General features: G+C 50.1%; 2 long non-coding RNA genes across 2 annotated transcripts in view; both read right to left on the bottom strand.

Annotated features, from left to right (window-relative positions):
- Positions 1-19,296: 19,296 nt before the first annotated feature.
- On the bottom strand, positions 19,297-43,143 carry LOC134740201 (uncharacterized). Its single transcript, XR_010127496.1, has 5 exons — positions 43,034-43,143; positions 42,128-42,347; positions 23,020-23,097; positions 21,955-22,080; positions 19,297-20,028 (listed from the first exon to the last, which is right to left on the bottom strand). It is a non-coding gene; the product is annotated as an uncharacterized LOC134740201 (long non-coding RNA).
- Positions 43,144-67,541: 24,398 nt separating this feature from the next.
- LOC129019840 (uncharacterized) overlaps positions 67,542-72,089 on the bottom strand; it is a 12,046-nt gene continuing 7,498 nt past the window's right edge. The window contains exon 3 of the long non-coding RNA XR_008495730.1: positions 67,542-67,871. This is a non-coding gene — a long non-coding RNA (uncharacterized LOC129019840). The remainder of the gene's footprint in view (positions 67,872-72,089) is intronic.

Genomic DNA, 72,089 nt, shown 5'->3' on the forward strand with positions numbered 1-72,089 from the left:
GTGTCTGTCATCTTGGGGGACTCTGCTCACAGGCTCCAGATGACACCTGAGTCCACCATCCTCTGCCTCTCTCGCCCCCAGCAGACATCAGCTGGATATCCTCAGTAGCAGGCAGGGAAGCCACGGCCAAGATAACAGAGTCAGAGAGCTAGCCTCAGAGAGCTCAGCCCCAGGAGCGAGATCCTTCTGCACTAGAATGTGCACAGGTTCAGTGCATAATTCCTCAACCCACAATTCGCTCTCCGCCCTTGCACTGTCCCAAGGGCAGGGCAGGGGCAGCAGCTTCTATCTCAGACAGATCCCCATTAATCATGGGGCCGTCATCCTCTTCATGTCCACTACGTGCCTTACAGAGAACCGGAGGCCCAGTCCCAACCCCGCCCATCCAGCTGATGTCTGCTGGCCCCGTGCCCTGAGCGTGCAAGCTGTCCCGATCCAGTCCCTGACTCGATGGGGCTTACCTCAAGTGAGGGAGATGGCACTTGTCCACTACACAGATAGGTCAGGCCCTAAGTGCTCATGAAGGGAACTGGCGGGGAGGTGATGGAGAATGACTGTGGAGGGGGAGGAGGGAGGTACCGCTTCCAGAGAGAGCTCAGGGAGCCTCCTGAGCAGGTGATGATGAGCTCAGCCTGGGGAGGAAGAGCTGGCCACAGACAGAGCCATGGACAGAGCCCCAGGAAAGTTCTGAGGCGGGGGAGCACAGGGCATACTAAAGGACAGACACCAGGCGCAGGTTATGGGGAAGAAGGCGCAGCTGGGCCTCACACCAGGCAAGGCGACCAGCTGGGATTTCACCTGCCAAGCAACAAGAAGCCAGGGAAGGACACTAGGCAGAGACGGGGCTTCTGGATCCACTGTCAGTGACCACATAGGAGATTCCTGCAAGGAGGGGAGGCTGGTGCTGGAGAGAAGAGGCTGGACTCGCTCATTCAGCCGACACAGGCGCATGGTCAGGAGGCAACACCAGGGCCACCGGGACAGGACAGGGAACAAGCAGACCCCACCCTCTAGACCTAACCTGTAGACCACAGACATAGTGTGAAGGTCGCAGAGAGGGGGCTTGATGTGTTGGGGACAGACAGAGAGGAGCTGAGGGCATGTCCTAGCACGTGGGCGCCAGCAGAGGAGTAGGACATGGTGCCATTTACAGAGACTGGAAGGCTGGGGGCGGGACAGATTGAAGGGACCAAAAGCAGGTTGAGTCTTGTGGAGTCTGGGGTTCCTATGAGATGCCCAGTGGAGGGGCCAGGCAGGCACCTCCACCCAGGAATCAGGCTCTCCAAGGAGAGGTGTCGCATCAAGGACAAGGAATCCTGGTGGGAATCCTCAGCACCAAGACCCATGTAAAGCCCTGAGATGAAGCGATCAGGGCTGGAAAACCAGGAAACCAGGAAACCAGGACTTTCACAAGCAAGTCATTGAGAAAACATACACTCACTCACAGATGGACTGCGATGCACGATGGCTGAGCCCTGAGAGGAAGAGATCAGGGCTGGAAAACCAGGAAACCAGGACTTTCACAAGCAAATCATTTAGAAAACATAGACTCACTCACGGATGGACTGTGATGCACGAGGGCTGAGTAGATTTAGGCTGAGCGAGCAAGGGGAGGAGTGGGAGTGTGAGATGGGGTGGGAGAGGAACGGAAAGGAGAGCGTGTGAACAGAAGGCTCACGATGGGCGCCAGGAGCTCAAGGAGGCAGCTGGGAGGGGCATGAGCGATGGGCAGCGGGGGTGACGAGGCCGGTTTGTGAGAGGAACCGCACTGTGAGGAGGGGAGAGGATCCTTCCAGAAACTCTCCCAAAGAGGCTTGCCAGGTGGACAGTGGCGGGCAAAGGTTCGTGAGAAGCACGGATGTACAGTAGCAGGGAAGAATGGGAGCACTCCAGGACACAGCAGGATGGCGCCATGTGCTGGCCGCACCCATGACTTGCACACAAGGGCATGGTGCCGTCTGCCCAATCCTGCCCTTGGCCTGACATCCAATGGGGAATGTGGACATGGATCTGCCCCTGGTCTTCTCAGCTCAAGGAGACGCCATGAACCCACTGGAACAGACACTGTTGGCCATCCCTGAAACATGCGGGTGTCACGCTCCAGCTCCTGCTGACTCAGGGCAAACCTGATCCTAGCCAGAGGTGGAGCACGCAGCGAGGAAGAACATGGACACGGTATGTTCACACACACAGCGCTCGGCCCACTGCTTGCCCACGAACATCTTTCACACCACTCAGCCAAAGGCAAATGCCTGCCCTATGCAAGACCAGCTCAGCAATCCATGACTTCCAAAGTTGGCTCTGTGATTATCTGCGCGTGCCAAGGAGTCTGTGTCTCCCTGAGATCTGAAACCTTGGCAGGAAGCTGAGATGAGAGAGATTGCTGCAGGGATGGTAAAGAACTGGTATCTTTGCAAGAAAATACTAACTGGTGGCTCCTCCGTGCTTCATTTCTGGCAGAGCCCTGACTTGGATGCACTCTGACTGTCAAACAATAGCCCTAAACGATAGAAGGTAAACCTCCATTTTAATAATTCATCTTCTTGGGTTTGGTTGTGCTTGATCAAATATACTAAACTCAATAAAATAATTTGTCAAGGTTATGGCACCTTAGTACAAAAAAATAAAAAAGCAAGATCCCTGAATTGTGCTCAACACTATCCCCAAGCTAAGTGATGTGCGTGTGTGTGTGCATGTGTGTGTCTGTGTGCGTGCGTGTGTGTGTGGTTGTGTGTGTGTGCAGATATGTGCCCAAGTGGTGGTACATGCAGGCATACATGAATTTTAGCCAAGATCTGTTGCAAAGGGAAGCACAAAGCTTCAATATGCAAGCCTCAAAGGAAGTTGCTAAACGCCTCCATCTTCCAGCTTGGAAACTAAAACTTGGCCATGGCTCTCCCCTCTGAGAGGCACCATAGCACCTGCCGCGGCTACTGGTGTGGCCACTGCCACGATGCTGCTGAGTCCATACCTTTGCCCTATGTCCCTGGACAAATTTCTAACCTTTCTTCCCTTTCCTTAGTTGTGCAGTAAAGATGATAACCATCATAGTACTGACCTCATGGGACTGTGTTAAGGCTCAAGGCTTGGCAGAGTATTCCGTCCATCCCAGAACTCGCCCAGTCCTGTGTCATTGCCACTGGTCTTCCCAGGTCCCCATGCCCCATCCAGATGCCACAAAGAGCAGCGTTTCAGGACCTGCGACATCTATGGGGTGGTGACTGCCATGAGAAGAAGCTCTTCAATGAAAGAGCTTCCTCCTGGTCCAAACCTTCCACACTGCCACACAGAGGGACTCAAAGCCACCTGGACCAGGTTCCCACATCATGGTCTCAGCCTATGTGGGGACACAGGATATGGGAGGGTAATGGGGCAGGGGCAGAGGGCGCCACTGGGTCCCGGCCTCACATTTACAAAGGTCTCCAAAGTTAAAGTGTTGACGTTGCCTCCGAATATTTATAGTCATGGAGATATTTTGTCAGAATTTAGAGGAGATTCAAAATCTGTGTCTCTCTCTCAGGCCATACTCTGATAGTGCTCTCAGAATTACTATTTTTAAATAAATCCTATAATTAGCTTACAAATTGCTATGGAAATATGGAACATGAAATGTGGAAATTACCTTCAAATTATCTTTTTTGTTAAAAACTTATATTTGCTCAATGTAAATATATTAAACCTACCACCATTTTGATATCTCTGTTTCAGAGCTTTTCTTTTTGCTTTCGTTTTCTATGTGTTTGTTTGCTTGCTTGTTTTTGAGACCCCAGATGAAGAGGGTGGAGTTAATCACATATTTATCCTATTGTAGCATATTTTCACCATGGATCTTTGCAAGGTTCCCAGGTCATTTTGTTGTCTACACATTCCTTTCCGTTTCTCCCCACCCCGACTCTCACCTCCTCCCCTCCCCCATCTCTCACCTCCTCCCCTCCCCCGTCTCTCACCTCTTCCCCTCCCCCAATTCACCTTCTCCCCTCCCCCAACTCTCACCTCCTCCCCTCCCCCAATTCTCACCTCCTCCCCTCCCCCATCTCTCACCTCCTCCCCTCCCCCGTCTCTCACCTCTTCCCCTCCCCCAATTCACCTTCTCCCCTCCCCCAACTCTCACCTCCTCCCCTCCCCCAATTCTCACCTCCTCCCCTCCCCCGTCTCTCACCTCCTCCCCTCCCCCGTCTCTCACCTCCTCCCCTCCCCCGTCTCTCACCAACTCCCCTTCCCATCTCTCACCTCCTCCCCTCCCCCAACTCTCACCTCCTCCCCTCCCCCAACTCTCACCTCCTCCCCTCCCCCAACTCTCACCTCCTCCCCTCCCCCAACTCTCACCTCCTCCCCTCCATCTCTCACCAACTCCCCTTCCCATCTCTTACCTCCTCCCCTTCCCGTCTCTCACCTCCTCCCCTCCCCCAACTCTCACCTCCTCCCCTCCCCCATCTCTCACCTCCTCCCCTCCCCCGACTCTCACCTCCTCCCCTCCCCCATCTCTCACCAACTCCCCTTCCCATCTCTTACCTCCTCCCCTTCCCGTCTCTCATCTCCTCCCCTCCCCCAACTCTCACCTTCTCCCCTCCCCCAACTCTCACCTCCTCCCCTCCCCCGACTCTCACCTCCTCCCCTCCCCCAACTCTCACCTCCTCCCCTCCCCCTGCAGGCAACAATTTTGCTCTGATTTCAGAGTAGTTGCTTCTGCATTTCATGTTCTTACAAAATAGGCATTGCAGTCTTATTTGGGTGTATGTTTTATTTGCATAAATGGTATTGCATTATATATCTCATTCTTCTTCTGACTTTTTTTCTCTCTAAAAATCCACTAGGCTCTGAAGTCTCACCCGTGTGCCAGGGGCACATTTGATCCAGGTTCCCATGGCTGCACGTGGCTCCAGCACGATCAACCACTTTTCATCTGCCCATTCTTTCTCTGATGGCCGGCACCCGGCTGCCTCCAATGCTCTCCCACGTACCTCCTCCACACTGAACAGCCTCAAACCCTGGACCGCGGCGGATCCCATGGAATGCCTCTGGGTTGTATACTCAGCAGCGTAACCGCTGGGTCATAGCATCAGGAGCCCCAGATCCTTCCGGAAAGGCTGAAGCATCCACACTCCGTCAGCCACCATGAACTTGCCTGCAGAACCCATCCAGGCCAACATTTGGCTTAACCAGCTTTTCAACTGTTTGCCAGTCCAACAGCTGGAAAGTGCCATTGTGTTCTAGTTCTCATGTGTGTGATTACTAATGACCTTGAGCTTCTCTTTAGATGCATAATAGCTTTGGGGTTTTTCTTTCTGTCATCTGTCCATATCCCTTGCCCATTCTTCTGCTGCGGTTGCTCTCCTTGTCTTTTTGATTGGCAGGAGTCCCTTGTTAATCCCTCATCAACTATTAACATTGCAAATACCTTTCCTCATTTGTTCAGCTGTGCATTACCTTTGTCCATCTGGTCTTTCATTTAACAAAAATCTCTAACTCTGACATAATGAAATGTGTCAATGTGTTACCCTGTGGTTTGTGCTTTCGGATTTTTATTTAAGACATTCCTGCTATAAGTAACAAAGATTTTTCTCCTGTATATTCTTCTAACTTTTGCTTTTGCTACTAGGACTTTAATTTAACTAGAATCCAGCTATGTATATGGTGTTAGGTAGAATTCACAGTTTTTAAAAAAAAATGTTTTATCACAGATTAGTACTGCTATGGTTTGAATGATTATCCACTTCAAAACTCATATTGAAATTCAGGCCGGGTGCAGTGGCTCACACCTGTAATCCCAGCACTTTGGGAGGCTGAGGTGGGCGGATCACCTGAGGTCAGGAGTTTGAGACCACCCTGGCCAACACAGAGAAATCCTGTCTCTACTAAAAATACAAAAATGAGCCAGGCATGGTGGCACATGCCTATAGTCCCAGCTACTCAGGAGGCTGAGGCAGGAAAATCACTTGAACCTGGGAGGTGGAGGTTGCAGTGAGCCAAGACCATGCCACTGCACTCCAGCCTGGGCAACAGAGCAAGATTCTGTCAAAAAAAAAAAAAAAGAGAGGAAAAAAAGGGAAGGAAGGAAGAAATTTAATTGTTATGGACACAGTATTAAGACCTAGGACCAGGTTAGGCATGGTGGCTCACACCTGTAATCTTAGCACTTTGGGAAAACCAAGTTGGGCAGATCACCTGAGCTCAGGAGTTTGAGACCAGCCTGGGCAACACAGTGAAACCCCATCTCCACCAAAACAATAAAAAATTAGCTGGGTGTGGTAGAGCATACCTGCGGTTCCGGCTACTCCAGAAGCTGAGATGGGAGGATCACTTGAACCCAGGAAGCAGAGGTTGCAGTGATCTGAGATTGTGCCACTGCACTCCAGCCTGGGTGACAGAGAGAGACCCCATCTTTAAAAAAAAAAAAAAAGGTCTGGGACCTTTGGAGGTGATTAGGCAATGAGGGCTCCTCCCTCTTGAGTGGGATTCGTGCTTTTATAAAAGGACAAGTTCATCCCCCTCTTGCCCTCCTGCCTTCTGCCATGGGACAATGCAGCAAGAAGGCCCTCATCAGATGCCAGCACCTTGACCTTAGACTTCCCAGCATCCAGAACTGTGAGAAAACACATTTCTGTTTGTCATAAATTACCTAATCTCAAGTATTCTGTTGTAGAGCACAAAACAGATGAAGATTGATACTGAGCTTTATCAAATGCTTTTTCTGCATTGATTGAGATAAAATATATTTCTTTAATCTATTACAATAGTGAATTATATTGAGAGATTGTTAGATATTCCTGGATGAACTCTACTTCATCACTTATTTTGCTTAATATACTTTTAGATACTATTAACTAATATTTTACTAGGATTTTTTAAACTCCATTTATAAATAAATGGGTCTATATATTTTTTAATTCCTGTTGTCCCTATTTGATTTTGAAATCCAGATTACATGAGCCTCACAAAATGAGTCAGACAGTTTCTATTCATTTTCTAATTTCCCCTTGTATAAAATAGAAATTAACCATTCCTAGAAAATATTATAGAAATCTCCAAAAACAATTATCCAGACTTGGATTTTTTTGGTGCCTTTGACTACCATTTAACCTCTTTCACACGCATTCATCTATTCAAGTTATCTGTCTTGTCTTTCACAAGTTTGGCATTTTATGCTTTTTATAAGAATTCATCCATCCGGGCACAGTAGCTCACACCCGTAATCCCAGCACTTTGGGAGGCCAAGGTGGGCAGATCACCTGAGGCTGGGAGTTCAAGACCAGCCTGATCAACATGGAGAAACCCTGTCTCTACTAAAACAAAATTAGCTGGGCATGGTGGCGCATGCCTGTAATCCCAGCTACTCAGGAGGCTGAGGCAGGAGAATCACTTGAACCCAGAAGGCGGAGGTTGCGGTGAGCAGAGATCGTGCCATTTTGCACTCCAGCCTGGGTAACAAGAGTGAAACTCTGCCTCAGAAAAAAAAAAAAAAAGGAATTCGTCTATGTCATCTAAGTATCAAATTTGTTAAATATGCCTATGCATAAGACCAATTTATTATCTTATTTATTCCCCCTCTTGCCCTCCTGCCTTCTGCCATGGGACAATGCAGCAAGAAGACCCTCACCAGATCCCATTTTTTTGGTCTTTCCAGAAGTCTGTCTAGCATATTAAATTTTTTAAACCAAATTTTGATTTTGTTCATCCTCTGTAGGTTTTATTCATTCTATCTGTTTCTACTCTTATATTTTTCATCTCCCTTCTTATGTTTTCTGTGGAGTAGGATAGGTGTTGCTCTCTTGCTCTTTTCCCAGCTGCTTGTGTTAAATAGCTGGCTCATTTGTTTTACCCATTTGTTGTTTCCTGATGAACGCATTTTAAACTTTCAATTTCCCTTTAAGAGCTACCTTGGCTTTGCCTGAAGGCATGTCACTGGTTTGGGCATGTCACATTGCATATACATAGAGGAAGTGCTCGCATAAGTAGAGTACTCACTCTATGTACTTCTTTTTTTTTTTTTTTTTTTTGTGAGAGACGGAGTCTCACTCTGTCTCCCAGGCTGGAATGCGTGGAATGCGTGATGTCGGCTCACTGCAACCTCCACCTCCTGGGTTCACGCCGTTCTCCTGCCTCAGCCTCCTGAGTAGCTGGAACTACAGGCGCCACCACCACGCCCGGCTAATTTTTTTGTATTTTTAGTAGAGACGGGGTTTCACTGTGTTCGTACTTCTTAATTTCCTTGATCATTTCCAAAGGCTATCCATAAATATATTAATTACTTTCCAAAATATTGGAGTTGTTAAAAAAATTCTTTTGTTAATTTTAATGTCATTGATTTGTGATTAGAGAATGCAGTTTATTTTATATTAATTATTAGAACTTTATTGAGACTTCCTTCGTGGCTCAGTGTCTGGCCTATTTTGGTAAATGGTGTGTGTGTACATGGGGGAAAGGCATAGCCTCTGTCTGATGAATGGTAAGTTCTCTACATATCTCATATCTTCAGCTTACTCATTGGATTGATCAAAACTTCAGTATCTGTTTTCTTTTCTCTGTTCGATCATTAAAAGCTCCAACTACAATTATTGACGTATGTTCTTCTCCCTGGATTTGTAAGTATTGCTTGATATTTTTTGAAGCTGTTCAATTAGATTGACCCTTGAACAGCATTGGGGTTAGGAGCTCTGCCCCCATAAAGTGTATTGCTTTACACTTTTGACTCCCCCAAAACTTAATTACTAACAGCCTACTGTTGACCAGAAGCCTTACCGATACCATCAACAGTCAGTTAACACATATTTTATCTGTTATATAAGTATATACTATATTCTTACAATAAAGTAAGCTAGAGAAAAGAAAATGTTATTAAGAAAATCATAAGGAAAAATATTCACTCATCATTAAGCAGAAGTGGATCATCTTAAGATCTTTTTTGGGTTGTTTTGGTTTGTCTCTTGAGACTGGGTTTTCTTTGAGACTGCACTCCCAGGCTGGAGTGCAGTGGCACAATCAGGGCTCACTGCAGCCTCAACCTCCCTGGGCTCAGGTCCTCCCACCTCAGCCTCCTGAGTAACTGAGAGTACAGGCACATGCCCTGCTAATTTTTTGTAGAGATGGGGTTTCACTGCATTGCTCAAGCTGGTCTCAAACTCTTGGGCTCAAGCAATCCACCCACCTTGGCCTCCCAAAGTGCTAAGATTATGGGTGTGAGACACCAAAACTGAACCCAGCCACAAAGATCTTCATCATTGTCATCTTCACATTGAGGAACCTGAGGAGGAGGAAGAGGAAGAGGAGGGGTTGGTCTTGCTGTCTCAGGGGTGGCAGAGGTAGAGAAAATCCACATATAAATGGACCCAGCCGGTTCAAACCCATGTTGTTCAGGGGTCAATGGTATGTGTATATAATGAATTGATCTTTAATTATTTAGAATTAATGGGTTTCTGTCCTTTTTTAAAAAAAAAAATCTTAAATCCTGTTTTGTGCCTTTATCTTGTCAAAATTGTGATAATACCACTCACTGTATCAGAGAGTTAACTTGCAGATTAAACATGTTATTCCATGTAATGCACTTTAAACCAGGTCTAGAATCCTGAAACCCTGCTCAGTGCTAACTTTGTTGTTTTTCCTTTTTTTTTTCTTTGTCTGGTTTTTTTTTTTTTTTTTTTTTTTTTGAGACAGAGTCTCACTCTGTCACCCAGGCTGGAGTGCAGTGGCACAATCTCTGCTCACTGCAACTTCCACCTTCCAGGTCCAAGCGATTCTCCTGCCTCTGCCTCCCAAGTAGCTGGGATTACAGGTGTGCACCACCACACCCAGCTAACTTTTGTATTTTTAGTAGAGACAAGGTCTTACCACGTTGGCCAGGCTGGTCTTGAACTTCTGACCTCAAGTGATCCATCTGCCTCAGCCTCCCAAAGTGTTGGAATTACAGGTATGAGCCACAGTGCCCAGTTTGTTTTTCCATTTTTAATAGACCATGAGTCTCAGACACTCGAGGTGGCCAGGGCACCTCTGCTGGGCTCCCGCGGGCCCTGCCTGACTCTCCTACCTCTCCTCTCAGCACCAAGGGACTCCCCTCTCTGCAGAAGGTGCACGAGGGGCTGGGGAGGGAAGAGAAAGTGCCGCTCTCTAAGACAAATCCCCCTCCTGGAGGAAGCTAGAGGACAAATGTCCTTCCAAAGCCGGATGAGTGAGCGTGGGCCAACCCAGAGGAGAGAATCCAGAGAGAGTGGAGATCTTGACAAAATAGACACACAGCAAGCAGCACAGCATCCACCACAGAGCTGCTCAGCGTGACAGACGGCTGCAGGCAGAAGCCCTCAGATGGGAGTGATGAAGGAGCAGCCAGCACCCCGTGGAGAGAAGCTTCCAGAAGGGTTGCTCTGCTTCGCTGGTTGGACATCAGCCCACCTTGAGGTCTCTGGACATGCGGATGGCCCAGAACCAAGTGGCCCAAAACCAGCGGTCACTCATTGACATCCCAGGGTCACCCAAGGTGGGCCCTGGAGTCCGGCATCAATCACTCTCCCAGCAGGGATTGCGACCTCGGGACCCAGCTGCTGAGGGTAACTCAATCACTGCTGGGAGCGCCGGCCCCCACGCAGCTGTCGATCTGAGTGAAACTCTGGGTTTTCATAACACGGGCCCTTCCAGGATGCCTCTCTTCCCAGCTTTATCACCTCTGCCATCCAGCCACTTTTGAAAGAAAAAAAAATAAGCCAAAGGGGATAATAAGTAACAATTTTTAAAACAGTGTCTTGTTCCCGGTGGTTTACTTGGGAGAAGAGCAACAGATTTGACAAACCGTCCCTGGCAGGTTCTGGACCAGACCCCTATCCAGGGCTGGAAGGAATTAGGGTCACCAGGCCCTGACCTCAACAGGCCCAGGGCTTATACAAACCCTGCTCCCCAGGAGTCAGATCACCTGGGAGCTCCTGGGTCCCCCCCGCCCCTGCTGAACCACAGCAGCCAGGGAGAGGCCCAGGAATCTCCATTCTAAAGTGTGGCCGGTTACTCTGATGCGTGGCTCAGCCGGCTCGCCCTGCCTGGCCCCACCACAGCCTCCTCCAGGTCATCCGCACACAGCAGCCCCAAGGGACGAGGCCACCCCTACCTCTTGTTTAAAGTTCTGACCCATAACCCGCAGCAGCATTGTCCGAAGTGGGTTCCGATGTGCCTTTTATGGGAGAGGTTCTACTGTCTGGTAAGTCTGGGAGTGAGCACTGATTGACACCCCAGTTCTCAGGCAGCATGAGCCCCCGTTGCTTCGGAAGGCTTATCTCCAAAAATACACAGAGGCAACATTCTCAACCCTGAGCTACTGAAATCCCATCCGTCTTTCTCTGAAGATTAAAAATAGGAAGGCAATCAATGAATCTTTTTGTGCACTCTATGGCAAATATTAACTGCTATGCACTTGTTTTATGAGAAACTGGAATAATCCTTTGGGTCCTAGCTAGGCCCCAGCTCCCTGACCTTCAAAATAGGGCTCACTTCATATAAAATATGGAAACCGGCAATGGTTAGGCTCAGAGGAGTCAAGTCACCTGTTCGAGGCCACACAGTTGAGATTTGAACCCAGCCCAGCCGAATCTAAAACCCAAGCTTCTGTCCCCATGCCTGGGTGCTTCCCAAAGATGAAAAATACCAACTGAAATGGAGGGTCAGGACCCAAGAGAAAAGTACCACGAGTGATAAGAAGCGGGGACGAGGAGGAGACAAAACCGGCTCCTAGAGGTGAGGCTTCAGATATGGCTCCAAGCCCTCTCGCAGACCACATGGAGAGAGGTGAACAGGTGGGTGGGTCTCCCTATCAGAAAGGAGGCAGCATATGCGTTCCTGAAAAGAAAATTCTGTAGCAGTTGACCTGGGAATGCTGTGTGATAAAATAGGAATATAATTCTCAATACTGTTTTCATGGAGAAATACGGCAGGAGGACACCCTGCATGCAGCTGTTTTTTACAAAGGCCTCAGCAGGAGTCAGTGGCACAGCGGGAACTGCTCAGCGAGGAGCCCTCTTTGCATATGCACGGTCCTATGGTCTAGACACGTGGACTTCTTCCTCCAGAGGTAGACTTCAGGGAACCCAGAGACATGGACTGACTGCATATCCTGCAAATAATCATCTGTCTTTCAAAAGCAATTGTTGGGCTTTTGGTAGAAGCCAGGGAGCAGAGACACTGTTGTGGCTGGTGATGCATGGGTGCTGTTGGTGAGGTTGACAACCCAGTGTACAGGCAAGGAATTTAATCAAAATTCCTGGTGGGATTAAATGTCTCCGTACCTCCAGAGAGACACTACAGGAAACCAACTGTTTATGAACAGGGGTAGTTTGGGCTCCACTTCAAAAGATAAACAATTGTCTGATCACATCCCTCAAATTCTACACAGTAGAGCTTGGCCAGAATTCCCCGGCATGGAAGCACCATTTGCCAACTGCAGCCATGGAGAAGCACCTGGCGCCACCTGGACCGTCTGATTTTAGCCACAGGGAGTCTGCACGCACCCTTCAGATATAACAGCTTAGGAATGAGCTTCCTACAATTGAATAAATCAACTTTCCTTATAGAATTATTGCTATTCATTTAAAAATCATTAAATTGTCACTTTGCTTAAATTTTAAAAATCCAGCAGGATCATAGAAGGATTATTTTCTCTCTTTTTTACTCGTCTATTCTTGGGGAAGAAGTAAAATGTGCTAATGATTTTCTTCTGGCTTAATAAAGAAAAATAACAAATATTACACCTTTAAGAAAACAAAGACGTTGGTTCAAATATTATCGCCACTTCAACACATTATGAAGTAAGACACCTTATCAGAAATACAGCTCACTTTTAAGACAAAAGTGACCTTTTCCAGGCACAAGACACTCTCTAGAGTCCAGGATCTTGGAAGATGCCTTCATTAGTGGTGATGTTTCCAAGCACAGCTTTCTTTATTGCAGCGCTAGGGGAGGCACGCTGGTATCCTTCACCAGAAGTTAGACAGGGCTACAGTTTCCAAGCTAAGCCTGAGAAACTCAACACTAACAACAGAGAGAACACACGGGCAACAATATCTTAGCAAACAGAAACGGGAACAGAGAATGTTCCCTCCGGTCACACTCAATGACAGCAATCAGATAAGAGTCTGTCTCGCCATCACCCACAGTCAGACGCTGGGGAGAACTGCCAGGCCTCTCTTCATGTGATCCAGGGTGAGGGGTACTAGTCATGTGACCTCCACTTTGCAGGCACAGGGGAGTCACTGGGGCTGGAGACAGGGACAGGTCCAGTTTGGGCATGTGGGTGGCCAGCCTCCAAGGTGATGCCCAGTGACCCCACCTCCTGCCCAGTTCCTTCCCCATGGCATTGGCACTGGTCTGGGTGACCATCTGACAAAAGGGTGACGTCACCTCTGAGATTAGGTTATAAAAAGACTGGTTTCCTTCTTTGTATCTATCTCTGTCACTCTCCTCTTCCTCTTTTTCTCTCTGTCTCTCTCTGTCTCATCCTCTTTTTATGTCTCTGTCTCCTTCTCACCTCCCTATTTGTCTCTCCCTCTTCTCTCTCTCTCTTTCTCTTCCTTTTTCTCTCTCTTTTTGTCTCTCTCACTTCCCTTTTTCTCTCTGTCTCTGTCTCTGTATCTTTTTCTCTCTTTGTCTCTCTGTCTCTTGCTTCCCTTTTTTTCTCTGTCTCTGTCTCTACTTCCCTTTTTATCTTGGTCTCTCTGTCTCTCACTTCCCTTTTTTTTTTTTGAGACGGAGTCTCGCTCTGTCGCCCAGGCTGGAGTGCAGTGGTGCCATCTTGGCTCACTGCAAGCTCTGCCTCCCAGGTTCACTCCATTCTCCTGCCTCAGCCTCCCGAGTAGCTGGGACTACAGGTGCCCGTCACCAGGCCTGGCTAATTTTTTGTATTTTTAGTAGAGACGGGGTCTCACCGTGTTAGCCAGGATGGTCTCAATCTCCTGACCTTGTGATCCACCCACCTCAGCCTCCCAAAGTGCTGGTATTACAGGTGTGAGCCACCGTGCCCGGCCTCTCACTTCCCTTTTTTCCTCTGTCTCTGTCTCTCTCTACTTCCCTTTTTCTCTTTGTCTCTCTCTGTCTCTCTCACTTCCCTTTTTTTCTCTGTCTCTCTGTCTCTGTCTCTCTGTCTCTCTCACTTCCCTTTTTCTGTCTTTCTGTGTCTCTGTCTGTCTCTCACACTTCCCTTTTTCTGTCTGTCTCTGCCTCTCTGCCTCTTTCTGTCTCTCCATCTCTGTCTCTGTCTCTCTCTGCCTGTCTCACTACCCTTTTTCTGTCTCTCTCTGCCCACTCCTTTCTCTCCTCACTCTCAAATTATGGGGACGGCAAGCAGTCATGCTGTAAAGCAGCCGTACAGAGAGGCCATCAGGCAAGGAGCTGCATCCTGGGCACAGCCGACAGCAAGTGAGTGGGCCTGGAAGCAGCAGCCCCTCTGGCCCCAGTGGAACCTTCAGACGACGCAGCCTTGGCTGACAGCTTGATGGCAACCTCGTGAGAAACCCTGAGGCAGAACCCCCAGCTAAGTCCCTCCTAGATTCTAGATGCTCAGAAACCATGAGAGAGCATCAGTGTCTGTTGCTCTAAACTGGGTAACTTGTGAGCAGCCGTAGATAATGAGTGCATCAGGGACCCAGGTGGAGCCAGGCAGGGCCCTTCTTGAGGATGACGAGGAACACGAGCTGGAAGCTGCAGGGAAGCATCAGGCCACAGCAAGAGAGGCGAGGCAAAGACCCACAGAGCCAGGTGAGGGACTGTCCAGGAGAGAGTCCTGAGGCCATCGCTTGGACCCATGAGTCCAGCCCTGCCTGGTGGGCCACTCCCAGAGCCCTTCAGGAACTCCCAGGGGCACTAATTAATCACATCCTCCTTTCCAATTCCATTTTGAAGTGGGTGTCTTGCAAGTGGGCAAGCCCTGGCTGAATCACTGGGTCTGTGAAGCTCTGCTCAGGACCCACACCCTACCCAGGGATCAGAGGTGGCCCCAGAGTCAGCACAGATGGGGCAGCCCTGTAGCCCAAGACCCTCTCTTTGGCCCCAGCAGGAGTTGGAGGAAGTATAGACTTTCCTGTGAGCTCCTGGCCCAGGGACTGTGGTGTTGTGGGCTCTAGGGGGGCACTGCCTCCAGCCTCCCGTCACTGCAGAAAACAGGAGAAATTGCAGATGACAGGCCGGGCATGGTGGCTCACACCTGTAATCCCAGCACTTTGGGATGCCGAGGCAGGTGGATCACAAGGTCAGGAGATCGAGACCATCCTGGCTAACGGTGAAACTCTGTCTCTACTAAAAATACAAAAAAATTAGCCTGGCGTGGTGGTGGGCGCCTGTAGTCCCAGCTACTCGGGAGGCTGAGGCAGGAGAATGGCGTGAACCTGGGAGGCAGAGCTTGCAGTGAGCCAAGATCGTGCCACTGCACTCCAGCCTGGGCGACAGAGCGAGACTCCATCTCAAAAAAAAAAAAGAAAGAAAGAAATTGCAGAAGGCAGTGAGTGACCCACCAGCACAGGGCTCTGGGGCTCTCCCTTCAGAGGAGCTGCTCCAACAAGGTGGAGAAAAATGATGGGATGCCTGGGACTTCCCGTTGCATTTCCACATGCTCCACTTGGCCACAGCACAGGAGACACAGCTCCCGGCTACGGGCATGGCCCTCACCCCTGCATTACCAGGACCTCCGGGGGATGCAAACAGCCCCAGTTGGGTTGGGCAGGTGAGGCCTTCGCCCTGCCTTCTGCATCCCCCTCCCTCATGCCCAGCCTGGACTCCTCTTGCTCTTCCTCTGAAATGGTTTCCTCCTGTTGCTGTAACCCAAACCCTATTGAAAAGGACTGCCACTCAGCAGTCACCCTACCTGTTCACATGCAGCAGGTCTCTCTGTAACGTGAATCATCCACGCCTATTCAAATGTTTAATTCTACAAATACATTGCAGAGGGAAACGTGCTCCCCTCTCTCCTCCGTTGTGGTGTGTGGCAGCTCTCCTAGGACCTGTCCCCTAGGGTCCTGGCTGCTTTCAGATCCGCCACTCCTCCACACCTAGCTGCTGCCCTCCAGCTGCTGGGAGAACCGAACCTCCCTGGTGTGGCTTTGCCAGTGGCTGGCCCTGACCTGTGGGCATTGAGAAACCTAGAGCCAGGGGGCACTCTTATGGGTAAAGTGCCTCCGCCAGGGCCACACAGCACACTGGGGGCAGAGCAGCTTGTTCTCCTGACACCCTGAGTCTGCTTATTAGCCACATGACCCTGGGTAAACTATTTGCCATCCCCCGCCCCTACAGCTCAACTCCGCTGTGAGGTGGGCATGAGAGTTTCCCATCTCAGCTGGCCTGAGCATGATTGGATTTTCTAACTTTGGCACTCAAGGAACACTCAGGTGCTGACCCAGAAGTAGTTGAATTTTCTTGAAGATAAGGCAGGTTTGATAACGGGTGTGCCACTGTCAAGAAAATACAGAGAATAGTCTTCACTATTTCATCCCGAATCCCATGGTGGAGAATGTCCCACTCCCTTCCGCTCCTCACTCTAATCTTCAGGGCTGCCATGGGTAGTTGCCCAGGTGGAGCACTGCACAACTTTGGGGGCACCATCCACATGGATGACACTGAAAGCAGCACTCCCTGGAGTTACACAGGCCATGACTCGCTCAGCAGAAAGCTGGTCCTCAGCCATGTTACATACGCAGCCCCCAGGACATGCACCTGGGGGATGTCGGGGCCTCCTTGTGCAGCAGATAGTTCCAGGTTGTGCTGTGTGAGGAAGGGGTGCCCTTGGGGGCAGGGTGAGAAAAGGTGACACCTGAGAGGCAACTGCTCTGTGGCCTCAAGCTCACTGCTGGATGTGGGGAGTCGGACATGGGGTGTTACTGTTGCTTGTGATACAGAAAGCAAATTGTCCCAGGACACCACGTGTCCCCTTTCCCTTTTCCAGCCCCTCCTGGTCCCTTACAGCCTCATCTCACTCAGCCTGGCTGCCCCCCACCACCCGTCCAAACAGCCTCCCTGCCACCACCCTAGACCCCGGGTCGTGCTGCTGCAGCCTCCCTCTCCCTTCCAACATGAACACCCCGAGAAGCATAGGGGCTGGCACCTCCAGGGCAGCTACATTGCAAAAGCGCTTGAGCACAAAAGCCCACGTTCACCAAAGTGTTACATAAAAACCTGTAGACACTTTTGAAACAATGCTTTGCCCACGCTCCAGGTGAAGCAGCCTCTGCGCCAGCCCTTCCAGAATCTGCGCTCAAAGGTTGAGCTTTGCGCACCATCCTGAAAAACTTTAGGGCCCAGGTGGGGGGACAGTATCAGGGAACAGATGGATTTTATCTATTTGACGCTCCACATAGTAACATTTTGTTATCTAGCCCATGGAGACTGGGACCGATGCCAGCGGAGGCCCAGGGGAGGTGTTCAGTCAGTGACAGTCGCGACAAACCCCCTGCATTCCCACCCCCATCCTGTGTCTCCTCCACACTCAGCTCATGGATATCAAAAGCTTTCTCTGTTCACTGCCGCCCTGAGCCACACAGCAATGCCCTGTCGCTCCTGCATATGTGACCCTCGGAAGGCGCTGCCTCCCCGGCCAGCAGCTGGAGGTCTTCAAGCCAGCCACGAGGGTGTGTGGAGTCTACAGTCACTGCTGCCTGGGGCAGCTGAGGCTTGATTTGCCCCGAGGACAGCCCTCAACCTACCCCAGCACACCAAGACATGGGAAGAGGGAGGTTGGGACCCAATTAGGGAGACCTGTGCGTTTGACAGGGAAGGCTGTGGCTGGCGGGGAAGGCACTGTGGGCTGGTGCCCCCTGCCCCCCGGGTGTCAGACAGAGCAGGGTAGAAGCTGTTTTGGACTGTTTGTGGCCCCCCAAATTCATATGTTGAAATCCTAACCTCTAAAGCGATGGTAATAGGAGGTGGGGACTTTGGGAAGTCACAGGTCATGAGGATGGAGCCTCACGAATGGGATTAGGGCCCTTATAAAGGGGGCCCCCAGAGAGCAGCCTCTCCCTCTTTCCACCAAGTGAGAATGCAGCAAGAAGGCTGCACCAGAAAGGGTCCTCACCAGAACCTGGCCGCAGGCCCCCTGGTCTCAGAGCAGCTGGAGCCAACAGAGGCAGAGCCCGTGCACGCTGCTCCCCGGAGGAGCCCAGAAGGCTATGGGTGAAAGAAGGGACCACAAAGAAAACGTGATCCGTGCCCTTCCTTCCCTTTCATCGCAAAACCGCAAACATCTTCAGGCCTGAAGATTGACGCCCCTGCCTGTGGACGACTCCATGCCCGCCCCGTCGGCAGGGGCCTGTGACACGTCCTGCAACTCCATGCCTCTCTGTGACGCGTCCTGCAACTCCATGCCTCTCTCTGTGACGCGTCCTGCAACTCCATGCCTCTCTCTGTGACGCGTCCTGCAACTCCATGCCTCTCTGTGACGCGTCCTGCAACTCCAGGCCTCTCTCTGTGACGCGTCCTGCAACTCCATGCCTCTCTCTGTGATGCGTCCTGCAACTCCATGCCTCTCTCTGTGACATGTCCTGCAACTCCAGGCCTGCCCAGTTGGCAGTGTGGCCCCTTCCTCTCTCTGTGACGTGTCATTCTGGGCAGCTCTGGCTTCACCCAGGACCACAGGGCAACGCAGATTCAAGAGCACTTGGTTGATTCATGGGGGTCACAGCCACTGCTCTGCCCCAGGAACTCAGGGCCTTGTGCCCAGGTGCCTCCCAAGAACCACTAGGGGTTGGGCACAGTGGCTCACGTCTATAATCCCAGCACTTTGGGAGGCCGAGGCAGGCGGATCACCTGAGTTCAGGAGTTTGAGACCAGCCTGACCAACATGGCAAAACCCTGTCTCTACTAAAAATACAAAAATCAGCCGGGCATGATGGTGTATGCCTGTAATGCCAGCTACTAGGAGGCTCAGGCAGGAGAATCACTTGAACCCGGGAGGCTGCGGCTACAGTGAGCCGATGGTGCCACTGCACTCCAGCCTAAGTGACAGAGTGAGTCTCTGTCTCAAAAATTTAAAAAATAAAATAAAATAAAAAATAAACAGAACTGCTGGGACCTGGGACCCCCCCTCCCAGGCTCAGGCATGACCCCCTTGCCACCTGCTGCCTTGGCTCAAACCTCTCCCAGGGGCCACCCCTGACCACCCCCCGCTTTCTAAACTGCACCCTGCATTCCCATCCCCGGGGCTCCCCAGTTCCCTCTCCTCCCTCACAGCTGACAAGGTGTCATGAGCATTAGATGAACGAACACACAGCACACACATCACCCGCCTTGCACACAGTGGCTATTCAGCATTAGATTTAACTTGGAATATTCACAGAATTTAAGACACCGTCGATAGCAAAGCACTGCATTATTTTACGAACCACTAAAAAAGAGAAAATGCTGCCAATTAAACTGACATGACGCTTTCTTATCACTCATAACTTTCATTTTACGCTTATTGAAGGAGCTCTTCTGGACTTAATTAGACATGGATTTGTACCGGCCATCACTTTGGCACACACATAAAAGAAAGATATCAGCAAAATAAAATTTGTTAAGATATTTCTAAAATTTGTGCACATTATTAAGTCCAAATCTTCCAACTCCATTTCCCTCTGAGCCATCAAGCCCTGTGCTTGTCCTCATGCTCATGTCCTCTGAGCTGTCAGAAGCATCCAGGGTGCAGCTGATTCTCGAAGAACATGTAAAAGGATGAAGAGCCATAGCTGCAGGGCCCAGAAGCCTGCCTGGGGCTGATGGAGTCAGCCTGCTGCCTCCCGCTTAGGGGATTTCTGCGAAAGGCTGATTCTCAACATCCCGGCCACTTGGTCTCCTAGGGGCAAGCGTGCTCCACCGTTGTCTTGAGAATTTTCTTCCAGGCCTACACCCATCTGCAAGCTTTGAGACTGAGGCTGTCTTGTTCAGACAAAGGCAGGCCAGTGTCTTGTTCAGGCACAGACAGGCCCAGTGGCTGCATGGCTGGCCGCTATGGTGAGACGTCTTCAATGACAAGATATGTCCTGATTTTGGAGATGTCCAAGAATTAAAAACTGGGCCAGGCATGGTGGCTCACTCCTAGCACTGTGGGGGGTGGAGACAAGCGGATTGCTTAAGCCCAGGAGTGTGACATCAGCCTGGGCAGCATAGCAAGACCCCAACTCTACAAAAAATAAAAAATGAACCATGTGGTAGCAAATGCCTGTAGTCCCGGCTACTAGAGAGGTTGAAGTGGGGGGATTGCTTGAGACCAGGCAGTCGAGGCTGCAGTGAACCACGGTCACACCACTGCACCGCGCCCTGGGAGACAGAGCGAGACCCTGTCTCACAAAAATAAAATAAATAAATAAAAACTGCATCCTCAACAGGCTGAGGCTGGAGGACACCACAGACCTAGGAGTTTGAGGCCAGCCTGGGTGACACAGCGAGACCCTCTCTAATTTTTAAAAAAAAAAATTAAACAGATAATAGGCCATTGTGTTTTTACACACAAAGCCCCCAACCAGCCTCAAAGCATCCCTCTCCCTGGTGGTCATGACAAAGTGACTCAGCTCACGGCCTGCTTCCTTCCCAATCCTGCGTTGACGCCAGAGCCAATGCAGTCCCAGCTCTGCTGACTTAGGGGCCCTGGCTCTTCCAATTGCCTCCCGGGTGCCTCATCTGTGAACTGGGGCTGTGAACATAGCAGAGCCTCCCCCTCGGGGCTGTGATAAGAACTAAGGAAGTGACACTCTTAAAGCCCATTGAAGGCTGGGGCACACAGATGTGAGTGCTGGCCACACATGCACTCCATCCCATAGCATCTTTCCATAGGATCACGACTCCACCCCACACCATCACTCCATCCCACACCATCCTTCAATCCCACACCATCACTCCATTCCGCACCATCACTCCACCCACACCATCACTCCATCCCACACCATCCTTCAGTCCCACACCATCACTCCATTCCGCACCATCACTCCACCCACACCATCACTCCATCCCACACCATCCTTCAATCCCACACCATCACTCCATTCCGCACCATCACTCTATCCTGCACCATCACTCCATCCCACACCATCCTTCAATCCCACACCATCACTCCATTCCGCACCATCACTCCACCCACACCATCACTCCATCCCACACCATCCTTCAATCCCACACCATCACTCCATTCCGCACCATCACTCTATCCGCACCATCACTCCATCCCACACCATCCTTCAATCCCACACCATCACTCCATTCCGCACCATCACTCCACCCACACCATCACTCCATCCCACACCATCCTTCAGTCCCACACCGTCACTCCATTCCGCACCATCACTCCATCCCACACCATCACTCCATCGATAGAATCACTCCATCCCACACCATCACTCCATCCCAAACCATCACTTCATCCCACACCATCACTTTGTCCCACACAATCCTTAAATTTTGCACCATCACTCCATCCCACACCATCCTTCAATCCCCCACCATCACTCCATCCAGCACCATCACTACATCCCACATGATCACTCCATCCTGCAGCATCAATCCATCCCCCACCATCGCTCCGTCTCACACCATGGTGCCATCCCGCACTATCGCTCCATCCCACACCATCACTCCATCCTGCACCATCTCTCGATCTTGCACCATCGCTCCATCCTGCACCATCGCTCCATCCGGCATCGTTGCTCCATTCCACACTATCGCTCCATCCATCCCGCACCATCACTACATGCAGCAACATCTCTCCGTCCCACAACATCGCTCTGTCTCACACCATTGCTCCATCCCAAACCATCGCTCAGTCCTGCTCCATTGCTTTGTCCCACACCATTGCTCCATCCCGTGCCATCACTCCATCCTACACCATCGCTGTGTCCCAAATCTAGGGTGGGGCCCAGGAACGTGCATGACAGTCAAGGGCCCTAGGGGGTTCCATCAGGACCTGGACCCCACGTGACTTCAAGACTGTAGTGGGCTGAATGGCAATCCCAAAAAAAGGTATATCCACATGCTCACCCCCAGAACCTGTGCATGGGGCCTTATTTGGGGAACAGGTCATTGCCGATGTGATCTGGTGAAGGATCTCCAGATGAGATTTATCCAGGATTATCCAGATGGGGTCTGACTGCAATGGCGAGTGTCCTTAAGAGACAGAAGAGGACAGAGGTGGAGGCAGGGATTGGGGCTACGCAACCATAAAGCAAGAAAGCCCAGAGCCACCAAGAGCTGAAAAACAAGGACGCCTCCACCCCACAAGCCTCAGAGGGAGTGCAGCCCTGCAGACACCTTGATTTCAGACTCCTGGCCCCCAGAACAGAGGGAGAATGAATTTCTATTCTTTTAGGGCACGCAGTTTGTAGTCATCTGTTACAGCAGCGGGAAATGTAGATGCTGGCCTGCCAAGGAGGCAGTCACCCAGGGCCACTGAGAGCAGGCACAGAGAGATGCCTGCTCCCAAATGCCAGCTCCATCACCAGCTGTCCCTAAGGAGGCATCCTTGACATTAAGACCCCGGTTCCAGCTCCACCGCAGACCTTGACTCTGACCACTTCATCCATCTCCATGGCCGCTATTGTCTCTCCCCAGAAGTCCTACTTTGGAGGAGAAAGCTTTGGGATGTAAGGATGGGGAATGGATGATAACTCTGCCTCTCTTTATAAAACTGAGTTAGAGGATGAGGGGGAGATGCAGGCAGGGACCCCAGCTCCCTCGGGTGGAAGCAGGAGTTACAGGGCCTTCGAGTCACTCCCTAGTGGCAAGCTGGTGCCAGGTGACCAGAGAGACGGGCCAGGCATAAACTTCAGCACAATCCAAGGAGGCACGCCTGAACAACTTGGTAGTCAGAAAGTTCTAGAAAGAACCTGTTTTTATTGTCTGGTGTCTGTAAGTCTTATATCATTTTTAAAAAGATAGTTTTGTTTTGAATTGCCCGCCATCCTCTTTTCCACATGGGGCCTCTCAAGGATGTATCTGGCCCTCCACAGGCTGCTTCCCCCAGTAGCTGCGCAGGAGAAAACAATGCTTCTGGGTTCCTGCCCTGTCCCTGAGCATCCCCCTGAGCTTTGTGAGCTCCGCACTCACCATCCAAGACCAGCCTCAGTCTCCTTCCATACCTGTGCCTGCTGGAAGGAGAAGACAGTGTCCATGCCCCTCGGCTCCCTGGAAGGAGCAGAGGGTGAGAGCCAGTGGAGGTTGGGAGTCCATCAGCCTCCTCTGAGCCAGCCTCAGGGGTAGAGGGACCGCCCAACTTACCCGGACCACCCCACGGGGTGGCAGTGGCCCCACAGTAGTCCTGCAGGCTCCTGAAGACACATACATGAAGCCCGAGGGTCAGAAGGACCCCGAGTAGTCCGGCCTCTGCAGAGGTTGAGAGCCAGTGGAGACCAGGGGTCCATTGGCCTCCTCCAAGCCAGCCTCATGGGGACAGGAATTGCTGACTTACCCCGCTCACCCCACGGGGCAGCAATGACCTCACGTGGCCCTGTAGGCTCCCGCAGACACACACATAAGGTCCAAGGACCGGAAGGACCCTGAAGAGCCTGGCCTCTGCAGCAGCCACCCAGAGTTCAGGATATGACTGCCCTGTCTCACTCGCTGCTATGGCTGCCACCTGAGCCATGCCTGTATCTTCAAGAGGTCAAAGCCGACCTGAGAGCCCCTTGAGAATCAGGCACATGACTGGCCCAGGAGCCCACAGCAAGGTGTTGGCCTTGCCAGGACTGGACACTCAGAGCCAGGGCCAGGCAGCCCTACTCAAAAAGCCCCCAGGAGAACCACTTTCTGCTTGGTGGTGCCATACCTGGTCCTCCCCCTCATCCCTTCTTGTCTTTTCAGGAGAGAGAAGCCAGGAACAAAGGCAGCCTGGGAGGCCTCGTCCTTGGCTGGGGGAGCAAAGAACGTCTACATGGCCAGGGCTGCCCTAACTAAAGACCACAAAGCCACCAGGCTTGCAACAGTGGACATTTACTATCTCACAGCTCAAGTGGCCACAAATTCGAGCTCAAGCTGGGTAGGGCTGGTTCCTTCTGGATGCTCTGAGGGAAAACCTTCTCTCCCCAACTTCTGGGGCCCCAGCCAACCCTGGTGTTCTGTGACTGACAGATGCATCACCTGGTCTCTGCCTCCGCCATTGTGTGGCCTCCTCTGGGTACCTGTGTCTGTTTTCCCTTCTTCTAACGACCCCATAGCCAGGCCTGGTGGCATGTGCCTGGGATCCCAGCTACTCAGCAGGCTGAGGTGGGTGCTTGAGCCCAGGAGGCCAGCCCGGACAACATAGAAAGATCCTACCTATTTTTAAAAATTAAAAGAAAAAAAGATATCCGTCGTTGGATTTAAGGCCCATCCTAGTCTGATATGACCTCGTCTTAACTAATGACATCTGCAAAGACCCTATTTGCAAGAAAGGTCCCGTTCTGATGTTCCCGGTGGACATGAATTTGGGGGAACACTCTCAACCCACTGTAGGAAGGGGTCAGCAAGGTGGGGACTAAAGCCGGGCTTGGGGCTGGAGGACTTCCTGTTGTGCCCATAGCTAGCGTGCCTGCGGCCACATCCCCAGCCTCAGTGCATCTGCTTCCACCATCTGCAAAATTAAGGCCAACAATACTTGTTTTGGGGAGTCATGAGGAAGATAAGGGGGGTTATGTGTGAAAGGGTTTGGCACAGGCCTGGTGTGGAACAGAGGCGTCAGTGCAGAGATGAAGTGTCCCCAACAGCGAGGCCCCACCTGGGAGGAAAAGGCAGGGCTGCCTCCTGGGTGCAGGTTCCCTCTCTGGGAGCTCAGAGGGCTCAGGGAGAGATTAAGCGTATTATGTAGATGCACTTGCATGTTTGCAAATCTCTTCCCGACGAGGGATTTGATTCTTCGAGTGCCTGATAAGATGTTTGAGCAAACTCCGCTATTGTCCTGATCATCACTGTGATGTTGCAGTTGGCGTTGTGTGGGCGTAACGAAAGGGATCTATTTTCCTGCTAATAAGGTTTATTTTTACTCTAGCTGAATAACAGATGATCAGTGTCAAAATAAATTACAATCCTTCCGTTATAAGCCACTCTCCTGCCCTACATACATGCCGAAGCTGCCTTCCCGTTCCTCCAGGCTGCCGTCCCTTCCCCGGCTCCCAGGAAGGCACCCTTCCCTCCCCGCCACTGCCTGCCATTCATCCTCTCCAAATTAGAATGGAATATAAATTGGGCGCCTCGGGGACCTGCAAAACTTGAGAGTACATTATGTTAGGAATTGGCTTTGTGGCCATAAATTATGTAACAGCTCCGATCCCAAACCAAGCTGGTATTTTCACTATGGTGTAAATAAAAACATTAAATGGTTTTTCTAAGTGTTTGATTTTTCATCTGTGGTTTATTCACCTACTAAATTCCTGTAAAGGCCCATTTATTCAGCTTTGGGGGAAAATACATTAAGCAGTTGTCCACTTGGCAGCGATGGTGAGAAGCCTCCCAGACAGGGAGGGCCTCCCAGGTCGCCTCCGCCGGCTGACAGCTGGCCGCGCTCCTAAGCCTCTCAGCCTCAGTTTCCCCACATATAGAATGGAAAGCAAAATTGCCGTTTTCCGAAGGGCTACTTTCCAAGTTGAAAACAAGGAAACAGGAGCAGCAGAGGAATTGCCTGTTGCTGCAATGCCTGATGTTTAGGAAGAGTCAGTACAGGTAACAATGATGCCTTCTAGACCACCGCACCAGGGAGTCACATAACTCCAGTTAGAATATGGTACTGACAAATACACTGGGTGCTGACCAAAAAGAAAAAGCACTCCATTTGGTAGCACAAAGGAGGTTTTCTTTAAGACCCAGAGAGAGTACCTTGCCCAGAAACTCCTTTGTCCAACATTCAAGGCATCCAGGAGTCCTGACACCCACCTGCCGTCCCACCAGCTACGCACCTCCCAAGTGTCTGCAGCCAACCTCCAGCCTAAACGCACCCCAGCATGCTCATCCCAGCCCCTGCCTGCTCAAAGCTGAGGCTGAAGGCAGATAGGTCTGGGTCCAGGACTGGGCCCCAAAACTTACGGCTTTCCAGCTGTTTCACTGCAAGGAAAGGGAGCACAGAAAGGGCCTGGCTCTGGGGCTGCAGCAGGACTCAGTGCAACATCCCCCACCACCACCCCAGGTCCCACCTGCCTGGGAGGCCCGAGCACCTGCCCGGCCCTACCCTCAGTCCCTGTGGAGTTGCTGTAGCTGGGACTGGGCACAGCCTGCCAGCAAGCACTGCTGAGGCAAGAGCCCACCTTCCCCTCCTGGAGTCTCCTGCCACAGCTCAGTATCCCACAGTCATGAGGCATTCAGTGGCTGCACACAGGTGTCACCACTATCCTGCCCCCACCAATGACACATCCTTCACCAACAACTTCACCTCCCCAATGGCTCACCCCCATGACATCATCTCCCTAATAACATTACTTCCTTATGGCATCACCACTGCCACAATAGTGTCTCCCCCATGACATCACTTCCCCATCACATCACCTCCCCATGACATCACCTCCGCATTACATCACCTCCGCATGACATCACCTCCGCATGACATCACCTCCCAATGGCATCACCTCTCCCATGAAATCACCTCTCCCAGGAAATCACCTCTCCCAGGATATCACCTCCCAATGACATCCCCTCCCCATGACATCACCTCCCCATGCATCACCTCCCCATGACACCACCCCACCACGACATCACCCCTCCATGACACCACCCCTCCATGACACCACCCCTCCACGACACAACCCCTCCATGACATCACCTCTCCCACGACATCACCTCCCCCTTGACATCACACCTATGACATCACCTCCCCATGACATCACCTCTCTATGGCATCACCTCCTCATGACATCACCTCTCTGTGACATCAACTCCCCATGACACCACCTCGCCATGCCATCACCCCTCCATGACACCCCTTCCCCATGATATCTCCTCCCCATGACATCATCTCCCCATGGCATCACCTCCCCATGACATCCCCTCCCCATGACATCACCTATCCATGACATCACTTCCCCATCACATCCCCTCCCAATGGCATCACCTCCCCATGGCATCACCTCCCCGTGACATCACCTCCCCGTGACATCACCTCCCCGTGACATCACTTCCCCAACACATCCCCTCCCCATGGCATCACCTCCCCATGGCATCACCTCTCCCATGATATCATCTCCCCCATGACATCACTTCTCCCCAAAGCATCACTGCAAGACACCAGCCTCTTCAGGAAATAATATGAAGGTAAACTTTGTTAAGAATCCTTGTTTTTCGGCTGGGCACAGTAGCTCACACCTGTACTCCTAGCACTCTGGGAGGCCAAGGCAGGCAGATCACTTGAGGCCAGGAGTTCAAGACCAGCCAGGCCAACATGCCAAAATCCCATCTCTAGTAAAAATACAAAAAAAAAAGCTGGGTATGGTGGCACATGCCTGTAACCCCAGCTACTCGGGAGGCTGAGGCTACAGAATCACTTGAACCTTGGAGGCAGAGGTTGCAGTGAGCCAAGATCACACCACTGCACTCCAGCCTGGGTTTTTGAGAGAGCAAGACTCTCTCTCTCAAAAAAAAAAAAAATCCTTGTTTTTCAACAGTTAAGCCAAGAGCCAAATCAGGAATGCAATCTTATTCACAATTGCCACAAAAAGAATAAGATATCTAGGAATACAGCTAACTAAGGAGGTGGAAGATCTCTATAAGGAGAACTACAAACCACTGCTTAGAGAAATCAGAGATGACACAAACAAATGTAAAAATACTCCATGCTCATGGATAGGAAGGATCAATATCATTAAAGCAATTTATACATTCAACAGTATTCCTGTCAAACTACCAATGACATTCTTCAAAAAACTAAGAAAAAACTATTTTAAAATTCATGTGGAACCAAAAAGGAGCCCAAATAGCCATGGCAATCCTAAGCAAAAAGAACAAAGCTAAAGGCATCACACTATCTGACTTAAAACTATGCTATAAGACTACAGTAACCAAAACAGCATGACACTGGTACAAAAACAGACACATAGATCAATGGAATAGAATAGAGAGCCCAGAAATAAGGCCAAACACCTACAACCATCTGATCTTTGACAAAGCTGACAAAAACAAGCAATGGGGAAAGGACTTCCCATTCAATAAATGGTGCTTGGATAACTGCCTAGTCATATGCAGAAGACTGAAACTAGACCCCTTTCTTATACCGTACACAAAAAGTCAACTCAAAATGGATTAAGGACTTAAATGTAAGACCTAAAACTATAAAAACGATGCAAAACAACCTAGGCAAACATAAAAACTATAAAAACGATGCAAAACAACCTCTGGACACAGGAATGGGAAAGATTTTGGGACAAAGATGACAAAAGCAATTGCAGCAAAAGCAAAAAATTGACAAATGGAGTCTAATTAAACTAAAGGGCTTCTGCACAGCAAAAGAAACTACCAACAGAGTAAGCAGACAACCTACAGAATAGGAGAACATTTCTATAAACTGCATCTGACAAAGGTTTAATATCCAGCATTTAAAAGGAACTTAAACAGATTTAAAAGAAAAAAACAAACCTATTCAAAAGTTGGCAAAGAACATGAATAGACATTTTCAAAAGAAGACGTACATATGGCCAATAAACATATGAAAAATAGCTCAACCTCACTGATCATTAGGGAAATGCAAATCAAAACCAAAATGATACACTATCTCACACCAGTCAGAATGGCTGTTATGAAAGAGTCAAAACATAACAGATGCTGGTGAGGTTGCAGAGAAAAAGGAATGCTTATACATTGGTGGGAGTGTAACTCAGTTCAACCATTGTGGAAAGCAGTGTGGTGATTCCTCAAAAAGCTAAAAACAGAACTACCATTTGACCCAGCAATCCCATTACTGGGTGTATTAGTCCGTTTCCACACTGCTAATAAAGACACACCCAAGGCTGGGTAATTTATAACGGAAAGAGGTTTAATTGACGCACAGTTCGGCATGGCTGGAAACCTCAGGAAACTACAGTCATGGCAGCAGGGGAAGCAAGCACATCATTCAAATGGTGGCAGAAAGAAAATGGTGCCAAGCCAAAAGGGGAAGAGTCCCTTATAAAACCATCAGATCTCATGAGAACTCACTCACTGTCATGAGAACAGGATGGGAGAAACCACCCCCATGATTCAATTATCTACACCTCGTCCCTCCCGCGACACGTGGGGATTATGGGAACTACAACTCAAGATGAGATTTGGATGGAGACACAGACCAACGATATCACTGAGTATATACCCGAAGGAATGTAAATCATTCTATTATAAAGACACATGCATGCATATGTTCATTGTAGCAGTATTCAGAATAGCAAAGACATGGAATCCACCCAAGTGCCCATCAATGATGGACTGGATAAAGGAAATGCAGTAAATATACACCATGGAATACTATGCAGCCATTAAAAAAGCATGAAATCATGTCTTTTGCAGGAACATGGGTGGAGCTGGAGGCCATTAGCCTTAGCAAACTAACACAGAAACAAAAAACCACTTGTTCTCACTTGTAAGTAGGAGCTAAATAATGAGAGCACATGGACACACAGAGGGGAACAACACAGGCTGGGGCCTTTCGGAGAGTGGAGGGTGGGAGGAGTGAGATGATCAGGAAAAATAACGGATGGGTACTAGACTTAATCACTGGGTGACTACATAATCTGTACAACAAACCCCCATGACATCAGTTTACCTAAGTAACAAACCGGCACATGCACCCTGAACTTAAAGTACGGGTTTTTATTTTAAAGGCAAATGTAAACAAGCTTTCTATAAGATGCATCATAATCAGGTTTTTTTAGTGAATGGCAGCATATGACAGAGAAACCCCTGTATAGGAAACACTGAGAATGTATCATTGGAGCATGCTTCTTCCTTTATGGACTCACAACACACAGGTGCACATAAGCAGATATAAAGGTAAATGTAAGCATGCTTTTTAAATGATTTATTGTAAGCTGTTTTCTTTTCATGAATTAAACTCTTTGACACACACAAAAAACATGCTTGTTTTTGACCAGGTGGGGTGGCTCACACCTGTAATCCCAGCACTTTGGGAGGCTGAGGTGGGCAGATCACGAGGTCAGGAGTTTGAGACCAGCCTAGCCAACATGGTGAAACCCCATCCCATCTCTATTAAAAATACAAAAATTAACCAGGTGTGATGGCACACACCTGTAATCCCAGCTACTTGGGAGGCTGAGGCAGGAGGATCGCTTGAACCCGGGAGGGGGAAGTTGCAGTGATCTGAGATCGCACCACTGCACTCCAGCCTGGGCAACAAGAGCAAAACTCCATCTCAAAAAAAAAAAAATGCTTGTTTTTGACAGTGTGTCATTTTTTACATTTGTATCCAACATCCTTCTGACGTCCATGCCATCCCCATCTTATGAGTGGGAAACCACACCTCACAGGAAGGGCATCATTGGGCCAAGGTTCTGGGCAAGTAGGTGAAGGTGCCACGACTCTACGCGCTCCAGGGTGGTACCTTCTCTCGCCCCATCCCTGGCTCCTTCTCCTAGGAGAGCTCAGGGCAAAAAGCAGGCTGAGGTTGGTACCACGGGGGCCCTCCGCAGGGACTTGATGGCTGCTGGGTGGTGTTGAAGGCTGGACAGTCAGCATGATCCTGATGAATTCAATTTTTTTAAAAAAAGGTCTTTCTGGCTCATTCCTAATTGCCTCTGGGCAACTCACCAGGAACCCAAGCACAGGCTCCCTCCTTACATGCTCACGGCCCTTTCACCACCACAGAACCCTGGACTGGGGCTGCTTTAACTCATTCCACAAGTAGAGTAGCCTCCCTCCCATTTTTAATACTTTTAAAAATGAGTTATTAAAAGTATTTAGTGAAAGTGTTGGAGCCTGGCAGAGGGCACTCGTGGCCAGTCTCTGGAACGCCACATGGTGTGCCATCCAACAGAGATGCCTCCCCAGGGTGACACTATGATACTGATGCACCATGACCAGAGGAGAGACCACCCGAGCCAGGGGCCCTCCTGTCCACCCCAGGGGAGCTCCCCCATCCCCGACTCCCAAACCCCGTATGCTCACCCCTCACAGCACCTTTGCTCAGCCCATCCCCAAGCCTGGGCCACCTGTCCCGGAGCCTGGAGCACCTATCCCGAAGCCTGGGCCACCTGTTCCCAAGCCTGGGAAACCTGTCCCAAGCCTGGGCCACCTATTTCTGAGCCTGGGCCACCTGTCCCCGAGCTGAGCCACCTGTTTCTGAGCCTGGGGCACCTGTTCCCCCTGCCTGGGGCACGTCTCCAAGCCTGGGCCACCTGTTTCTGAGCCTGAGCCACTTGTCCCCAAGGCTGGGACACCTGTTTCTGAGCCTGGGTCGCCTGTCCCCATGCCTGGTGCTCCTGTCCCCAAGCCTGGATCACCTGTCCCCAAGCCTGGGCCACCTGTTTCTGAGCCTGGGGCACCTGTCCCCTCCTCTCTCACTGATGGACACCACCCATCCCTGCAGACTGGATCAAGCCACGCATTGCAGGAAACCTTCCTCTGAGCCTCCCCAGTAACTTCCAGCCCACTTAGAGTCCAAACCCAAACCCCAGCCACCTCTTCTACTGGGAGGCAGACACATAGCAGAGTCCAGATGTGTGCGCTGATCCCTCATGAAGAAGGACCAGGACACATGGGTCCGGAGGCTACAGCAACCCGCAGTTCAGGTTGCATGAGAGAGGCCGACATGGGGACTTGAACATGCTCCCCACACAAGGCACAGCCCCTCCTTCCCTCACCTCCACGTACAGGGGAACCCCTCCCTTACCCCCACACGAGGCACCCCAGGGATTGTGGTGGGCAGAATTCTAAGGCCAGCCCCCAAGCCCCACATCCTCGTATGGTGGCCCCCTCAAGTGCAGGGAGACCTGGGAGGCGAGGGGGCATCACCCCCATGATTATGTCACATCACACGGCCACAGGGATGTGTGAGGATGTCATCAGGTCCCTAATCAATGGAGTGCTTCAAAGGGAGGGTGTCCTGCTTGAGCCTGCGCTCATCAGGGGAACTCTTAAAGGGGAGTCTAGAGGTTTGAGACAGAAGTCACAGAGACATGCCCTGCTGGCCTAGAAGAAAGCAAAAACCCCACTGCGAGCTGTCCATGGTGGCCTCATGGCAAGGATGTGCAGGCAGTCTCCAGGGTGGACGGTAGTCCCCGCCAACAGCCAGCAAGAAGCGGGACCTTAGCACTACAGCCCCGAGGAACTGAATTCTGCCAACAACCTGAACAAGGCTGGAAGAAAACCCCGAACTCCAGAGAGGAGCGCAGGCCCGGCCAGCACCCAGATGGCCGCCTGAGGAACCGCCCCCCCCCCCCCACCCGCAGACTCCTAACCCACCACGCCCCGGAAGCATCCACGGGGCTGACAGTGACACAGGCCACAAATGGGTGGCGATTTGCCCCAGGCATAGACAGGCTCAGGGGTGCCTGAGCCTGCACCCCATCCCAGGAGCCAAGGAGAGTGAATTTTTATCAAGATACAGCACGATACTACAAAGGCATCCTTTAAAAAGGTGACCTGTGCTTTCACCCAGGATGTCAACTTTTGCTTCTTAAAATGTGTTCATCACTTCCAAACCTCAAACAAGAAGTCAGCTTTAGGGTCTGAATGAAAAACAATCTTGGGGTGGGCGAGTGCCACACAGGGACCCTTTGCTTCTACCCATCATGGCGGGGAAAGTCACGGAGACTCCAGGGACCCAGGTCGGGGATGCTTTCTGCCATTGCATTTCTCTGCCTGGAGTGGCACCAGAAGTTTCTGGAAGGTGATCTGAACCAACATTCAATCCAAAGACACATCAGAAGACTGCCCTGGCCCCTCCGACACAGTGTGGGTAATTGACAGGAGTTCTTCCACCACAAACTGCTTTAAAACTCAAAGCTGCAGTGATTTCAGGCCCTGAAGTTCAAATCGTACAGAGATGAATGCATCTGAGCAGCCCCTGTGAAAGAGCTGGAGGGTTCGCTATGTTTTTAAATACATATATATACATATACGACAAACAAAGCTCCAGTGGGACCACAACTGTAAGAACAGTGAACACTCTAGCTGGGTGTGGTGGTGCCTGTAGTCCCAGCACTTTGGGAGGCTGAGGTAGGAGGATCACTTGAGCCCAGGAGTTTGAGGCTGCAGTGAGCTGTGATGGAGCCACTGCACTCCAGCCTGGGTGACAGAGCGAAACCCTATCTGTAAACCATGGAGAGCAAGAGGGAGACAGAGAGAGAGAGAGCGATACAGGGTCTCACTCTGTTGCCCAGGCTAGAGTGCAGTGGCACCATCTTGGCTCACTGCAACCTCCACCTCTCAGACTCAAATGATCCTCCCACCTCAGCCTCCCAAGTAGCTGGGACCACAGGCGTGCACCACCACATCTGGCTTTTTTGTTGTTGTTGTTGTATTTTTGATAGAGACGGGGACTCACCATGTTGCCCAGGTTGGGATTATAGGCATGAGCCATCTCGTCTGGCATATATATATGTACGTATATATACGTGTATACGTATATATATACACATATATATATATATTTTTTTTTTTTTTTTTTTTACAGATAGGGTTTCGCTCTGTCACCCAGGCTGGAGTGCCGTGGCGCCACCACAGCTCACTGCAGCCTCAAACTCCTGGGCTCAAGCGATCCTCCTACCTCAGCCTCCCAAAGTGCTGGGACTACAGGCACCACCACACCTAGCTAGAGTGTTCAGAGTGTTCACTGTTCTTACAGTTGTGGTCCCATTGGGAGCTTTGTCTGTCCTGTTTTACAGGACCATTCTGCAAAGCCCCAGAAGACACAGTAAAGGTGAAAGTGGGGCCGCTAGGTGCCAGCCAGGGATGGGAACAGGCTGGGGCTGGGACCTGAGCTCCACCTGCGACCCTGCTGGAGCAATATATGGTTTAAACATGAGCTTACATCCTATGAAGGAAGGGACGTCATTTTAAATGGTTTTTTATTGCTGTTGTTTTGTGGAAGGTTTTTTTTGTTTGCTTTTTAATAAACCATGGAGCAGTTTCTCATTCTTACAAGGTCTTTGGGCAGCTCAGAGGTTTAACTGCTTTAGGCCAAACGTGCGAGCACTGGGAGTAGGCACAGGCGAAGCCACCGGGGTGTAGGAAGCTGAACGCTGCTCAGCAAGGAAAATGTAACAATTAGCCTCCATGGCAGAAGTGGGAACAAAAGTTAAAGGTCAGCAATGTGGAATCTTCTTCTCTCCCCCATCCTTCTGGAAGTCTCTAGAACTGGTGTTCCCTGATCATACGGGGGCCTCAGATCCCCTGACCGCGGCAACGTGCCGGCTCACGGGTGCTTCCGCAGCCGCAAGCTCATGACTTTGTCCTGGTAGGTAGCCTCCCGAAAAAAACACAAATGCAGTCCGTCCGGCAGTTTAGATGGGAGGGACCGAGGTGTTCTTTCTCTGTGACACTTGGCCAGGAGTCCATTGCAGGGCCAGCTCTCGGAGCTGTAGTCAAACAGCTTCATTCAGACAAGCCAGAAGAGGGGCTGGGGTGTCCCTGTCTCGCAGGCAGCTCCCCTGAAACCCATTTCCAAACAAGAAGGGAAGAATCACTTTCTAATAAAAGAAGAGCAGAATTGGCCACTCTGGTTTCATTGAGAGGTTGTTCAGCAAGACTTCCTCTTCTTGAGGGATGGTTCTGGCCGGAAAATGTCATAACAACAAAAATAGCTAACATTTATTGAGGGCAGATGGTGTGCCTAGTACTTCACGGATATGACTTAATTGGAATCCTCACTTTAAACCTCAGGATAAAGTGCTCTTTCTTTCTTCATTTCACAGTCAAAGAAACAGGCTTGGGTAGCTGGTGTGACCTCTCCAAGTCCCCATGGCTTTACAAGAGGACAGGAGCGCAGGCAGCTGATGCCAAAGGGGCAGCCCTTATCCCTTTCTTCCCTGGAGAGAAGCAAGGTTTTTTATTGTATTATCCTTATTACAAAAATATGTTTTAGATCATTTTTAAAAGAGGCGTAGCCGGGCACAGTGGCTCATGCCTGTAATAGTAGCACTTTGGGAGGCCAAGGGGGGTGGATCACTTCAGGTCAAGAGTTCAAGACCAGCCTGGGCAACGTGGTGAAACCCCGTCTCTAATACAAATACAAAAATTAGCCAGGAGTGGTGGTACACACCAGTAATCCCAGCTACTCAGGAGGCTGAGGCAGCAGGATCATTTGAACCCAGAGGCGGAGGTTGCAGTAAGCCAAGATCTCGCTATTGCACTCCAGCCTGGGCAATAAAGCAAGACTCCTTCTCAAAATAAATAAATAAAAGAGATGTAAAAACTCCTTCGGCTCATACACCTTGCCACCGTCCAGACATAATACCCCTGTAATAATCATGATGATGTCTGAGAGTCGATTCTTTCAATATTTTCTATAGATTTTTTTTATAAAAACGGGACTGAACACTGTATACATTCTTTTTGTTCCTGGTCTTCTCTTTCCCGTGATCCAGGTGGTTTTACCCACCAGGGTCTTTTCTTCTTCCTCCTCCCTCTTGCTTGCCGCCCTCTCGTTGCTGGGAAACTGCAGATTGTTTTCTTCACCATGTCCCCTCCTGCTGGGATCTTAGAAGCTGCTGCCATTCAGTGAGCCACTGCCTGTGGTTGCCATGGGAAGGGATGCTAGGAGTTCAAGTTCCTGGAGCCTCAACCACACTGGCAGGAACCGCCTCACCCAAACAGCTCCCCCAGCTCAGAGACCCCAAGCCTCGGGGTCTGACAGCCACCCAGAGCGGAGGCAGAGAGGAAGTTGGAATCAAAACCCCATAAGCCCGTCTCTTCCCCATACCAGTGCTTCAACCCATGGAGCTGACAGACAATCTTAAAACAGGAATTTTTAAAATAAGGAAAAACAAGAAGGGGAAGAGAAGCCAAGCGGTGGGAAAGATCTGCACCCCTCAACAGGAGTCACTCTCTGCCCGAAGCCTGCTCTGCCAGCCATCCTGGCTTTACTCCTGGAATGCCATCACTGGGTTGGCTTTACAAGGGCCGCCATGGCAAAGCACCACAGCCCGGCAGCTTAAACACGGACACTTACTGCCCCACAGTCCCGCAGGCTGGAAGTGAGATCAAGGCATGGGCAGGTTGGTTTCTCCTGAGGCCTCTCTCCTTGGCTTGTGGATGCCATCCTCTCCCTGTACCCACAGGGTCGTCCCTCTGTGTGTGTCTGTGTCTCCATCCCCTCTTCGTATAAGGACACAATCATAATGGGTTAGGGCCCACCCTAATGATCCCATTTTAACTTAATTCTGAAAAAACTATAAATACAGTCATACTCTGACATCCTGATTATTAGGACTTCAACATACAAATTGGGTAGAGGACTCTATTGACATTTTGGACACACACGCACACACACACCTCTTATTGCCACAACAAAAAATAGTTCCAAACATTGCCAAATGTCTCCTGGGAGGAGGGGTTACAACACCACCCCCTCCCTGAGAGCCATCGCCTAAACCTGAGAGGAAAGGAAGACCCACAGGGGATGCTGTGTCCTCCCCAAGCCCCACAAGACGCCAGACAGGAGGAACTTGGCCGCTGGCTCACGCCGGGCTAGCCTCGTTCACTACCCTGTGGGGAAATCTAGGCATGTGGCTTCAACAGTGCAAGGGAACACTGCCAGGTCCCCAGGTCCCCGCATGCCTGCTGAATCTGTGATCCCATCGCAGAGATGGAGCACCTGGACGCATCAGCGATGCTGACTGGCAAAGCTGCACAGAGCCGCGGCCACCAAGCCCAGCTCCCTCACTTCCTGAAAGTGCAGAGACAGGGAACCACTTGCCCAAGGTCACACAGAGTTCCACCTGACAGGACTGCAGCCTGGTCTCCTGGCACTCGGCCCAGTGCTCTCCAAATGGCCACAGGCTCTGGGCACCCAGGCAGACCCTGGCATGGACACCTCCCCTCTGGAGTCTCAGCAAAATCCCCAGCAGGCACCCTGGCCAGACAGAGAGCCAGAAGGAGCTGCCTGGACTCTGGGGAAAGATTTCCTATGAGGGACCCCAGGAGAAGGGCTTGAAAATTCCCCCTACCCACCCACAAGGAATGAACACCCCCACCCACTGCCTGTGAGGGTCCCCGCTCTCCCAGATGCAGCGTTTCCCTCCTGCCCGCACAACCCTTGGAAGGTACAGCCCTTCCTGCTGGAGGCCCCCAGGGCCCCTCATCTCATGCCTCCACACATCCTCCTCCCCTCCTGGCCACTCTGCCAGGCCATCGAACGGGAGAGGGAAATTAAATCTGAGCCTTGATTTTGTGAGGAAAATAATGAAAGTGCCCAAGGTGAAGTGAATCAAGAAAAATGACACAAGTGACTGGTTAAAATAAATGTTATTAAAGGAACAGGGAGGGAAAGGCTTGGGTGAATGTCCAGGTGGGGAAAGAGATGACAAATTTCATATCTTGTGATCAAAGCTCCATTTCTCTTCATGTGAAGTTACCAGGCTGTGAACGCTCGGGCCCAGCCAACCCTTCCAAAGCCAACAGCTCAAAGCCAGCAACTCAAGGACCATGCTGGAGAAACATGGTCTCTAACAGATTCAGCGGCTCCCAAGACACATCGGCCCCAATGAGCATCAGATCACAAAGGTGTGAGCCGGGCTTGTAAACATACGCAGGCCTTGGGCCAGAAGCCCAACAGGGTTGGAATGCACGCTGCCTCTCCTTCCTAATCCTTTTGAGCTGCTTTTGCTGGGAATACGCCATTTCCAGGGGGCTCTTCGGCTTGTCTGCTGAGCAGTGAGTCTTGTTAGAGGCAGCTGGGACATTGGTGAATCATAAGCCTGATTTGAAGGGACTGGATGTCCACGCTTTGTGATTCCCAAACTCCTGCCACCTACAGCCCTGCTGAGAATTCCCTTCAGCTCAGAGCCTTCCCTGTAGATCCACCCTGCACGCCTTGGGAAGGGAATCTAAGTGAGATGGCTTCTCCGTCACCTCTGCCTTCTTCCTGCCTGGGATGTGTATGCAGTACCTGGAGGCAGTGCAGCCATTCTGCAGCCTTGAAGATTAAATGCACCTGCTATGGAGTGCAGGACAAGGGAAGGGGCCTGGGTTGTGTCTCAGCCCTGCACCACTTTCCTCTGAACATCTTGTCACAAAGATTTAGGGACAGCAAAGAGGAGGGGAGAGAGGACAGCCAGGACATAAAAGTGACACCAACGGCAAGGAGGGAAAAGAGTCCAACACTTCAAAATGGTCTTCTGGGGTATGGGCAAGAAGAAGCCACAGAGTTTGTCCTGTTTTCTGAGTGGCTGATGCCTTATCATTCTTCAGGTCTCAGATCAAAACACTTGATTGGAGAAACCCACCCTGATAACCCCAGCTAAAATACCCACTGTCACCCTCCCCACAACCCTGCACACTCTGTGAGGTGGGCAACTCTTCATCTGTCTCACCACTCCGGATGGATGGATGGATGGATGGATGGATGGATGGATAGATGGATGGATGTAGGGTGGATGAGAGAAGGATGGACAGATGATGGATGGATGATGGATGGATGGATGGATGTAGGATGGATGAGAGAAGGATGGACAGATGATGGATGGATAGATGGATGGATGGATGGATGGATGGATGGATGGATGGATGTTAGATGATGGATGGATGAGAGAAGGATGGACAGATGATGGATGGATGGATGATATGGATGGTTTGGCTGTGTCCCCACCCAAATCTCATCTTGAATTGTAGTTCCCATAATCCCCACATGTCGTGGGAGGGACCCAGTGGGAGGTAATTGAATCATGGGGGAAGTTACCTTCATGCTGTTCTCATGATAGTGAGCTCTCATGAGATCTGATGGTTTTATAAGAGGCTTTTCCCCCTTTGACTCAGCACTTCTTCTTGCTGCCGCCATGTGAAGGATGTGTTTGCTTCCCCTTCCACCATGATTGTAAGTTTCCTGATGGCTCCACAGCCATGCTGAACTGTGAGTCAATTAAACGTCTTTCCTTTATAAAGTACCCAGTCTCGGGTATGTCTTTTTTAGCAGCATGAGAACAGACTAACACAGATGAATTAATAAATGCCCAGGGATCTTCCTCGTGTACCACAGTGCCCTTCAAACACAAACTTGTTTAAAAAAAACGTAGTGATTGTTTAATTTGGAGCAACAAGGCAGAAAAATCTATCTAACCCATGAAGACTGTCACAGAGAGGAAGGCACCAGCAAACACTCACGCAGGTCAGACCAGACTTTGGCAAATCGCCGGTCCTGTCTGTGCCTGTTTCTCAAGGGGGCTTCACAGGATGTTCCAAGGTGGCTCCTTGGCCTATAAAATCAAATGGTTTTGTGGCCAAGTTAAAGAAAGCCATATTTTCCAAAACCTACAGCTCAGAAAAGCTGATCACTCTGGGACTCCAAGGAATGGGAGCTTCTGGCTGCAAATCCTTGAAACACAAGAAAGAAATAACTGCTGGACTTGGGGTGGGCTGGGGTTCTGGACGGGGCTCCCCAGCATCCCTCCAGAGTGGGAAGCAATTGAGCTGAAGGTTGGTTCTGAGTGAGAGGGCCCTTCCAGGAGAGCTGGTGGGGGCTACATTCAGTTGTCAGGAGACCCAGAACTGCAGGATGGCGCTCCTGGCCACGGCCTCCACCAGGCTGCAAGATGTACATGGCCGTTGTTATGTGGCACAGCCTTCCTGGCAAATGCCTCCCTGATGGTGTCGGGAGAAAGGCAACTTCATTACACAGATTAATAAAATATAAATATGAGCTTGGAAATCTAATAATAGCTGGTTTACATGCTAACGAGCCCTCAAAGCAGCAAGTTCAAGGTCTCTCCATGACCAAGCAGAGCACCAAGAGGGCCTGGGGCTCATGGCCGGGGAGCTCTTGTCTCTTGCTTTGTCACTTATCCCGCTAGGTAGCCTTCACCCCACAAAACAGATACATGGATAACAAATGACATTTCTGCTAGGTAAATCTGATTTTCCTATGACATTCATAATTAAAAACAAGGACATGTTCCCATAGAGAAGAAAAAACCCCACTGACTGTTAGTGGGAAGGGCTAAGGACTGGCTCCTTCTTCAGCGTGGTGAGTGAGTAGCGCCACATGTGCTGCCAGGGCTGGGGGCGGCTCTACACACTCAGTAGACAGCAGACACGTGTCCTGCAGCAGCTGGCCCTGGGCTGTGACCCGGCGGGACCTCACGACATGTTTATTGAACTGGGTTGGAGCAGCTGTCTTAGCAAGCCCTGTGAGCCTGTTTACAGTGCTCACCCTTCTGACCCCATTACCCACCCACTCCGGCTCTCAAAACCCCCTCCACTTTGACCTTCAGATCCCACAGCCAGTCATCAGCAAAATCCCCTGTACCTCCAAGCACTCCTCTAGAGGGTCCCTTCACCCACTGGCTCCAGCAGGACCCTGGCTCTCTCCCCCATGGTACATGCCTCCCCTGCTCTGTCTTAGCGGGGGGCCACATTCCCTCCCACGGCCTCGGCCCACAGAGCTGAAGCTGGGTGGGTGGCCTTCTGCTTTTTACGGTGGCTTTCAGGCTACACTGGTGAGCTTCCGCTCACTGTCTAAAAAATGACCAAAAAACAGCGGCACTAAAGCTACACACCACAGCCACAGTGGTTCCTTCCCACGAATCTCGGGTTGTCTGGGTGAATTTTCTGGTCCCTGCTAGTCCTGGCTGGGCTCTCTCACGTGTCGTGCTCCCCAGGCTGGTGGGTTAGCGGCTGGATAATCTCGCTGGGCTTCCTCACCCGTTCTGCACGCAGCAGACCATCAGCCAGGGCTCCCCAGTTCTCCACCGGGCAGCAGCTCACCTTCTAGCAGGCTGGCTTGAGCCTGTGCCCATGGGAGCCTTGGGACTCCAGGCCCAGCAAAAGGACAAGCCCCAGTGGACACGGGCTTTCTAGCCTTCGACTCTAATGTCCCACTGGTCAAAGCGAGGTACGCGGCCAAGCCCAAAGTCTGTGAGGGACCCGCCCCACCAAGAGCAGAGACACAAGGCGGGAGTGGGGTCATTTTTGCCAACAGTCTATGCACAGACCCCATTCCCTCCCTCCACAGTCAAAGCCTCCTTTCTGAGTCCCAGGTCAGTGGGCATGGTGGCCCCGTCCCCTTTGCCAAGTCCCCCTCCAGCCCTGGTTCCTGGAAGGCTCAGCTTCTGTCACTCATGCCCTGCCCCCGCCCCACTCCCACCCAGTCATGGGGAGTCTGACTCCTCTCAGCCCCTCCTCCACTTTGGCCCTCACCGAGCATTGGCTGAACTCCTCCCTCACGGCCATGCGATGTCAGACACCCTCACAACCACTGCTGCCATCCTCCTAGCCCCTCCCTGGGCCACGTCGACTGCCACAGCCCTTTCCCCCCAACCCCTGTGGCCCTCCCTGCACTCCTGCTGCTGACTCCCACCCCTCTAACAGCTCCTCAGCCCCCCTTGCCTTTGCTTCATCTTTAGAGATTTCCTTGCAAGACCCTCATGCCCTGTCGCTTTGGCATCCGGCAAAGCCCCAGTCCCAGGGACAGTCGCCCATCCCCCAACTTGCAACACCCACGTCCTTCAGCTCAACGAGGATGAGGAACAGCTCATGCCATCGGCCTCACTTTACACTCAGCCCATGCATCTCAAGGGGGCCCCTCATCCTCCCTGCTGGCCCGGCCCCCAGTCCCTCCACATGCTGGTCTCCTGAGTGGTGGCATCATGTCACTGCCTCAAATGGGAGTTTCCAGGAGGTTCCACAACCCACCTCAGTGCCCATGCCTGCCACCTTCTCCCTTGTCACCCCAGGGGCCAGTCCAGGCTCCTCTCCAGTGCCAGCCCTCCCCCTGTGCACTAAGTTCACCCCCTCACCCCTGCCCAGGCCATCACCTCAGCAAGCCTGCTTCCGTCTGCTCCCTCGTAGGATAGTCCCTCTGCCACGCCATCCCCAGCAACACACGAAACTTACCTGCCGCTGTTTTTTCCCCTTAACTGATAAGCACACAGCACACAATGCATAAGGCACAGCTCCCTCCTAGCTTCCCCCGTTCCCCCTCTCCCCTCTACAGAGAAACGGCTCATAAAGGCCATCCATGCCTGATCTCCACTCCCTCTCCCGCCACCGTCTCTTGACCCCACTCACTCTGAGCATGACCTCCACGCTGCCACCCAACTTCTTGGCCAAGGTCGTCAGTTACCTCCACGCTGCTGATGACGGTGGCCCACGCCAGGTTCTCAGCAGCAGCCAGCAGCCACGTGATAGCTCCTGCCTGCTGGGCGTGCTTTCCTCCCCGTCCTCCAGGACAGCACACCTTTCTGCTTTGCCATGCACTTCTCTGGTCACTCCTTTGCTCAGCGTCACTGCGTGTGGCCACACAGGTGGGCCCCGCACAGTTCCAGGGGTGCGATTCACATGGCCTGTGAGGTGAATGGTGACCCTGTAGTCAGGGGACGTGGCTGCTTTGCCCTTGTGGATCCCACTCCTCCCGTGTCTCCTAACAGTGGGGCCCAGGTTTTCATCCCGGGATCTCTCCCTCTCTCTGCCCACTCACCCCTGGTGAGCACATCCAGCCTCAGCCCTACACTCAAATCTCCTGAATGCACGTTCTCCATCTGTGACCTTTCCTCCAAATGTCAGGTCCACTTTTCCTAGAGATTCCCCAGTAGCGCCACTGGGATGTCTAATAAGCATTGCATATTACCGCGTCCAAATCCACATTCCCCAGAGCTGCCCCCAGCCATCTCTCAGCTCAGTGGCAACTCCATCTTCCAGTCCCTCCAGCCCAAAACAATGAAATCAGACCACGTTACTCCTCTGCTCGAAACCCTCACATGGCTCCTGGCTCACACAGAGCAAGAGCCAAGGTCACCAGAGCCGCCCTCCAGGCCCTCGGGATGCGGCTTCAGCGTCCCTCGCTTTCCTCTCCCTGGCTCTGCTCCGGCCTTCTGGCCTCCTGTCTGCTCCTGGAGACTGGCCATGTGTTTCTGCCTATATTCATTTATTCTCACACTGTGATAAAGATACCACCCGAGAACGGTAATTTATAAAAGAAAGATGTTTAATTGACAGTTCTGCATGGCTGAGGAGGCCTCAGGAAACTTACAATCATGGCAGAAGGCAAAGAAGAAACAAGAACCTTCTTCACAAAGCAACAGGAAAGAGCGTAAAGCCCCAGAGAACCGCCATTTATAAAACCATGAGATCTCATGAGAACTCACTCACTATCACGAGAACAGCACTGGGGAAACTGCCCCTGTGGTCCAATCACCTTCCACCAGGTCCCTCTCTCCACGCGCAGACATGATGGGAATTACAACTGGAGATGAGGTTCGGGTGGGGACACAGCCACACCCTCTCAGTGCCTCAGGGCACTTGCACTTGCTGTGCGTCTGGCTGGAGTGCTCTTTCCCCGCTGTCTGCAGGGCTCCTCCCTCCCCTCCTCCAGGTCTGCACCTGTTCCTCGCCCTCTCCGGAGGCCTTCCCTGGTCACCTGCTTCCAATCGCGGCTCTCCTCTCCGTTTGCCTCGTCCCTTATGCCTTCTCCACGGTACTCAGCCTCAAACAGAAACATATTTTACTTTTTAAAATACTGTTGCTGCCTCCAGTGGCATGCCAGCTCCACGAGGGCAGGGCTTTGTCTGCTTTGTTCACCATGGCACACTAGACAGCCGTGCCTGGCACCCAGTAAGCGCTCAGTAAATCTTTTTGAGTGAATAATTAACATCTAAATGAAGACTCATGCTAAAGGCACAGTGGCAGCGTCCCTCCCGTCCCCAGGGCAGCCATCTCTCCAGGTGCTGCAGGTCGTCTGCCTTAACTGGCTCTTCTCTTCCGGCGGGCTTCCCCTCAAATTCCTGGGAGCAGCCCCGGCTACCAAAGGCATCTGGCACTGAGTCCCCAGGGTAAACCCCGGAGTGTCTGTCAGTGCCCCAGCAAGGATGCCAAGCCTTAAAGGAGAGCCCTAGAACTATTCCTGCCCTGGGAGTCTTGGCCTGAGGGAGTGTGTGGGGGGGGCATGCCTCTGTGTGTGTGCCCATTCATGTAGGTGCATGTATGTGGTTGTGCATGTATGCGTGTGTGTACATGTGTGCCCTGTGTGAGTGTGTGCATGTACATCTGTGCATATGTGCATACATGTGTGCTCTATATAAGCATGTGCATGCTTATGTGTGTGTGTCAGCACGCATGTATGTGCATGTATGGTTGTGCATGTGTGTACATGTGTGCCATGTGTGTATGCTTATTGTGTGTGCACATGCATATATGTGCACACATACACTAAGTGCATGTGTGCTTATGTGTGTGCATGTATGTATGTGCATGTGGTTTTGCATGTGTGTACATGTGTGCCCTGCATCAGTGTGTGCCTGCTTATGCATGTGTGCACATGCATGTATGAGCATATGTGTGGTGGCACATGTGTGTGTACATGTATGCCCTGGGTGAGTGTGTGCATGCTTGTGTGTGATTGTGCATGTGTGCCCTGGGTGTGTGTGATGTGTGCACGTGCATGCACCTGTGAGAGTGTGGGAGGCTGCTGGGAGGCAGCTTGCTCCCTAACTCATACTGTCCTCAGGCCATCTCACACCCCTGAGGGGAGAAGGGGGACCTGGGTGTCCCTGTCCTGAAACAGATCTGGAAGTCACCTTCCACTGGGGCGATGAGAGTGAAGGGCAGTACCCACCCTGCTCTGGCCACACCCCTGAGTCAGGACCCACTGCCTGCTCAGCACACAGTTCTCCTCCAGGGGACAATTCCCTTTGCTCGAGGCATTCTCTCTCTCTCTCTTTTTTTTTTTCTTTTTTTTTTGTTTTTGAGGCAGGGCCTTGCTCCATCACCAGGCTGGAGTGCAGTGGCGCGATCTTGGCTCACTGCAGCCTCGTCTCCTGGGTTCAAGCAATTCTCTGGGATCACAGGTATGTGCCACCACGCCCAGCTAATTTTTGTATTTTTAGTAGAGATGGGGTTTTACCATGTTGGCGAGGCTGGTGTCAAACTCCTGACCTGAAGTGATGATCCACCTGTCTCAGCCTCCCAAAGTGCTGGGATTACAGGCGTGAGCCACTGCGCCTGGCTTTGAGACGTTCTCTTTCTGAAGATAAATGTCTGCTGACCTCACAACTGATGGTGCCCCTCCCCCACCCACGCCACCCACTTGCCCCATCTGCTCACTGCACACGGGGGCCAGAGCCCCAATTCCCAAACTCCCCTCAAACAGAAACAACTGGGACTGGCAGCTTCTGGGCAGCAAAGCTCAGCTCACTCTGCCTTTTCACCCTTGTTTTAAGGTCAAAAGGAGAAAAATCGCTCCTCAGTTCTATGTTTCACCTGTAACTAACCCTGGAACTAAATTAGTAGGTATTTTCTGCTTTGTTTGGGTACAGTCAAGCTGGGTGATCAGGCCCTACAGCCACCGATTTCCCAGGATGTCAAACGTTATGGGCTGTACCATATTCACTCTCCAAGTCCCTCTAGACACCATGGGGAATAGGGTCCCTGACCATGCTGGAGCCGCCCTAGACACTGTGGGGAATATGGTCCCCGACCGTGCTGGAGTCGCCCTAGACACTGTGGGGAGTAGGGTCCCCGACCGTGCTGGAGTCTCAAATGTCCAGTCAGCCCTGTGCACAGGAGCCCCTGAGCTGCAGTGGAAGACACATTCTTTGCACAAGGAATTGTTCTGGACATCTAGTAAGAGTAGAGAACTTGACAGGGCACAGTGGTGCATGCCTGTGATCTCAGGACTTTGGGAGGCCAATGAGGGAGGATTGCTTGAGCCCAGGAGTTTGAGGCCAGCTAGGGCAACATAGTGAGACCCTGTCTCAATCAATCAATCAATCAATAATTTTTAAAAGAATAGAGAATTTACCTTTGGTTGAATTCTTGGTAGTACAGTAGAGTGGTCATCTACACAAACTCTGGATCCAAAATACTGCGGCCAAAATTCCAGCTCTCCCACTTACTCTGTGTGACCTTAGGTAAGTTTCTCCACCCCTCTGTTCCTCACCTTCCCAATCTATAAAATGGGTGACAATAATGAGCACCAACTGATATAGTTTGGATGTGTGTCCCCTACAAATCCCATGTTGAAATGTGACCTCCAGTGTTGGAGATGGGCCTGGTGGGGGGTGTACGGGTCATGGAGACAGATCCCTCATGAATGGCTTGCTGCTGTCCTCACAATAACAAGTGAGTCCTCTCTCTGTGAGTTCATGTGAGACCCGGTTGTTTAAAAACAGCCTGGCACCTCCCTCCTGTCTCTCTTGATCCTTCTCCCACTATGTGATATGCCAGCCCCCTCTTCACCTTCTGCCATGACTGTAACCTCCCTGAGGCCTCTCCAGGAGCAATACTGTAACCTCCCTGAGGCCTCTCCATGTGCAGCCTGCAGAACCATGAGCCAAAATAAACCTCTTTTCTTTATAAGTTACCGTGCCTCAGGGATTCCTTTATAGCAACACAAACAGACTAACACATCTACCTTCTAGGGTATTGTTAGGAGCCAATGAGTTAACACCTATAAAGCTTCTCTGTGCTTAGCACAATGACAGACTTGCACCTATTCTTTTAGAAACCTAGAAAGAAACAGATCAGGTGTTGGATCAGGTACCAGGTGATCACGTTTTCCAACTAGTTTGGAGCCTCAGGTCTAGTATTGTCCATCTTCATGAGTCATTCACTAGGACTTTCAACCCAAACCTCTACAGAGTAATGACCAGCAGGAAAAAGAAGCAGCTGCTAAGTGCTGGTTCCTTTTTGATCTTTATTTAAAGGAGGATTAGGAAATCCTGCAGAACTGAAAAGCCTAAAGTGAGGCTATGGTAAGGACAGAATTTTTTTAAGCGAGCAGATCAAAGAGGGAGGTAGCTCCTGGTGCTCCCAACATCTGAAGCCATTCTTTTAATCACGCTTCAGACTGCCTGGAGGTTGGCGGGACGACGGTGTGGCTCACCATCCCCAAGCTCATGTGCTTTCCAGGCAATGAACCACAGAGCTTGATCTTTTTTCCCTACACACCAGGAAAAGGAAAAGAAGGTAGCTTTTGTTAAGCCTCATGCAGGGCCAGCAAGTTGCCTGTGTCACCTCATTAATCCCATGACAACCCTAAGGGGTGAAAAATGTTATGCCCTTGTTGGAAATGAAGGAGCCAGGCCTCAGAGAGACTCTGTCACTTGTTCCAGGTTATACAATACAAATGGGAAGTGAGAGTCACCTCAAGGTCCACTCCCCACACAGGCTCTTCCCACGTCCCTCTGGGAAATAGCCTTTGGTCCTGGGCTCTCAGAAAATTCAAAGACAGTTTGAGAATTGTTTATATCCTCAAGTCTTCTGTCCTCTATTTTGTCTTACTGGTGTCCTGGGGGGCCCCAAAGTGGAGAAGCCACCACGGGTTGCCCCTGCATTTGCTGAAGTGCTCAGGAAGTTCCATCCAGGAGCCACCTGCTCTCTAACGTCCCCTTTGCCCACCTGATCTTCAGATCTTTCCACACCTGGGCTGTCCAGTCCCACTCTGATGGGCTTCTGCAGTGAGCAAGGTCAAGGCCATAGTATATTTTTCAGAGAGCCACATGCCGCCCTCAGCAAGCACTCCCAGGTCCCTCATTCATGAAGGGGGAACATGCAGGTTGGTGCAGGCAGAAGAGAAAACTAGGACAGACTTTTCAGAAGTGGAGGAAAAAGTAATACCCTTCATAGGTGAGCTGCTGAAATCATCCCACAGGGGAGCATTTTGTTTTTGATGAAACAGCTGACATTTGCCTCCAGGAGTCCAAACTGAGAAAAATGGAGTAGGCACTACTTATCCCAGCCAGGGATTACAGTGTTTTGGCCTGACACCCCCTGGGGCCCCAGCAGACTACTCAATCGAAATACAAAAACAGGAGTTGATGTGATGTTTTATCCATGCACAGTGCGACAGCTGGCTGTCTGCTTTTTCCTGCATAAACAGAAGTTGACGAACAAATTATAAGCAGGTGCCCAGCTGGTGTACTGCCCTCTGCTCTCCTGATACAGATGCTGTGTGCCCCCATTCATGGAAACCCATAGGGACTTTGGAGGTTGAGTTGAAGTGCCAGGACCACAGGGAACAGAAAGGAGGTTTGTGGAACAAATGCATGGTCTATGGCAGGCAAGGTTTCAGCAGTTGACATGTTTGAACATTGTGGAAGCCTTCTGGATCCAAATCTGCCTGCTGGGAGTAGCAGATGCTGGTGATATTTCACACCTTAGTGCCTCAGCCCACTTGACCTCAGCACTATTAGCATGGACAAGTCCCCCACCTCAGGAACCCTGCATCTCTCTGTTGTTTGGAGTCAGAGCTTTCTCTGATGCAATAGAGGCTGCTCTGCTTTTCACTGGTACAGCCCAGAGGCATGGGGAGGGGACACTCCCAGAGGTAACCCGAAAGAATAGGGGATGGGAGTTGATGGACAAATGCCCAGCCTCCTTTCCTTCAGAAGCACAATAATGAGAGGCATTCTACACGGTGCCCAGAGTCCCCAGTAGAACTAGAGCTCAGTTAAACACAGCTGTAATCATCTCAATAGGAAATGCTTTCATTGAACTTTCCTCCTGCCCTATTCCACCCCCACTATCCCTGCTTCTACCCCCTGGGATCACCGCCCCATGAAAGTAGCTGCATCCAAGACCTTGTCTCAGACTCTGTTTCTAGGGAATCCAAACTTAACAAAGAAAGCAATCTTCAGGATGGAATCGTGGAACTGGACTGCTTCCTGGAAAGACAGCAACAAAGACTTCATGACGGGGTCTTCAGGGATGTTAATCACTTAAGTTAACATGTTAAGCACTTCCTCATGAGCAGTTCAGTGCACATTGATGGGATCTTGCTTCAAGTCTGTGCTGCCTTGACTCTCCGCTTTTCTGCCCCAAGACTTTCTCCAAAACTGCAGAATGTCCCCCACACAGGGACAACCCTCAAATGGTGAAGATTGGGAGTTGATGGATAAATCCCTAGGTGATGTTAAGTGTGACGATAATCCCTCTAAACTATAAAATATTTTGCCTGTAGTGTGTTGGGATGAGGTCCAGGCAAAAGGAAAGCATTGGCTTATACACTAACTAGCACTTGAAGTGTATGAAAGCAGTAGTAGTTATAATGATGGGAGAGTTTGCTGGGTTTTGTTAACTGCCTTAGATTTGATGAAAGAGAATGACAAGCTCAGGTCAGCCAATTATCAGCTCAGGCTATGCTGTCAAAGCCAGAACGCCTCCATAGCAGCATTTACAGGGACCCTCATCTCTTGCAGCCAGAGGGCAGATGGTGCTGAAAATCAGGACTGTAATTAAATCTGAAGGGGGAAAAACCATAAAAGAGACTGAATGCATAGCCTTGACAGGTCTCCAAGGCTAATGTCAGGGATCAATATAGAAAGAGTGGGACCCTGAGTCCAGGGATGGAGACGTGGAAGAATGCACCTGAGAATTTGGGACCTTATCCATTGACCCCTCCAAACCGAAAGAGGGAACTTTCTCCCCCTTTCTAGAGAGGAAACGCCTCTTAATTGGTGACTATGAAAAGGCAAGCCTTCATCTGATAATGCTCCATAAGGTGATGCTTCTTATCCTCGGGTTCCCTCTTCCGCTCCTCATTACCTCCAAACCAATAACTAGTGTCAGTGTTCAGCATATTCCAAGCAGGCTCTGAGAAATCTAGGATGAGTAATGAAGGAAAGAGCTGCTGGATTTCAGTTATGACCTCTCAGGGTCTGCTACAGCAGCAATACTAGCTATGTTTGACAGATCCCTCTGGCTTAAGCCTTTCATTAGGGAGTTCAACTGGCCACCACGTTAAAGATTCAGTGATAGAGGGAACATAAGGTGAGGTATGTGCAGATTAACAGTTAAGGGGCAGACTGTAGCAGGCTCCCCTTGGCCCGCTCAATTTCAGCACTGCTATCGTGGACAGTTCCGTGCATGTTGATGGGGTCTTCGTTCAAACCTGTGCTGCCTTGACTCCCTGCTTTTCTGCACCAGGGCTTTCTCCAAAGCTGCAGAATGTCCCACACACAGAGGCAACCTTCAAATGAAATTGGGAATTGGTGGATAAATGCTCCCACCTTGCACCCTTCAGAGAGCAATTCTAAAATGCCTTCTACAAAATTCTTCACAGAGTCTCCAGCAGAATTAAGATCCAGCTGTCCACAGCAGTAACTAGCTCAACAATGAATCCTTGATTTATTCTTCCCTCCCCTCCTGTCCCACTACCATCAATCTACTCTCCAGCTTCCTGGGAATCTACTCTCCATTAAGCTCCCTGTGCTGCAGCCCTTGCCTCAGGCACTGCAAGTGGGACAACCAGAGACATCGGGTAATGTTTTTGCTTTGTCCATTAGCCAGGGGCCACTCACAATGTGTAAAATTCTGCCCAGGGTAGAGGAAAGGCAGGAGCCCTTGGCTAACCCACACTGTGGTTAGGCCAGACATGGATATGTGAATGATTCCAGAGATATCTAATTTGTATCCATTGCATTGGCTTTAATTGTCCATGATTTAAATCATAATAATTATTGATCATCCCCACTTTCTAGGAGTATAAAGTTCTTAGGTTGCCTCAGTTTACTTTGGCTCATAAGGCCCCTCCTGAAGTGGCTCCTTGTGACCTCTATGACCTCATGTCTCCTTCCCAGTCCCACCGAGACACTCCACATCCAGTCATGTAGAGTGACTCCATTCCTGTCATGCCTCACACACTCTCTTCTTCTGGTCCAAGCCCCAGGACTTAGCTACCTAGAGGAACTCTGTCTCTCCCCACCTGAACCCTGAGCCCATCCTAGACCTATTCTAACCTAACTATCTTTCCAGTGCCCTGTCACTCTCTTTGCCAGCATGTGCTGGGCATCCCTCCTAGGTGCTCCAGGGACTCCTCATGCCTAGCCTGTCTGTTGTAACTATAACAATCTTTTGACTGTCTCTATTGACTTGTGCATATAAACCATGGTACTATGAGCTTTATGAGAACAAGAGCTATGTCTACCCATTCTTGTAACCTCAAAACCTAGCACCTTTTAGGGCATGTATCAGGTGTTTATTAATGTTTGTTTTTTAAAAAGTTAGGTTGGTACGAAAGTCATATCTACAAGATGTCATAATAGTCCATTCAAGCATGTATTATTTTAATGGGGCTGCTGTAACAATGTACCACAAATAGAGCAGTTTAATAAAACAACAGAAATTTATTCTTTTGTGGCTCTGGAAGCTACAAGTTTAAGATCAACATCTGAGCAGGGTCACGGTCACTCAGATACTCTGGGTAGAATCCTCCTTTGCCTCCTCCAATTTCTGGTGTGGTCATCAACCCTTGGCATTCCTCGGCTGGCAGCTGCATCACTCTGATCTCTCTGCCTTTATTATCTCAAGGCATTCTCTCTGTGTGTAAACTTGTGCAAAGTCACCAATAAGATCAGGATTTATTTATTGTAGCAGCCAGCCTTCCCTTAGCCTAACTGACACATCACTGGATACTACAACTGCACAGTTCTCATCTGGGGGTGAGAAAACACCCACGTGTCTCCTTACAGGGAAGACTCGGCTGCTCTGCATTCAAACTTCACTGAAAACCTTCAAGGTAGAAACTGTTGTCACCCATTTTTCAGATGAGAAAGGAGGCTGAGAAGTTAAAAACTTGACCCAAGATCAATCTGCTAGTGAAAGTAGAGGTTGGGCTGAACACAAGTATGTGAGTGACTACCCAACCTTAAAGAAAATGGCATGAGGTCCAAGACTTGCCTGCAGAGTCTCAGTGTGGTCAGTTCCCAACAACGCTGGTTCCCGGTCCCCTGATGCTTCTATGTTAAATGGAATTTTCGAGTCACCAGGTAGCCCTCCTTCCATATTTGCCTGGGACAGCACCTCCCACTGTCATCTCAAGGATCAATCTGGGATCATTTGTGTGGAGCTTGGCCCTGGGGAGGTCCTAGGACGTCCAGAGCCAACATTCCGGTCCCACCCACATTCCAAGTGGGACAGGAAAAGGATGGTGGCACACATACAGGTGACTGTGGGTATCCAGGAGCCTTGTGGCCACACCTGGGCAGGGCCCACGGGGCAAGGGGCCACATGGGAGAGGCCTCCACTTGTGCTTTCCCTCTCATACCTCTGACGACAGGGCACAACCAACAGGCCACCTGATGAGGTGTTTGCTGCCATCCTGTCTGTTAGACCCAGAGCTCCATGCAGGCAGGAACTGCACCTGTCTCGAGCATCACCAGACATCAGCACCAAAGACAAGGGAGAAGAAAGGTGCTCAGTCAATGCACCAAATGAACGAATGAATGATGGATCTCCACTCTCACTCTGGTATGGGATTAATTGCAACCTCCTAAAAAAGATATGTTGAAGACCTGACCCCGAATACTTCGGAATGTGACCCTATTTGGAAATAAGGCCATTGCAGATGTTATTAGTTCAGAAGAGCTCATGCTGGAGTAGGGTGGGCCCTAATCCAATATGGCTGGGGTCCATCTGAGAAGACAGCCATGGGAAGACAGAGGGACAGGGAAAAGATGGCCAAGGGATGATGCACCTGCAAGCTGAGGAATTCCAAGGACTGCTGGCAGCAACTAGAAGCCAGAGGAAGCAGGAAGGATCCTCCCTACAGACTTCAGAGAGAGTGCAGCCACGCAGACACCTTGGTCCCAGGCTCCCAGCCTGCGGAGTGGTGCAGGGGCCAGCTCCTGCCGTGATGAACCTCCACAGCAGTCTGTGGTACTTTGCTACCACAGCCCCAGGACACTACCCCAAGCCCAGGGCCATAGCACTGGCAAATCAGCCCCTCTGCAGGAGCCACACTGGCACCAGCTGACTGCCAGGAACCTTTCCCTGCACCAACTGCCTGCAGCCATGGCCTCAATCATCTATTCATTTGCTGCAGCTTTGGAGCATCATGGGCTGGGCCTCGTGCTGAACGTTGGGGACACAATAGGCTCACAGTGCAATCTTCATCCCTCCCTATTATTATCACACCATATTGATGCAGGACAGGCAAGCCCCAAAATTGGGGCTTAGCCCAGGAGGGTTCTTGGCTTCACCCAGGAGAGAATTCAAGGGTGAGCCAGTGGCATTAGACAGCGACTTTTATTGAAGTGGCAGCGCACAGCAGCAGCAGAGGTAGGGCTCCTTGAGAACCAGGGCTACCGCATAGGCAGTTTGGCCAGGGTAGCCGCCCAGAACCACTTCTGTACTCACATTTATACCTGCTTTTAATGACATGCAAATTAAGGGGTAGTTTATGCAGAAATTTCTAGGAAAAGTCTGGCAACTTCCCGGTTGTCAGGGTCGTTGCCATGGAAAGAGGTAGTAACTTCCAGGTGTTGCCATGGCAATGGTAAGCTGACACAGCACAATGGTGGGCATGTCTTATGGAAACCTGCTTCTGCCCTGGCCCTGTTTTATCTAGTCCTCAATTTGGTCCAGTGTCCAAGTCCCACCTCCAGAGTTGAGTCCCACCTCCTACCTCAATATCACTGATGCCTGAACCCCAGGAGGCTTCAGTAACTTCCCCCAAATCACCCTGCTCTGAGGGACAGTGAGGGGTACTGCCTAGGACATGTTCATAGGGGACCCTGTGAACCTCAGAGGTGGTTGTTGCATGTTGAGACCACCCAGGAAGATTAACAGTTAAGTTTCTCAATTTTTTTTTTGAGACAGGATCCCACTCTGTCACCCAGGCTGGGGTGCAGTGGCATGATCTTGGCTCACTGCAACCTCTGCCTCCTGGGTTCAAGCAATTCTCCTGCCTCAGCCTCCTCAGTAGCTGGGATTATAGGCCTGCACCACCACAACTGGTTAATTTTTGTGTTTTTTGGTAGGGACAGGGTTTCACCATGTTGGCCAGGCTAGTCTTGAACTCTTGGCCTCAAGTGATTCACCCACTTGGCCTTCCCAAAGTGCTGGGATTACAGGCCTGAGCCGCTGCATCCAACCCAAGTTTCCCAAATATTCGGAATGTGATCTATAGGAAAGTATTCTTTCCCCCATTCCTTGTTTAAAGATGGTAGCAGGATTGGGCAAAAGTATTCCACCACCCAGGGCCCTGAAACCTCATGTGGTTTTGAGCAGACCTGGAAACCGAGCCCCTTAGCCTGAGGAGCCCAGGGTCAGGCCGCTCTTCCTGGTGAGCTCAGGGCCCAACAGCAGGAGGGCTGCGCCTGTGCATATCTCAGGGCCCAGCTGTACATGCATCTCCTGGGCACTACAGAAGCCACCAGCCTTCTGCGGTGTGCATGGCCCTCCACCTGGCAAACGCTCATGTTAAATTTTCAGGAATTTTAGGAGCCAGTAGTTAAACACAGCCATTATTAAAAATTAAACTATATAAACTTTCAATTAAGTAATTTATAAAAATGAACATATTAAGTACTCACAATTCATCACTTCTCTGTCATTTGACTGCATCTGACTGCATACCGTGTACACCAGGTGGCTCATGTCTGCAGCAGCTGCACGGTGGGGAGTGTGTGGTGGCACCACCAGTCCCTTCTCAGCCCTCATTCAGTGATGGCACAGTCATGGGCTTCAAATCAGCCATAGTTGCAGTGTTTACACCACGGAAGTAGGCAAACGCTGTCAATCAAGGTTAGATTTACTGTTCCATAGATCGCCTAGTCTTAGAAAAGAGAGCAATTGCTAATAATGAGGACTAAACTTTAAAGTACATTGTTGTGTTTCTGGCCGTTCATTGCACTGTGATAAGCACAAAAAAAGGAGGAAATATTCTTTGAGTATTTGGAAACTATCATCCAATTCAGCAAAGGAACCACTCACATAATTGACAAAATGATGATGTTTAGACATATATCTCTGTTGTTTCATTTCTGTCTTATTCATTAATAGAAACAAAAATACAAACTGACATTCATGTCAGAACTATACTTGTTCATCAGTTGCAAGCTTTGACTACAACAGATACAAGAGTTTGACAAAAAATCAACAAAAGCGACCTTTGAGAATCAATTCATCATATGGAATTTAAAATACACAGTATTATAGATGTTAATGACAATTGTGTGATCTGTATCCTTTATATCAGTAATAACGTCTGCGCATTTTATCAGAGAGCTGGTTGTTGAGCATCACCAGCACAGCACTGTCTCCCAGCTAAGGCCAACCTTGACCTTCTGAATCCTCAGCCTTTCCCACGCTTTCACTGCATGTGGCCAAAGCTCAGGCCTACAAAATGCAGCCATGGCTGGCCTTGGCCACACGGGCCCTGAAGAGCAGACAACAGCAGGTCTATGCACTGCTGGGCGTGAGGCTCTGAGAGCCCCAGCTAAAAACTCAGGCCTTACCAGACAGAGGAATTTGTCTATGGGACCAATTACCAAGAGGAAGTGTCAGTAAAGGCGGTGTCAGCCCTGAGCCTCAACGCATCAGTGGGACCTCCCCCGGGTAGGCGCATTTGGGTTGACCTGGGCTGCAGCAGGGAAGCCTCTTTTCCAGCTCCTGGTCCTTGGCGAGTCCTCTCCTGGACCTGACTCTGCTCTGGCTCCTCTCAGCCCTCTAGGCCTGACCTTTACATCGGTCCTTCACAGGCCTGGCTCGCCCAGTTTCAGCAAAAACCCTGTTAAGCCAGGTGAGCGAGACTCCCCCCACCCTCTACATTCGGTTGGGTTCTTCATCTTCAACATCCTGCAGGTGATGTCTGATCTCCTGGCCTGGCTTCAACAAGAATCCTGTTAGGCGGGTTGAGCCAGAATCCCCCCGACCCCCGAGGTTTCCTCTTAGTCATTTTCCATCCACAGACCCCACCCTGCTCCTTAGCTGTAAATCCTCACTTGCCAGTGCGGTGTTCAAAATCAAGCTCAGGGCCAGACGCAATGGCCCACACATGTAATCCCAGCACTTTAGGAGGCTGATGTGGGCAGATCACCTGAGGTCAGGAGTTTGAGACCAGCCTGGACAATATGGCGAAACCCCATCTCTCCTAAAAATACCAACAACAACAACAAAAAAAAATTAGCCAAGCGGTAGTGTGCACCTGTAATCCCAGCTACTTATGAAGCTGAGACTAGAGAATCGCTTGAACCCAGGAGACAGAGGTTACAATGAGCTGAGATTGCATCACTGCACTCCAGCCTGGGCGACAGTGAGACTGTCTCAAAAAAAAAAAATCGAGCTCAGTTCTATACTAAAGTCCCCTTTCTCCCATTGTAATGGTCCCAAATAAAATCTGATTTTAGGCCAGGCGCGGCGGCTCACGCCTGTAATCCCAGCATTTTGGAAGGTCAAGGTGAGTGGATCGCGAGGTCAGGAGTTCAAGACCAGCCTACCAATATGGTGAAACCCCGTTGCTACTAAAAATACAAAAATTAGCCAGGTGTAGTGCTATGCGTCTGTAGTCCCAGCTACTCGGGAGGCTGAGGCAGGAGAATCGCTTGAACCCAGGAGGCGGAGGTTGCAGTGAGCCGAGGTTGCGCCACTGTACTCCAGCCTAGCCAACAGAGCGAGACTCTGTCTCAAAAAAAAAAAAAAAATCTTATTTTAGCACTTTAATGACTCCCATTTTCTTTGACAGCCTCTACTTTCACCCTCCATTGAGCGAGTTCCAGGCTGGGGGATGCCAACCTGACCGATGTCCAGCGTTAGGCTGTCTGGCCAAGGAAACTTGGCTTTTTAAAAAAATTATGGTAAAATATGCAAAACACAAAACTTATCATTGAAAGAGGTCAGGACATGCCACCCCAAAATATACTGCTTTGGCACATTGGTTATTTTGAGCTGAAGACACTTGGGAAACAGCAGGTGCAAGAAGGCCTCTCTGGCCTCCCCTTTTCTACCTAAAAGCAGGTCATAACATCTCCCTGAGAAAGGTGACCTCCCTGTTACCAGGAAGAGAAGAGCATCCCCATCACCAGAGACAGGGACTCGGTGCTGAAATGAACCTATAAACCAGCCTACCAAATAACCCCTATCTTCCAGAGCCTCCTGCACCCCAGCTCCTCTCTCTTCCCCACACTTTACTACCCCTAGCCCAAACCTCTTTGTCTCGCCATTTTCTCACAAACTTCTTTGTCTAAAAGGTAAATAAGCTGTCTGTTCTGGTCACTTCAGGTCTTCATTTTCTTTTTCTTGCTTCTTTCTTTTTTTTTTTTTTTTTTTTTCTGAGATGGAGTCTCGCTCTGTTGCCAAGGCTGGAGTGCAGTGGCATAATCTTGGCTCACTGCAACCTCCACCTCCCATGTTCAAGCAATTCTCCTGCCTCAGCCTCTTGAGTAGCTGGGATTACAGGCACCCACCATCACACCCAGCTGACTGTTGTATTTTTAGTAGATATGGGGTTTCACCATGTTGGCCAGGCTGGTCTCTAACAACTAACCTCAAGTGATCTGCCCTCCTCGGCCTCCCAAAGTGCTGGGATTCAGGCACGAGTCACTGTGCCCGCCCTCTTCATTTTCTTTTAAGTATTTCCATGTACGTGTAAAATTTGTTTTCTTTTCTGTTGTTAATCTGTCTTAAGTTGGTTTAATTCTTAGGCCCAAACAGAGACCCCAAAAGGGCAGAGGAGGAATTTTCCTCCCCTACACCATCTGAACTATTTTTTAAGTGTCCACTTCAGTGGCATTAAGCACTTTCACAGTGTCACGCAACCATCACCACCATTCATCTGCAGAACTTCCTTCCTCTTCCCAAGATGAACCTCTGTCCCCATCCAACACTCACTCCCCATTCCCCCTCCCCTAGCCCCTGGCACCCACCATTAGGCTTTCTGTCTCTCTGAATTGGATGACTCTAGGGACCTCATATAAGTGGGATTGTCTAGTATTTGTCCTGTTGTGGCTGGCTTACATCACTTAGCCTATAGCAGATGTATTGTCCTCAAGGTTCATCTGTGTTGACCCCTGTGTCAGGATCTCCTTCCTTTTTAAGACTGAATAACATTCCATTGTGCGGGTAGACCACGTTTTGTTTACCCATTCACCCATACGTGGACACATGCATTGCTTCTGCCTTCCTTTTGGCTCTTGTGAACAAGGCTACTATGAACATGGGTATGCAGTACCCGTTTCAGCCCCTGCTTTCAGCTCTTTTGAGGTATATACCCAGAAGTGGCACTGCTGGATAATATGGTAATTCTGTTTCTTATGTTTGAGGAGCTGCCATACTGTTTTCCACAGCAGCTGAAACATTTTTCTTTCCCACCAGCAACGCACAAGGGTACCAATTTCTTCACATCTTTGTGAACACTTGTTATTTTCTGTTTGTTGTTTTTATTCTTTTATTTATTTGTTTATTTATTTTTGAGACTGAGGCTCACCCTGATGCCCAGGCTGGAGTGCAATGGCACGATCTCAGCTCACGGCAACCTCTGCCTCCCGGGTTCAAACGATTCTCCTCCCTTAGCCTCCTAAGTAGCTGGGACTACAGGTGCTGCCACCATACCCGGCTAATTTTTGTATTTTTAGTAGAGACAGGGTTTCACCATGTTGGCCAGGCTGGTCTCAAACTCCTGACCTCAGGTGATCCACCCAGCTTGGTCTCCCAGAGTTCTGGGAACAGGGCTGAGCCACAGAGCTTGGCCTGTTTGTTGTTTTTAAATAGTCATCCTAATGGGTGTGAAGTGGTATCACATTGTGGTTTTGATTTGCATTTTGCTAATGACTAGCAATGTTGAGCATTTTTCATGTGATTGTTGGCCATCTGTATATATTCTTTGAATAAATGTCTATTGAAGTCCTTTGTTCATTTTTGAATTGGCCTGTTTGTTTTTGTTGTTGAACTATAGGTCTTTAAATGTTCGGATTTTAACTCCTTAGTAGATATATGATTTGCCGGTGTTTTCTCCTAGTCCATGGGTTGCCTTTTCATTCTGTTGGTAGTGTTCACTGATGCACAAAAGTTTTTAATTTTTATGAAGTCCAGGATTGAATTTGGCTTTGAATTTTAAAGCACAGTGATTTCAATGGTGCTTGGCCTCATCCAAGGCCAGCCCTGTGCTGGAATCTAGGGACACAAAAAAAGACTTGGAGCTGCCTGTGGGATGGATAGACTCACAACAACAACAGTCACATCTCAGTGATGGCACCTAACACACCCTCTAGAAAGCACACACCCACGCACACACACACACAGAAAAATGCGAGGAAAACTGCCTGAGAGGTCACGCCAGCCTCACAACAGAGGGAACACTGGGGCTGAGGCTGGAAGGAGGACAAGGGAGTTCCTAACCAGATCCGGAAGGAGAGGACAGAGACATGGCATCCTGCTTGAAAGACTAAGATCTTTCCTTTCCAAACTCCTCTCCTCAACCAATAGGGCTCCTGGGGCAGCCCAGGGCTCCTCAGGCGGAGGGCAGCTCTCTCAGTCCCGCCTGAGAAACAAAAGTCACAACCAAAGGCTAACAGTATTTAAGAAGCAGGACGGTGGGACTTGGTGGCTCATGCCTGTAATCCCAGCACTTTGAGAGGCCAAGGCAGAGTTCAGGAGTTCAGCAGTTCACCTGAGGTCAGGAGTTCACGACCAGCCTGGCCAACATGGTGAAACCCAGTCTCTACTAAAAATACAAAAATTAGCCAGGTGGGGTGGGGTGTGCCTGTGGTCCCAGCTACTTGGAAGGCTGAGGGACGAGAATCACTTGAACCCAGGAGGCATAGGTGGCAGTGAGCTGAGATAGCACCACTGCACTCCAGCCTGGGTGACAGAGTGAGACCCTGTCTCAAAAAACAAAGAGGCAGGACTAAAAAGAATGGGCTGGGGGGCCCCTGCTTCTACCTTCCGGGGGCTACAACTCCCGAATCTCGCTGAGGCCCAGCCCTGCCATCCCGCTGAGGCCCCACAACCTTCGACCTCCAGGGACAGGACCACAGACAAATCCGCAGCTGCCCCTCCCCTGCCGTCTGTAGAAGGGGATAATGATTCATTTGTATTCATAAGACTATTGTTCCAATGATTAATTAAAAGACGAGTATTTTTAACCATCTGTACTAATTTAGGGGAAGAATTTAGAAATATAATTGTATTATCTGTAACTGAGGAATTCAGACAGATCCCTCTCAGAATCAGAATATTAATGTGTCAGAGAAACTCACCAACTTGCCCAACTCATTGCTACTGTTCCTCCTCAATTCGCCAGATAAATGAGGGTGATTTCAGATGTTTGGCTGGTGGGGAAAGGACAGAGAGAAGACCAGGCTTTTCCCCCCAAGTTTGGGGAAGCGGAGGCTCCAGGCTGGGATTCAGCCCCCAGGGGTTGGGTGGATGAATGTTCTGGACCTAAATAATACAATGGGGTAATCAGGTCACCCTGGGGCTGGGGAGGGAGATGCTGTGAGATACACGCCAGGGGCCACCTGCTTCCACCCAACCGGCTTCTCAGAGCTTGGAGTTGCGACCCCAAACCTCTGTCCCCTTCAGCCAGCTTAGTCCCGAGTTGAAGGACACAAAATAACAAATAGCACAGGGTGGAAGGAGGGGCTTGGTTAAGATGGTGTCCGGGTAGAGGAGACCCCTAAAAAGTCCCTGCAGACCCCAGGCTGCATTGCCTCCGGGCCTGGAGTGGCACTAGGGGGGACCCAGGCCTCCTGAGAGGTGGTGAACTGGGACACCAGGTCAGAGGCTCAGCAGTAGCCACAGGCCACTTAGGGGCTGGGGAAGGGGACTTTACCCATGCCAGGGCCTGGGGCACTGGGGGGAAAAGGCGGCTCAAAGTGCAAGGAGGGCACAGCCTCTTCCTGCCAAGCTCCTCCTGCTCCAAGGGCTTCCTGCCTGAAAGAATTCCTTCCAGAGTCTCCTCACGGCCCTGGATCCAGGAGCTTCCTGGGATTTCCTAATCCATGCTGTTGCCCATACAGCCAGGCCAGCCACTCAGTGAGGGACGTACCGTGGCAAGCAGTGTGGTTTAGAGACACATCCATGTACACACTCGCAGGCACACATGTTCATGCTTATGCTTGTGTGTACACGCGTCTGTGTGGGTGCACACCCATGAACGCACACACACACAAGCAGGCACAGGGGCTTGAAGAGAGAGTTCAAATCTTCCTCCAAACACACACTAACCATGTGGCTTTGAGCAAGTTTCTACAGCTTTTCTGAGCCTCCATTCCCTCATCTGTAAAGTGTGGGTAATACACCTGCCCCTCGAGGCTGGGGGATGACAGAATATGGATTCTCGTGGCTGAATCCTTTCACGCCCAGCCCAGCTGACAGGCAGGACCCCTCCCACACCCCACACTGTGAGGGCGACAACAGGAAGGGTCTGCCAAGTGTCTGGGTATCAAATTATACCCCTAAAGGACCAAGGAGAAAGAAGGAGCTCAGATGCAGTGAAGACTCCCACAGACTCCTGCCCAGTCAACAACTACTGACAGTATAAGCACGTCCTCCCTGCACACAACCCACTTCTTACCATTCTGGCTTACAGACTGAACATGCAGTTTTGATAAAACAGAATCTACGTGCGCATACTGAGCACCTACTGCATACAAGGCTCTATCTTGAGCCATTGGGAGGAAGCCTAGCTCACACACAGCCCCTGCCCTCCAGAAGTGACAAGCTCAGGGGAGAAGAGACAGGGAACGTTGAATATAAACCATGTTGCAGGACAGGGCATGGATGCCTGCAGCATGGGATATAGGGCAGAGATTCCAGGATGGAGGGAGCAAGGATTCCAGAATCCAGTGAGTCTATATGATGCCAGTCCAAGGTCCCAGGCCCCCTACTTTGTTATATTGGGAGAAAATGAAATGAGGAGCCCTGCAGACTCTGACTAGGACAAACAGCGAGGTGGCCAGGGACACCCTTCCCAGCCACGCTGGGCCCAGCAGCAGTCAGTGGAGAGAAAGATCCTCCTTTAATGCCATACCACCAATTTCCACATGGGCAAACTGAGGCCAGGAGAGGTGAGGAGCTCAAGGTCATGTGCCCTAGGCCTCTCTCCCGGTCCCCTTTGAGTTCCTGAAGTTATCCTTGGAGAAGTGAATTCCCCACTTCCTCACCCTCAGCTCATATCTTGCTTAACAGGAAGTTCTTCCTCAGCCCCGCTAAGCCCCTCCAGCTGGGATTTCCCTGCGAGCTTTTCTAACAGCCAGGGCCTGATTGGGCTCCAGGTAGCAGAACCCTGCCACTCAGGCTGGTAGAGCAGTCCCAAGAGCCCGTGGCCTCTGCCGCACTCACACAGGACCCTGCCACTCAGGCCAGTAGAGCAGTCCCAAGAGCCCGTGGCCTCTGCCACAACCACACTTCATTCCCAGCCAGGCCTGTCCTTTCAGCCATGCAGCCCGAGACCATGAACATCCGCCCATTCACTCACTCAACAAACATTTAGTGAGTGCCTATGTTGGGTCAGCCTTCAGGTTGGGAACTGGAGACAGAAGAATGGCCCAGCCTTGTTTACTCCATGCTGAAACAAAACCTCTTCTGCCAAACTCTTGAGAGCTTGCAGAGCTTGTGGTCACACTGTTATATGTAAAAATGTTTATTTAGAAATAGAATGCTTGTTCCTCGGTGCCACAAAGAAATAGTACTTGAACATAAATTTAATTCTCTCAGCAAGGTCATTTTTTACTTTCTGCAGAAAGGGTGCACATCACAGATGGAACAATGGCAAGAGCACACCTGAACAAAGGAGGGAAGCAATTTTTATCCCTTATGCAGTTTGTCCCTGCTACTGTGTCCTGTCTCTATTGGCTGGAGCCAGACTGCACAATCTAAACTAAAACCTGATTAGCTAACAGTTTAAAACTTTTTTAAATAGGTAAAAGTAATGGAAAGACAAAGGAAAAGAGAAAGTTGCTTATGCCAAATAGGGAAGGGGCATAGGCTGCAAGCTGGAGCATGCCTGTGAGCAGGTCCAGCACAAATATTTTGGCTAAGGTACAAGGACATAGGATGTACTACGTGCCTGTGAGCATGGTTAACAGCTACATAGCATAGGGCCCAACAAAGGGTTATTAGCATAAAGTAAGGAAGGCTGGAGCGTGCCTGTGAGCAGGTCCAGCACAAATATTTTGGCTAAGGTACAAGGACATAGGATGTACTACGTGCCTGTGAGCATGGTTAACAGCTACATAGCATAGGGCCCAACAAAGGGTTATTAGCATAAAGTAAGGAGGCTTAAAGGAAGTTCGTCTTTAAAAGAAACTATTATTTCTAACACTTAAGATTTATTCTTTAACAAGAAGGGAAACTTTGAAGAGGAACTTTTACTTTTGACACACATCATTCTCCTTATTGCAATGATCCCCTCCCCATTCAGTAGCCCCTATCCCCACTGCGAGAGTCTCCTATCTCCACTTCAATAGTCCCTTCCCCCACTGCAATAATCCCCTCCCCTAAAGAAATATTCCCCTCCCCTGCTGCAATAGTCTCCTCCCCCATTGCAATAGCCTCTTCCCCACTGCAGTCAACCACTCTTCTTTGCAGTCATCCTTTTGAATGAAGTCTGTCCTTCCTAGGTCCAGATTCCGGTTTTATTGGTGGAACCGCAGTTCTCTCCAGGGCGTGGCCTGTGGGAAAGGAGCCAATAAGGAGGAGCCAGCCGTGGGCAGCAGCCCCGAGGCAGAGAGAGCGTTCCAGACAGAGTGAGGTGGGCGCCGTGTGCAAATGGAAACAGGGAAGAGGAGTAGGGTGGGTGTGAGGGGAGAGCGACAAGCCAGGAGGCCTGGGGGACGCAGGCAGGGAGTGTGCAGAAGAATTTCACCCAGCGTCTGCACCGCCCTGGGCAGCAGCGGGGACACCACTGCCGGGGGCTATGACACCGTCCAGGCAGGAGCAGGTGCAGGCGTAGGCCACCTGGCGTAGGACACCTGGCGTAGGCCAGGGCGGTGGTGGCAGTGGAGAAACAAACTCAGGACTTACTGTGATGTAGAGATGGGAGTGCAGAGGGACTGGAGGAGGAGTAAATAATGACTCTACATTTTTTTTTTTTAATGAAAAGAGAAAGACTGGCAGAGGAAAAAGTTATTTTGCCACAGACCAGATCAGCAAAGTTATGCTGCCGTAACAAAAAATAAAAATGAAATTCAGCGTCTTCATGGATGATTCGGCCATTGCTACAATGCTGCTGTCTGACAAGCCACTCCAAAACTCCAAACTCGGTGGCTGACATCAACAAGTGCCAGTTTCTCAACCTCAGCCAGCGTCTGGCTGTGGATCATCTGGGCCTCCCCGGGGATTCCACACTCTCTGGAAGGGCCGTGCCTGGGGCACGTTCTCCCCAGGCAGGTGACAGGAGCCCCAAGGTGGGGGGAGTCCCACCACAGCAGGAGCACAGCTGAGACCTCTGCTTGTTCAGTGCTGCCAAAACGTCCTTGGCCAAAGCAGGTCACATGGCTAAGCCCAGCCTCAACAGTTTGGGGAACATATCCCATGTACTCACGTGTACTGGACAGTCACACAGCAGAGGGACAGACTGAAAACAGAATGCCGAGAAGAGGACAAGAATGCAGGGAAAGAGACAGGGGCAGAAAGAAACCCATGAGCAGGGAGGTCCCGGGAGCCCAGGAGAGAAGGGATGAAGGGCCAAGCGTGAGAAAAGCGATGAAGAGGAAACAGGAGGACAGAGGGCCGGCCCCCTGATGTGGCGGGGGGGGTGGGATAGTCACAATACAGCTTCAGTAGAGGGGCGGGAGGAGAGGCGGGGGGCAGCCAGCTCTTCTGAGGACTCTGGCTGTGAAAGGGACCAGAGAAATAGGGTGCTCAGGGGCATGGGGTGTTCAGGGGCATGGGGTCACGGAGGCCTCCCACGCTTGGAGAGGAGGATGAATACTGATGGGAGTGACCCAGAGAGGCACCATACCTGGAGAGACCGGAGAGGGGAGGTGACTGCAGAAACCAAGTGCTGAGAGGGGGGCAGGGGGCAGAGCCAGGAGAGGCTGGAGCAGGGCGGAGCTGGCCTTGCTACAAACCCACCAGTCTCTACTTCAAAGCAAACCACCATGGCACACATCTACCTATGTAACAAACCCGCACATCCTGCACATGTACCCTGGAACTTAAAATAAAAGTTGAATTCTCAAAAGAAGACATTTATGCAGCCAAAAAACACATGAAAAAATGCTCACCATCACTGGCCATCAGAGAAATGCAAATCAAAACCACAATGAGATACCATCTCACGCCAGTTAGAACGGCAATCACTAAAAAGTCAGGAAACAACAGGTGCTGGAGAGGATGTGGAGAAATAGGAACACTTTTACACTGTTGGTGGGACTGTAAACTAGTTCAACCCTTGTGGAAGTCAGTGTGGCGATTCCTCAGGGATCTAGAACTAGAAATTCCATTCGACCCAGCCATCCCATTACTGGGTATATACCCAAAGGACTATAAATCATGCTGCTATAAAGACACATGCACACGTATGTTTATTGCGGCACTATTCACAATAGCAAAGACTTGGAACCAACCCAAATGTCCAACAATGATAGACTGGATTAAGAAAATGTGGCACATATACACCATGGAATACTATGCAGCCATAAAAAATGATGAGTTCACGTCCTTTGTAGGGACATGGATGAAACTGGAAATCATCATTCTCAGTAAACTATCACAAGAACAAAAAACCAAACACCGCATATTCTCACTCATAGGTGGGAATTGAACAATGAGAACACATGGACACAGGAAGGGGAACATCACACTTCGGGGACTGTTGTGGGGTGGGGGGAGCGGGGAGGGATAGCATTGGAAGATATACCTAATGCTAGATGACAAGTTGGTGGGTGCAGCGCACCAGCATGGCACATGTATACATATGTAACTTACCTGCACATTGCGCACATGTACCATAAAACCTAAAGTATAATAATGATAATAATAATAATAATAATAAAAGAAAAAAAAGAAAAAAAAATAAATAAATAAAAAATAAAAAATAAAAAATAAAATTTGATTTGATTATAAAAAAAAAAAAAAAAGAAAACTCTAAAGAAAAAATAACGTAAGTAGGTGCCAAAACGTTATTTAAAACTCATCCCGGTAAAAAAAAAAAAAAAAGTTACAAAATTAGAAACAGACTTTCTTACCCCAATGATGAGCATGTAATCATATATTCAATTAAAATATTTATTGAGCATAAAAAAAAAAAAAAGAAAAAATACATATTGTCATGCCCACAGGAGGAGTCATGTCTGGGTCAAAGCATCAAATCCTCTACTAAGAGGCAACATTATCTAGGAGGGATAATGACCCGTTTTCAACCCCCTGAAAACCCTTGGTTGGTAATAAATCCCACAAATGAGCCAGCCGCTCTGCTGGGCTGAGAAGCGAGGAGAGGAAGCCTGGATTGGGTTGTCCATTTCAACTCAGCGTCATCCCATCACCTCCACGTTCTCCCCAGTTTCCCAGGTCCCCTCCCCCAGTGGTTCCAGGCTTGTCAGCCTCTGGTGGTTCCCAGGCGTTCCCTGGGAATGGCTCACTAGGTGCTGCGGGCTGCCAGGGGCATCTTCGCGTCTTCCTCGTCATCTCTGCACTTCTGGGTTTCCTAAAACGGACCTTCACCTCTCCATTCCAATGTCTGTGTGAGCCTCTAATTTCCTGGATTAAGTCAGTCTCTCTCGCTTGTGCTCTCTGTCTCTCTTTCCTCTAAATACTGAGTGTGGCTCCTGTTCTCCTGCCCAAACCTGTATGGATAAGAGCAGTAATAAAGTGAGAGGGAAGGGGGTGCTCAGGGGCTCCTGGGGAGAGATGCTGAAGGACATTGCTTGCCTGTGGGGACACACACCCTAAGGTGTCAGGAAAGGGATGGGGACAGAGAGGCACAGTGGCAGCCTCTGCACACTGAATGTCTGTGTCCCCTCCAAATTCATGTGCTGAAACCCTCACCCACAACCTGATGGTGTTGGGAGTTGAGGCATTTGGGAGATGATTGATTAGGCCATGAGCAGGGACCCCTCGAGATAGGATTAATGCCCTGATAAGAGGCTCAAGAGAGCTTGCTCCCTCTCTCTCTCTGCCTCTCTCTGTCTCTCTGTCTCTCTCTCTCTACCATTTGAGGATACAACAACAAGTGGCCATCTGCAAGCCCTGACCAGACACCAAGCCAGCCAGCATTTTGATCTTGGATCTCCAGCCTCCAGGACTGTGCGAAATAAATGTTTGTTGTTTAAGCCCCCAGGCTATGGTCATTTGTCACAGCATCCCCAACTAAGATGATCAGAACCCACCTTTTGTAGTACAGCAGTTTCCAATGGTCATGAGGCCAAGTAGCCAAAGACAACCTTTCCCAATATTCCTCATAGCTATTTGCTGCCATGTGACTAGATTCTGGTCCCAACACAAGGTGAGCAGGGTGATGTGAGCAGCACTAGGCCGTGTGTCCCTAAAGTGAAAGGCATAAGCTCTCCCTTTCTTCTTCCTACTTGCCACCTGCTGGAGTATAGAAACGATGGCTGGAGCCAGAGCAGCCACGTTGGACTTAAAGACAGAAGCCACCTGTTGAGCACAGCAGGGCAGCAAGAGAAAGGACGCTGGCTCCTTGCCACTGTGGAGCTGTGTTTGGACTGTTACATGCATGAGAACTAAACTTCTATGCCGTTTTGACCACTGTGAAACTCCTTCTTGGTTACAGCAGCTGGAGTGTGTAATTTAACTCATGCAGAGATGCCTCATCCACTCTGGATGGCTTAGGGCTTAGATGTTCTTTGCAGAGACATGAACTCCAGTCATTCTATGATTTTTAAAAATGTATTGTCCTTTGGTAGTGCTGCTGCAAATTTCTGTTTCAGAAAGGAAAATAGTGCATATCATCTACAACTAGTGAAAATGTCTACATGATGAGTGTATATTAGTGAAGGTAATGCCAAGTGTTCTAATAAAAGAAACCCAAGAATATACCATGGCCCAGCACAGTAATGCTTTGCATTTTGCTGGAATAAAGTCCAGTTGGGTGTTCCTGATTAGTCAGTGGCTCTCCTTCAAGCTGTGGTTCAGGACAAGCCCATTTCCTGGGCAAGAGGGCCCCTTCCTGGGTCATCTCCATCTAGTCACTAGTTGGGGAAGGGAGAGAAGGAAATACCTTAGATGTGAGGCCTGGAAGGGGCACACATCACTTCCACCCACATTTCTCATCCATAACTCAGTCACATGGTCCTACTAGACATCATAGAGGCTGGAAATGTGATCCCCGCCTGAAATGCCAATTCCCAATCACATCCCTACAGCTCGGATGGACAGCATAGATCTTTGGTGGATCAATAGCTGTGTGTCATGACTGCAGAGAGCTCTACAGCACATCCAGCAATTCATGGTCAAAAATAGCTATGTAAAAATAAAAGTACATTCACTCATGCGGGCATCAAACACCATCCATGTTCTGCTGTTTACCCTAAGGAGACAAAGGCAACGACCTGCCCCAGACACAGCTCCACGCAGCTGAAATAAGAACTTGTCTCTTCTGCAGCAGACTCACCTGCCGGAATCTGTTGCTGTTCCCCACTGGGGAAGGAAGGGAGTGACTGCTCCGTCATCAAATGCCCCAAAAGGTTCATGTGAGGAGGGAGAAATCAGACTGTGGTCACTACAGGTATTTTCAAGCTAGAAGGGGTTCTCCAGTTCACATAATCTCTTCATTTTCATCCTAATGCTGTCTTGTCCAGAAGCAAATATTTTTTGTGAAAAATCAGACCTTGCGGATGACCTTGAGCAGTCGGATATAAATTACTCCCACAAGCTTAGCGTTCCAATAATGGAACACTAGGCATAAATGGGTTAAACTTAATCTACAAATGTAACCCAGATATAAGCTAGGATCCCATGTGGTCCAGTCTCAATGAGAAATTAAATTCAAAGAAGAATAGGCCAGGTGCAGTGGCTCTCACCTGTAATCCCAGCACTTTGAGAGGCCAAGGCAGGCGGATCACGAGGTCAGGAGATCGAGGCCATCCTGGCTAATACGGTGAAACCCTGCCTCTATTAAAAATACAAAAAATTAGCCAGGCGTGGTGGCAGGCACCTGTAGTCCCAGCTACTCAGGAGGCCGAGGCAGGAGAATGGCATGAACCCGAGAGGCGGAGCTTGCAATCGTGCCACTGCACTCCAGCCTGAGCGATGGAGCGAGACACCATCTCAAAAAAAAAAAAAAAAAAAAAAAGTAGAATACAGCATCAAAGGTAGCACTAAGCTGTCCTCGAATCTCTTCAGGAAAATGATCGTGGATCTAAGTTTTTTTTTTTTTTTTTGAGACAGAGTCTCACTCTGTGGCCCGGGCTGGAGTGCAGTGGCACGATCTCAGCTCACTGCAGCCTTGACCTCCTGGGCGCAAGCAATCCTGCCTGCTCAGCCTCTTGTAGCTGGGACTACAAGCATGTGCCACCACGCCCTGTTTTTCATTATTTTTTTTTTTGGTAGAGATAAGGTCTTGCTATGTTGCCCAGGCTAGTCTCAAACTCCTGGACTGAAGCAATCCTCCTGCCTCAGTATGGATCTAATTTATAGCCCACAGCCATACTTCTTTTCTCCCTTCCCGAATTCTCTTCCTCCTGTATCTGTCTCAGAGCCTCTCACAGGGCAAATTCCAGAAATCCTCTCTGATACCCCCACCCCATTCACCTTTTGCATCTCCCCCTGCTACTTCTTTCCTCATATTTCTTATAGAGATAGATTTAGCCTCTCAGATACTTTTGTAAGTGGACTTTATATGGTTTTAGAGCAGTTTTAGGCTCACTGCAAAATCCAACAGAAGATACAGAGAGTTCCCATGTACTCTCTGTCCCACCCCCATGCACACAGCCTCCCCAACTAGTAATATCCCCCACCAAATAGTACATTTATTACAACTGATGAACCTACATTGACATGTCATTATCACTGTATTAGTCCATTTTCATGCTGCCGATAAAGACATATCTGAGACTGGGCAATTTACAGAAGAGGTTTATTGGACTTACAGTTCCACGTGGCTGGGAAGGCTTCATAATCATGGTGGCAGACAAGAGAAGAGAGCATGTGCAGGGAAACTCCTGTTTATGAAACCATCAGATCTCATGAGACTTATTCACTATCAGGAGAACAGCATAGGAAAGACCCGCCGCATGATTCAATTACCTTCCACTGGGTCCCTCCCCCAATACATGGAAATTCAAGATGAGATTTGGGTGGGGACATGGTCAAACCATATCAATCACCCCAAGTCCATAGTCCACATTAGGGCTCACTGTTGGTGTTGCACAGTCTATGAGTTTAGACAAATGTTTAATGACATGGACCCACTGTGACAGTATGATACAGAGGAGTTTCACTGCCCCAAAAAAGTCCTGTGCTCCACCTATTCGTCCCTCCCTCTCCCCAACCCATGGTGTTACTGGAAAAGGGGTCTTGATCCAGACCCCAAGAGAGGGTTTCTGGATCTCACGCATGAAGGAATTCAAGGCGAGTCACAAGGTGCAGCAAAGGAAGCATGTTTATTGAAACCTACTCCATTACAGAGCAGGGGACCTTCCGAGAGAATACACCGTCTTTGTTTTAAGTTTTTCTTATATAGGGGTCTTGTCTACATAACGACTAAACCAAGCTGCGACTCTGTGAGGGGGAGCAGACAGCATGACAAAATTGATTATTCTGTTGATTTAAAGAAAACTATCCTTAACAGTCTAGTACATGAGTACATCAAAGCATATCTATAATTATCTTAAATGCACATATTGCTATGAGTATTGGGACATCTGGGCTTTCTGTTGTTTTAGGAGTTTGTCCTTGCAGGCAGTGCCAAGCTGCCTCCTTAGCTGTGACCATCTTAGGACCATGGGTTGTGACTGGCAAGGAAGGTGCCTTGTTAGTCTCAAGACAGAGAAGATTTTTCAATGGTGTCACTCTGACTCTCCTCAGCTCCTGCTTCCCTAATGATGACAGCTCCTCTTTTTACTGTCCCCATAATTTTTCCTCTTTGGGAATGTCACAGGGTTGGAGTCATAGGGTGTGTAGCCTTTCCAGATTGGCCTTTCACTTTGTGATCTGCATTTCAGGTTCCTCTATGTCTTTTCATGGATGGAAAACTCACTCATTTTTAGCACTGAATAGTATTCCATGGTCTGCATGGACGTGCCACAGTTCATTTCTCCAATCACCTGCCAAAGGACATCTCGGCTGCTTCCAAGTCGTGGTGATTGTAAATGACGCTGCTATCATCATCCAATGCATTTTCAGCCTTCCCTCCACTTTAGCCATTCTGTGGATTCCACTTCACGCTGATATCACAAAGACAGGACCCCCGAGGGACGGAAGAGAGAAAATCAAGGAAGATTTTCAGAGGGCAGGTGGGGGAAAGCTGGGGACCTTCCTCGGGGGGCACAAATCTTGTCCTGTCACTGGGGGATGCACACAGCTCATGGAGACCATGTCAACCACCAGCCTAAGGAAAGCAGCGGGAGAGCTGTGAGTTGAAGCCAGAGATGAATCCGTGCTCAACCTGTGTGTGGCAGACTCCTAAGTACTTGCTGGGGAGGGTCCTCAAAACCAGCTCCAGGTCCTCAAAATTAGGGTACATGAGGTGGACACCACGGAGCAAAGCCACTGCTCAGAGAAAGCACACATCCTGGTTGCTATGTCTTCCATGCACGGGGCCCTCACTATGGACCAGACACTCCTAAGGGCCACGCACCCCGTACGATGCCTGATCCCCCATCTACCTTCCCTTTACGGAAAGCATGACGCGGCTTAAGCAGCTTGTCTGAGTTTGCACAGCTGGCAAATGGCTGAGCCATGACTCACATGCAGGTCCATCCACCGCCAAAGCTGGAGATCTCTGGCATCCTTCTAACATCAGAAAGGGAAAGAAATCCCTAATAAGGAGCCTAGGTGACGGCATGCCCACCCTCCACTTTCCCACCTCCACCAAGCACCCGTTTGAAGGCTGTTCACGCCAGTCACTGCAATCACCGTTGAGCACAGAGATGACAGTTCCAGCAAGCACTGACCTTCCAACCCACTCTGCGGAGGAGAAGACTGAGGGGCCGAGAGGATGGTGATTTGCTGCAGTTGATTCTGAGTCTAATTTCCCGGCGCTGACTCAAACTCATTAGGAACACTGCTTTCACTGAGTGTATGAAGTGGTTTCTCCATCCGTGTGCTCATACCGGTCCCACGGCCCAGGTGTGGGGCGGAGCACTCCTTTCTGCCTCCTCCCTGGATTGCAGGACCTGTGTCTCTCTTTATGAAAGAGATACCATTTGGGGAAGACTCGCATTGTCAGGAGCGCTGTGGACGCTCCG

The sequence above is a fragment of the Pongo pygmaeus genome, chromosome 1, assembly GCF_028885625.2.
Source record: "Pongo pygmaeus isolate AG05252 chromosome 1, NHGRI_mPonPyg2-v2.0_pri, whole genome shotgun sequence".
Lineage (NCBI taxonomy): Eukaryota > Metazoa > Chordata > Mammalia > Primates > Hominidae > Pongo > Pongo pygmaeus.